This window comes from Triturus cristatus, chromosome 12 (assembly GCF_964204655.1).
Source record: "Triturus cristatus chromosome 12, aTriCri1.1, whole genome shotgun sequence".
Classification (NCBI taxonomy): domain Eukaryota; kingdom Metazoa; phylum Chordata; class Amphibia; order Caudata; family Salamandridae; genus Triturus; species Triturus cristatus.
Genome location: NC_140595.1, coordinates 76,067,760 through 76,128,707, shown reverse-complemented (window position 1 = coordinate 76,128,707; position 60,948 = coordinate 76,067,760). Strand labels below are relative to the sequence as shown.

General features: G+C 48.3%; 1 protein-coding gene across 1 annotated transcript; it reads right to left on the bottom strand.

The window, feature by feature from the left end:
• Nucleotides 1-13,156: 13,156 nt before the first annotated feature.
• On the bottom strand, nucleotides 13,157-22,670 carry CFAP300 (cilia and flagella associated protein 300). Its single transcript, XM_085639926.1, has 2 exons — nucleotides 22,561-22,670; nucleotides 13,157-14,332 (listed from the first exon to the last, which is right to left on the bottom strand). The coding sequence occupies exon 2, from the start codon at nucleotides 14,262-14,264 to the stop codon at nucleotides 13,455-13,457; it is 810 nt and encodes a 269-aa protein (XP_085496052.1). The 5' UTR covers nucleotides 14,265-14,332; nucleotides 22,561-22,670; the 3' UTR covers nucleotides 13,157-13,454.
• Between the last annotated feature and the right edge of the window lie 38,278 nt (nucleotides 22,671-60,948).

Below are 60,948 nucleotides of genomic sequence, written 5' to 3'. Positions count from 1 at the left end.
GATTCCAGTACATAGCAGAACCTACCTGCCGCGTGCTACATTGTAAACAACCTGATTGGCTTACAAGGGCTTTCATCCACTGTTCATGGCACTGTTAAAAGGAAAGTAGGGAAGTTCCTATGAATTTGATAGGTTCTATAGAATTGTGACATCACTTCCTGTGACGACACTACATCAATGCAAATTGGCAATGCTAATTTGCTCTTCAACTATTATTTTATGGTATTTTCCCTACATTCCTGTTTCAAGGAAGAGCTTGGGTGTCAATCAGTGACTGGTCAATGCTATACAAAATTAATTAATGAGCGGTTTATAAATACTTCAAGGGAAATGGTCGGTGTCCGTATTTTCCATAGTACTTCCTGTCCACGAGTGAGCGCCAGGAGTCTCCGTGGACGCATATATTCATATGGAAATCATCTAAAGCAGAAGATGTCACTGTTAGGGCTTCTACAAAAGATTTACTATCCGAGCCTGGAAGGCACGCTGATTTTATAAGACAATGTTATCGATTTACGTCTGTAGTGATCTTAAGGACGCGTGTTCCACAGCTAGGCTTGGCAGACAGTAGACACGACCAATGTCTAAGAGAACACTACATTGAATATAAGGAAAGTTGAGTTTATAGTAGCATTTATTAATTATAGTGCTAGGAGACTAAAGAAGTACGGGTTGAAGCGCTATACACAAAAAAATTTTATGTTTCCACTAACATCGTTATCAAGCTGCCCGTGTCCGATGTTAGCAGGTCGTCGTATAAAGGGGTTTGTAGGTTTGTTTACCGATTACGTTGAGTCTGCCTATAAACCGAAGAAGTCACTAAAAAAATTACCATAGACATTTTTTTTAAGAGCACCCTGGCTTAGGTGAATCTTGACTGACAATCTCTCTAAGCGAGACTGCACCTTTTCTTCCTCTGATGCCGCGGAGTGTGAAGGGGTTTGTAACTACATACCGCCATCTTGTGGCTAATCTTTGGGAGTGACCCGGTTCTCATCAGCACGAAGGCAAGTATTGCTATTGCTCAATTATGCATTCATTAATAGATTGTTTCGGTTGCTACAAGCAAATAAACACAATTTACAACAATATTCACACATTATAATAGTACATTTCAGCAAGACGTAAACTCATTAAAAGCTAAAATAAATGTTTTTTTCTGTACAGTTGGTTGCATTTGCAATATTAACCTACAAAACAGAACAGAGGTCCAGATTTACGAAGCCCTTGCATTGCCATTACGTCACGCAAGGCAGCACAAGAGCTTAAGTGATGTTTATGAAGTCACGCAAAGCCACCTCTGTGTCGCATAGTAAATCCAGAGTAACGCAAGTAGCTGTCTTCGGTTTCTCTAAATTGAGAAGGTATTCCCAGGGTGGAGTTTGGGTGTTCCCACGCATCCACCCATGGATTTTGGCACATTAACAGATTTATTAATGGTAGTAAACCTGAGAAGTCGTCAAAATGCTACGCCATCCCAACAGAGGCGTAACAAGGAGAAATATGTTTATTTCCTATCGTTATTTCCTCTTTCTAGATGTGCTGCATTCCACGCTGTCAAGCTTGAGAGCTACCCCTGAATACACTTTTCTGGCAGTCTGGTGGAACGGAATATTCTAGATTTCGGTCTAAAGTTGTTTCTGCTTCGCAGGTCTGTGTTTCTTTGCTGCCAATGTTGCACCTAATACGATGAAAGCCAATTTGAAGCTAATTTGGGATTCAAGTAGGCACACACTGGAGATGTTTCTCCTTGCAATCAATATTCTTGCCTCTGAACAAACCATGGGGCCTCATTTACAAAGATGGACAGAGGGCAGCAGCGCAAGCCATTTTGCTGTGCAGCCCTACCCCAACAGGACAGGGCAGGAAAGCACCGTATTTACAAGATACTGTGCATTCCTGTCTTTTCAGCAAGCGCCGGCGCACAATTTGCAGCTGAGTGCCAATGCGGGCACCCTCGCACCATGGTGCAAGGGTGCCTGTGTTGTTGGCATGATGGTTTTTGTGCAGGAAGGGGCACCTTCCTGCCCAAAAACAATCACAAGAGGGGTTTTCCTTTTTCCATGTGTGCTACAGAATGCAGTACATGTGGAAAGGGAAAAAAAGAAGACATGTAAAAAACAATTCTCTTTACACCTGCTCTACGGAGGCGTACGTTTTTGGTGCTGCCCCAGGTTTACGTGATGTTGTAAATCTGGGGCAGTGTCAAAACCTATGGGTGTTGAGTGGGAACATCCACAGCAATGCCCATGGAACACCTCCTTGACGTAGAGTAAGGCAAGGCAGCGCTTGCCTCACTCCATATCTAAGAGGCAATGCAGAGCCACACAGGGTAGCTTTGCGCTGCCTCATAGATATGATTGAGAGGCGTGCGCCATGGATCATCATAAAGAGTAACGCTCCGGCGGCACAGGCCTCCTGTAAATGAGGGCCCTGGATTTCACTGGCGCTAATAGGGTTTCAGCTAGCAGAATCAGTGCCGAACTGCTCAAGTCAATTGGAGATATTAGTAATTATCAAATAAATGAATGAAAGGATGTGCAAGTGGTTTTAGCGTTCTGCAAAGCGTAGTACACCACTGTCGTTTTGTAGTGAATGATAGATACAACTGTTCTTGCAGAGTCGATGATCAGTCCCAAAACCCACTGATGTTACCTCAGGAAAGAGATCAGGCGTAGTCATTAATACTGGTTTCTGTGGTCGATAAAACATTGTAAAACGGATAGTTTCCTCCTCGAAAGGTCACTTCCACGTTTTCAGTACAAATGTTTTCAATTAGTGTAGTGATTTCTTGGACCTAGGTGAAAGATTAGTCATTTATTTAGCAAGGTGACCCCTAACCATCTTTTACCAGCTAATGAGAAAAGTTGGAAGGTTTGTTAGACTGGGGGTAGCTATGATTGGGAATCTGTAAAGTGACAAAGTCAAACTCGTTGCTGATGTTAATGTGAGCTGGACCCAGGACCTGTCTCTTTCATGAAAGAAAGGTATTTTGAAGCTCCTGGTACTGTGCAATGGCATCTCATAGGGAGGGCTATAGCCTCATACTAGGCTCACACTTGTACGACATAGTCCTTGAGGGGGGGGGGGGGGAATATTTCATCTCTAGCCACGTTTGCCTTATTCCAAATATAAAACTACCATCCAGAATACTCCAATTAAAATCGTTTTTTTATATAGAATAAGAGGCATATTTACACGGGGATTGAACCACCAGAACGTCACTTTTACAGACGTTCCGGTGGGGCAATGCCCTGCTCCATGTTTACAAAGTGGCGTTAAGCCACTTTTTGTGGCTTAAAGACGCATTGTAAATATGGTACCTTCTCACGCAAGTATCTGCATGAAAGGGGCGTGCAATGGGTGTTGCTGTGGGTGCTCCACCGCAACAACCATTGATTTTTGATGCTGTCCCAGATTTACAAGGATGTGTAAATCTGAGGCAGCACCAAAAACTAATGCCATGCAAAAGTAAGCGTTAGATTGGCACAACGAGGAGAACCCCTTTTATTTCTCCTCATTTTTGCTTTTTCTATGTGTGCTGCATTGTGCAGCACATATGGAAAGAGCAAAAAGCCATCAATTATTCTTTTTGTGCAGGAAGGTGTCCCTTCCTGCACAAAAACAATCAATAAATAATGGCGATTTGCAGAAAGTAGCAGATCACAATTATTGATTGTTTACGTGCAGAAAGGGACATCTCTCTGCACATAAACAATCATCCCTGCAATGCAGGCACCCGTGCAATATGGTGCAAGGGTGCCTGCGTTGGCGCTAGGCAGCTATTTTTAGCACCAGTGCAAGGGAAAACACAGGGGTGTGCTGTATTCTTGTAAATATGGTGCATACCTGCATTTTTTAAAATGATGCAGCGCTGCATAATTTCCTGCAATACTGCCCTGAGCCATTTCCTTGTAAATATGCCCCTACATTTGGTCATGACTCTTTATTTCTGGAATATTACACTACACATGTCAGAAACCACTCCGTGGTCACGGAGCACCCTGAGGTTACTGGGTCTTAACCGTGGCGGTTGAGTCCTTTTAGCACTCCTGCCACGGTATTCCACCTTAATATCGACTCCAGAATATCACGCTACCAGAATATCGTGGACAATGTATCGTGGACCACATAATCAACAAGTATAAGTAGGTAAGTACAGCTCAAATTCACTTAAGAATGGTAAATCTATAGTTACCTATATGCACCTACCATCTCAATATTTTGGTCAACAAAATTCAAGACCACGATTTGGTATCATGAAGTTCATGTGGTCAATATATCGACAGACAACTACGGCCACGGATACATGAGAGCCAGGTGCAGCCCTATAGCTCTTGACTCTTGGGGTAGCAAGTTAAGCAGTTTAAGGTGGTGTGGAGTTAGAGACAATAACACAACAATAAAGCGAATAACCTTTAACAACAAACTTCCAGTGCATTGCTTTCGCTTAAGAAAAGAGAAAGGCCTCTACATGGTCAACTATGCAATATGATAATAAGCATATTTGCAAGGAGCATATGATATAACTGCTGAGCTGCAGGAAAGGCAATTAGTTTAAACAAGATGCAGAAGAAAATCCACTCGAGTGGACCCACAGAAGACGATGCCAACAGATTACTCGGTCAATGATATGTAGGTCATTGTCTTGTTCGTGTACTCAGTTTGTTATAGGTTTAGATTCAGAAAAAGGAATCCGGAGTACCCTAGCGCTCTCAAACAATGTAAGTTCCTGGGGATTTCTCTGCTCATTGCAGGCCCCTGCGGCTATCATTCAGCAGGTCCGGCCCACATCTTCCTAGATGCAGGCAGAAAAGTTACAGATGCCTTCACTCATGCTGGGGAAGTGGCTGCATTCGCTCATGTTGGGGAAGTGGCTGCCTTCGCTCATGCCGGGGAAGTGGCTGCCTTCGCTCATGCCGGGGAAGTGGCTGCATTCGCTCATGTCGGGGAAGTGGCTGCATTCGCTCATGCCGGGGAAGTGGCTGCATTCGCTCATGTCGGGGAAGTGGCTGCATTAGCTCATGCTGGGGAAGTGGCTGCCTTCGCTCATGCTGGGGAAGTGGCTGCATTCGCTCATGTCGGGGAAGTGGCTGCATTTGCTCATGCCGGGGAGGTGGCTGCATTCGCTCATGCCGGGGAAGTGGCTGCATTCGCTCATGCTGGGGAAGTTGCTGCCTTCGCTCATGCCGGGGAAGTGGCTGCCTTCGCTCATGCCGGGGAAGTGGCTGCATTCGCTCATGCCGGGGAAGTGGCTGCATTCGCTCATGTTGGGGAAGTGGCTGCCTTCGCTCATGCTGGGGAAGTGGCTGCATTCGATCATGCTGGGGAAGTGGCTGCCTTCGCTCATGCTGGGGAAGTGGCTGCCTTCGCTCATGCCGGGGAAGTGGCTGCATTCGCTCATGTCGGGGAAGTGGCTGCATTCGCTCATGCTGGGGAAGTGACTGCATGCGCTCATGCCGGGGAAGTGGCTGCATTCGCTCATGCTGGGGAAGTGGCTGCATTCGCTCATGCCGGGGAAGTGGCTGCATTCGCTCATGCCGGGGAAGTGGCTGCATTCGCTCATGCCGGGGAAGTGGCTGCATTCGCTCATGCTGGGGAAGTGGCTGCATTCGCTCATGCTGGGGAAGTGGCTGCATTTGCTCATGCTGGGGAAGTGGCTGCCTTCGCTCATGCTGGGGAACTGGCTGCATTCGATCATGCTGGGGAAGTGGCTGCATTCGCTCATGTTGGGGAAGTGGCTGCCTTCACTCATGCTGGGGAACTGGCTGCATTCGATCATGCTGGGGAAGTGGCTGCCTTCGCTCATGCTGGGAAGAGGCTGCATTCGCTCATGCCGGGGAAGTGGCTGCATTTGCTCATGTCGGGGAAGTGGCTGCATTCGCTCATGCTGGGGAAGTGACTGCATTCGCTCATGCCGGGGAAGTGGCTGCATTCGCTCATGCTGGGGAAGTGGCTGCATTCGCTCATGCCGGGGAAGTGGCTCCATTCACTCATGCCGGGGAAGTGGCTGCATTCGCTCATGCCGGGGAAGTGGCTGCCTTCGCTCATGCTGGGGAAGTGGCTGCATTCGCTCATGCTGGGGAAGTGGCTGCATTCACTCATGCTGGGGAAGTGGCTGCCTTCGCTCATGCTGGGGAAGTGGCTGCTTTCGCTCATGCTGGGGAAGTGGCTGCCTACGCTCATGCTGGGGATGTGGCTGTATTCGCTCATGTTGGGGAAGTGGCTGCCTTCGCTCATGCTGGGGAACTGGCTGCATTCAATCATGCTGGGGAAGTGGCTGCCTTCGTTCATGCTGGGGAAGTGGCTGCTTTCGCTCATGCCGGGGAAGTGGCTGCATTCGCTCATGCCGGGGAAGTGGCTGCATTCGCTCATGCTGGGGAAGTGGCTGCATTCGCTCATGCCGGGGAAGTGGCTCCATTCGCTCATGCCGGGGAAGTGGCTGCATTCGCTCATGCCGGGGAAGTGGCTGCCTTCGCTCATGCTGGGGAAGTGGCTGCATTCGCTCATGCTGGGGAGGTGGCTGCTTTCGCTCATGCCGGGGAAGTGGCTGCATTCGCTCATGCCGGGGAAGTGGCTGCATTCGCTCATGCTGGGGAAGTGGCTGCATTCGCTCATGCCGGGGAAGTGGCTCCATTCGCTCATGCCGGGGAAGTGGCTGCATTCGCTCATGCCGGGGAAGTGGCTGCCTTCGCTCATGCTGGGGAAGTGGCTGCATTCGCTCATGCTGGGGAAGTGGCTCCATTCGCTCATGCCGGGGAAGTGGCTGCATTCGCTCATGCCGAGGAAGTGGCTGCCTTCGCTCATGCTGGGGAAGTGGCTGCATTCGCTCATGCCGGGGAGGTGGCTGCTTTCGCTCATGCCGGGGAAGTGGCTGCATTCGCTCATGCCGGGGAAGTGGCTGCATTCGCTCATGCTGGGGAAGTGGCTGCATTCGCTCATGCCGGGGAAGTGGCTCCATTCGCTCATGCCGGGGAAGTGGCTGCATTCGCTCATGTCGGGGAAGTGGCTGCCTTCGCTCATGCTGGGGAAGTGGCTGCATTTGCTCATGCTGGGGAAGTGGCTGCATTAGCTCATGCTGGGGAAGTGGCTGCCTTCGCTCATGCTGGGGAAGTGGCTGCATTCGCTCATGTCGGGGAAGTGGCTGCATTCGCTCATGCCGGGGAGGTGGCTGCATTCGCTCATGCCGGGGAAGTGGCTGCATTCGCTCATGCTGGGGAAGTTGCTGCCTTCGCTCATGCTGGGGAAGTGGCTGCATTCGCTCATGCTGGGGAAGTGGCTGCATTCGCTCATGCCGGGGAAGTGGCTGCATTCGCTCATGTTGGGGAAGTGGCTGCCTTCGCTCATGCTGGGGAAGTGGCTGCAATAGATCATGCTGGGGAAGTGGCTGCCTTCGCTCATGCTGGGGAAGTGGCTGCCTTCGCTCATGCTGGGGAAGTGGCTGCATTCGCTCATGCTGGGGAAGTGACTGCATGCGCTCATGCCGGGGAAGTGGCTGCATTCGCTCATGCTGGGGAAGTGGCTGCATTCACTCATGCCGGGGAAGTGGCTGCATTCGCTCATGCGGGGAAGTGGCTGCATTCGCTCATGCCGGGGAAGTGGCTGCATTCGCTCATGCTGGGGAAGTGGCTGCATTCGCTCATGCTGGGGAAGTGGCTGCCTTCGTTCATGCTGGGGAAGTGGCTGCATTTGCTCATGCTGGGGAAGTGGCTGCCTTCGCTCATGCTGGGGAACTGGCTGCATTCGATCATGCTGGGGAAGTGGCTGCATTCGCTCATGTTGGGGAAGTGGCTGCCTTCACTCATGCTGGGGAACTGGCTGCATTCGATCATGCTGGGGAAGTGGCTGCCTTCGCTCATGCTGGGAAGAGGCTGCATTCGCTCATGCCGGGGAAGTGGCTGCATTCGCTCATGTCGGGGAAGTGGCTGCATTCGCTCATGCTGGGGAAGTGACTGCATTCGCTCATGCCGGGGAAGTGGCTGCATTCGCTCATGCTGGGGAAGTGGCTGCATTCGCTCATGCCGGGGAAGTGGCTCCATTCACTCATGCCGGGGAAGTGGCTGCATTCGCTCATGCCGGGGAAGTGGCTGCCTTCGCTCATGCTGGGGAAGTGGCTGCATTCGCTCATGCTGGGGAAGTGACTGCATTCGCTCATGCCGGGGAAGTGGCTGCATTCGCTCATGCTGGGGAAGTGGCTGCATTCGCTCATGCCGGGGAAGTGGCTCCATTCACTCATGCCGGGGAAGTGGCTGCATTCGCTCATGCCGGGGAAGTGGCTGCCTTCGCTCATGCTGGGGAAGTGGCTGCATTCGCTCATGCTGGGGAAGTGGCTGCATTCACTCATGCTGGGGAAGTGGCTGCCTTCGCTCATGCTGGGGAAGTGGCTGCCTACGCTCATGCTGGGGATGTGGCTGTATTCGCTCATGTTGGGGAAGTGGCTGCCTTCGCTCATGCTGGGGAACTGACTGCATTCAATCATGCTGGGGAAGTGGCTGCCTTCGTTCATGCTGGGGAAGTGGCTGCCTTCGTTCATGCTGGGGAAGTGGCTGCTTTCGCTCATGCCGGGGAAGTGGCTGCATTCGCTCATGCCGGGGAAGTGGCTGCATTCGCTCATGCTGGGGAAGTGGCTGCATTCGCTCATGCCGGGGAAGTGGCTCCATTCGCTCATGCCGGGGAATTGGTTGCATTCGCTCATGCCGGGGAAGTGGCTGCCTTCGCTCATGCTGGGGAAGTGGCAGCATTCGCTCATGCTGGGGAAGTGGCTGCATTCACTCATGCTGGGGAAGTGGCTGCCTTCGCTCATGCTGGGGAAGTGGCTGCCTTCGCTCATGCTGGGCAAGTGGCTGCCTACGCTCATGCTGGGGATGTGGCTGTATTCGCTCATGTTGGGGAAGTGGCTGCCTTCGCTCATGCTGGGGAACTGGCTGCATTCAATCATACTGGGGAAGTGGCTGCCTTCGTTCATGCTGGGGAAGTGGCTGCTTTCGCTCATGCCGGGGAAGTGGCTGCATTCGCTCATGCCGGAGAAGTGGCTGCATTCGCTCATGCCAAGAAAGTGGCTGCATTCGCTCATGCTGGGGAAGTGGCTGCCTTCGCTCATGCTGGGGAAGTGGCTTCCTTCGTTCATGCTGGGGAAGTGGCTGCATTTGCTCATGCTGGGGAAGTGGCTGCCTTCGCTCATGCTGGGGAAGTGGCTGCCTTCGCTCATGCTGGGGAAGTGGCTTCATTTGCTCATGCTGGGAAGTGGCTGCATTCACTGGTGCCACTCAGGACGAAACAAAAACTCAACACGCAAACAAGTTTGAGGTGTCAACCACAAGTCCACTACAAATTTCCAGGGAGTCTACAGGGGACAAGAGCTGGACCTGGGAGGTTGTGCTGTTGGGTACCCTTCACATGGCACTGGGGTCAAAGCTTGCATGGGGGACTTCCAGTTTCAGCACTGCCTGCAAGGTTCATCGTAGATGGTGGTGACGGGTTCTTCTCAGGGCCACGTGTTGACATCTTGGGTGACCGCGGAATAAGGCCATGTGTTCTTCTCAGAGCATTGATCTAATGGGATGCAGGCAAATCAGTTTCGGTTTCAGGGTGAAGCCTCGGACATCCCACTGGCAATTCCACACCAGCCCCCACTTCGATCTCTCCACGCTACAGAAGCGGGGTAGAATGGTCGAGACTTGTGAGGGTAACTGGGAGCATGCGCTATAGTGGCTGCCACATCCTAGGCTCAGCACAGATAACATAGGTGCAGGGTAGGTAGTCCGCCTCTTCTGGATAAAGCCTCTGCCAGCAGCCTGTAGTCGGGCTTCTCCTTTGGCTGACTTCCTCCTGCAGAGACTTCCACAACTTTCACTCTCCGCACAGGCTACACGGACTTCTCTCCAAGGCTGACCCACAGCTTTCTTCTTTAGGTGATGTCACCTTACCTTCAAAACACTGGCTGTAAGTGACACCAACCCCGGATCTCAGAGGTTTCCCTGACACTCTTTGGAATGTCCACTACACTGGTCAATAAGACATCCTGGAAGCTTTGTGCCTGGCACAGTCTTCCTGTTACACTACTGCCCAAGACATGGATCGTTGATTCACTATGGTCTGTTCTGGAGCCGGTTTATAGCAGTTCCCTTACTTGGTGTAGTCCTCCTCTCCCAAGCAGATACGGTGTTTGTCTTTAACTACTGGTTCAGCAGCAGGGGTCCGAAGAAGGTAGTGTCTAAGGACAGCAACCATAACACAAGCACAAAGAGGATGGAAGCCCTGTCTTCTGAGATCTAACAACCTTTTTGGGAGTATCATCATGTCCTACAAAAGCGCTCAATGTCTCCACCTCCAGCACCCACCTTCCATACTAATGGGAGTGCTCCAGGACGCGACAAAAGGAAGGGAAAAAAAGGCTGGACTCTACCATTTCTGCCTTTCTATAGGTAGGCCCGTCTCAATCCTCCTCACACTTCAGTGTCTGTGGATTCACAAAAGCTTCAGGGATTATAACAAATTCCCAAAGCCACTACCGCAAACAACTTCCAACCTCCATCAGGTGCAGCATTCAGTCAGTGGCAATCCAGAAGTGGCCCAAAGCTTGGCTCCATTCAATTATACCTCTCCGATCATCTACGAGGACTCCCGGGTACACAACAGTCACGGATCATTTCCTACGACAGCACAGTGTGTGCTCATGTGGTTTCCTGTCAGTGTTGTCATGCAGAGCAGGGTTCTCCAAAGTAGATCCTGGAGGGATGGATCCATGGTAGATTTTAAGGTAACTACATTTATCGAAATAGGGATATGCAAAAAATCTGGCATGGCTCCGGCCCTCCAGGGTAAGGAGGACAATGACCACCAATCAAAAAATGCTTGGTCCGTGCCACAATCGAGCCAGGACCCAACTTTTCTCTAGCACTCTGCTTACACCTGATGACTCTTTCTGCCATCTGGTGCTTCACTGCTTGTCATCAATCCTTTCCAATAACGTGCAAGGCAATTATGGATTCACTCAGACAGATTCACGTGTCTTCTGCGGCAGATTCTGATATTTTTGCTCTCTCTACAAAAACGTCACTTATATATGGTTGAAAAGGCAAGAATGTTAATTAAGAAGTAAGAACATTGGCCACATATACAGTGTACATAACAAATGGATGTATTGGTTCACTTAGGAACACGTAGCAAGGCACATGTGCATTCTTCAATGTTTTTAAGTTCGCTTTTGTAAACTATTACTTTCCAGAAATGTCACTCAATGCCGTCCTATAGACTAATGTGTATGAATAAACGCGTGTTAAGGAAATTACCTTTTCTTAATATCAAAGAGTCTGGATATATATTTGTACATGACGTTTGTTGCACACTTAACATGGGAAATCTTTTGCTGGCTCAGCGTGTGCTTTGGCTCTTACAGCCAAGCCAGGGCCCACCTGTACCAGAAGATGCACTTTCATTATAGTGATCTGCATCGGGAAATTAAAGATCTCTAAATTTAAAAATCGTAAATTATACAAACCTTTATACGCTGAGTGGCTACCAAAGCATTGTCTCAGCCCATAAATCATAGAATATTTATTATGCAGCCAGGAATGAAATGCAAAAGATATATAAAACTGATGCATATTTATATAGTTTTAAAACATTTACAAAGTTTCAACTTTTATTAAGGTAAAAGATTTACAGAATTACCATGGTCTGGGAATCAAAGTTCTATACTGTCGGAAATGTAAAATGAGGCCGAGAATGGAAGGTGCCAAGGTTGGTGGTGGTTCGAGTCAAGGATCATAATGAGATAGCCTCAGATCAATGGTTGGAATGGCAAAGGAGGTCAATTTCTTTGAGAGAGGGTCAGGTACCGCCCACCTTACTGCAATTCTGATTGGTGGGAAACCTTGACTGTTGATGGCCACAAGGTTAGATCTCCACTGGCAGTGTCAGCGGCTGCTTTGCCTGCGTAAACCTGGACTTCTTTCAACTCTGAAGAGAATGGGGGAACATGGACTTTGGAGGTGTGGGAACTACTTCAATGTACAGCGGAGCTCATGAGCCGCCAAACATTGAATGAAGCCTTCACTCTTTTTCATATAGGCTGTTGGCCCACTTGGTACATACTGTGGGATAATCTATGATCAGGACTTCTGGTTTTCCGTTTCTACTGATTTTTACAGATAAATACAGACAGGTTTCCTGTCTGTATTTATGTTTAAAAGCGAAAAAATACTGAAAATGGTTCTTCTTTTCATAAATTCTCCATGCTGTCTTTCATGAATTCTAGGCAGCAGCTGAGAAGGCAGACAGCATGGAGGGTTAAAATACAGGACGAGATCCTTAAATACAGGCATATGTTAACATATATTTGTAGTATGATGCTAATATGTACCTGTGAATGTAGTCTTTTGTTATACTAGCTGCTCAGCTTGCTGAAACGTGACAGGCATCCATGCATGAGTGCACATTGAAGAGTTATATAAACGCTGAAATATACCATTTTACAGACACATTTATTCTTGAAACACAAAATAAATATGAATACCAATAAGATGGCCATAAAATAAATATGGACAAATACAGACGGAAATGTTAAAAAAACAAATACTATAAAATCAGGGCCCCTAGCTATGATTTGTGGTACTCTGGAAAAATAGGTTATTCACAGCTTATCTCTCCTCTTCCTGCATTTTGTAATCAGGGCACAAACAGAGTTGTTAAGGGTACTTGGCTTTCTGCTGGCAATATGTCAACATTTTCTAGCTGGACAGTTGAAGGTCAAGAAGATTATCTGAATAACTGAATATTCTGCAAGCCATTACGAGTTGTAAACTTAGCATCGGACGGCAACTCTGGATTGTATTGTCAGTTTCTACAGTGTATGATTTAGAATCTTTGGGAGGTTTTTTTCAGTTTTTCCTGCACACTGCAAATGTCCTCACAGTGACAATTCTGGTGTGAGTATTTATGCTGAGCTCAGCATCCCATCTACAAAATGGATCATCTAACAGAAAAAAACTCCCTTCACTAACTGCATAGACATCACCTCTGGCACCTTAATCCTATTAAAGAAGTTCATAGCCAAGACAGAGAAGACACAATTGAATCACTATGAGGTGTTTAGCTAGCATCATAACAAGCTTGGGGGGTGCGAAAGAATAGAGAAAGGCCATTGTCTTATTTTGTGCATCAGTGTAAATACATTTTTATTACAACTTTGTTATATACAAAAACCTATGAAAGAGGAGGACGTGGTTGCTTACACGATAAAGGATAATACTAGTAATGCTATTCAAAAATATTTAGAACCCAAATTTTGTATTGATATCTGGATTCGGATTTCCAGGGTTTTCTTTTCTATGACCATAGACCGGAATTCCATGTTTAGAGCACATAAAGCTAGCTCTTTATTCAAACAACCTTAATGAGAAGATATTTTACCAAAATAACTGTACTTTTATTCTAGAAACACTTCTAAAGTTTCAACCACAAAATAACCCCCCACCGAAACAATGGTACAAAACATAAACATGGCGTTTTAATGGATCGACAATCAGGTAGGCAAATGTCTGTTCATGCTTTTTAGCTGCAGGGTAACACATTCCATGTTCACTGTAGGCCACAACTTTGAAAACTGAGGATATTATATTTATCGCTTTGGTTTCGGGATCTTTCTGAACACTGATCAGCTCTTTATACATGGCCTTTGCTGTGTCTAAGTAGGGTCCAACCATATCTTCAAACTGACAAAGTGCGCCTCCCAGGCAAAGATGTTTAAAGAGATGGAAAATAAATTCTTCCCTGTCTGCCTGGCTGAAAATGTCATATTTATCAGAATCCTCCATTACCAGAACCTTTCTGAGCTCATCAGAAATGGTAAAATCACCATAAAAATCATCAAAACACTTGTTAATGTGACTGGTCTCTTTAACAATTTCTTCAGTGAATAAACGGTCAAAGAAAGACATTGAAACTTGTGTGCAAGGCACATCTTTCGCTTCAACTTTCTTCACAATTGCACCTAGTGTCATCCACTGTCCCGCAGTAGCTGAGAGTAACTTTAAGTTTGAAGTAACATTGGGATCTTTAAAAAAGGCCTCAGCAAATTCATCCTTTTCGTACGCCTGAAAATACTGGTCATATCCAAACGCTTGTGCTGTCAATCGTCCATGCATGGACCATTTCATCAGCAGCTCCCTCGTGTCCCTGTTCTCAAGAAAGCTAAATTTCTTGATGGGCAAGTGGCGGAAGGTGAACCTTGGCTTGTTCGTTAAGATATCGCCTTCTGACATCTTCGGAGACACAATGAGCCTCTGGGTAATATCCAGTGTAGCAGAAAAGTTGGATCTAGAAGTGAGCGCTGAGAATAAAAAAAAATAATAGCGATTTATTGTATACAGAGAGAATTGTGGGTGTTCACAAAATACTACAGTCACATTTTGCACATGAAAAAATAATGAGAAGTGCTTGGCATTGGAACCATTTGGACATTTCATACATAAATCAACCATGCGCGGTTCCTTTCCATTAAAACGCCATTGTGATTTTGAAGGTCTACAGTGCTCTAGAGGTGGTGCACTCTAACTACACAACATTACAGAAACACCACCAACCAACACCTGCTTCTACAAAGATACCAACTCAGCGCCTCAAATACCGTAACAGCTGGTGCAACCGCTCACGCAATACAGTGCTGTGATATAGTGACTAAACTCAGACAATTACAATCAAATTCTAAATAAACTTTATTCGGTTTTTATCTTAGAAATCCATAAAAATGGATAGATTATATTTACAAAAAAGCATAAATAGTTCCTAAAAAGTAATAAGCTAAAATACATAACATAAATATTAAAATCAGGATTTTAAAAAAACGGCAATTTACAACACCAGAAATATTTTATTGTCTCAAGGTTTTTCTACATCTAATCACAGCCCTTAAATATATTGACACAATGCAACATATATCGAGAGAAGGCAGGGTCTGAAAAAAATAAGAAAGCTGGTCGACATTGTCTAAAACCATGAGACCTCAGGATTGGTACAATCCAACGCCTTCGCTGTTCACAATAAAATTTACAGAACAACAGTTACAGTCAATTTAGTTACAAGTTGAGTCCCTGGTCTGTGTCAAGTGTGAATGTGATTTATTTAAAGTCAAAGTAATATTCAACCCTGTAAGGCCATTAACTTTTTAAGTTGCCAACTATGCCTTCCTCACGAACTGCTGAACTCAACAGCTCACTCCAACTCACAAGCTATACCCATAAGGACACTTGCACATCATCATTCTCATACCAATGTTTTGTTAGAGGCCTTGCTGCTGCTTAGTCGTGTCACTTTGATCCATTGATGGTAACAAGTTTTACTGAATCCGGCTTACATTCCACTGTACGTAGAAATGCTACTTTCTCAGACAATTAAAAACTAAACTACACTTTTATTAAATGTATTCAAAATTCTTTCTATTGTGCAGTTCAATTTGTGTTTTTCAGTGTTTACTGTGTTAGTGAGCAATCCAACTGGTTCATCCTCACATGCGGATTACACCCAGAGGAGCATTTCACAAACTATGGGTTGCGAACCACTGTTGGGGGGGTCGGGAAAGTCAGAACAGTAAATAAAGATGGTATTAAATTCTGTGTTTATCTTGTCACATTTGCTGGTTCTTCAGTTACAGAGAATACATGACAGCTATGTCTTTTGACAACTTGCTGCTTAGGGCCTAATTGAGACTTCGGCGGACAGGTTAATCCATCACAAACATGACGGATACCCCGTCCGCTGTATTACAAGTGCCATTGGATATAATCCACTTGTAATATGGCCAACAGGATAGCCTTTATGTTTGTGATGGAGTAAGCCATCCGCCGAACTGGTAATCAGGCCCTTTTCTTCTAATATGGGCACTGGTGTTTACTTTTTGTTCTCTGACTGCAAATTGAGAGGAGTTTTTAAAGTGAATTATTCAGCAATCTTGCTGGATTTCAGGGAGCCTGAAAGGAAAGGCTGTAGAATGTGGTTTTTTTTGCAACACACAACAAAATGTAAATACCTGTATCTGAGCTGTATGCATTTAGCAGTTCGTGCCCGCCTCATTTCCATTAAAGAAACGTGGGTTGTGAAAGTTAGTTGGGTCGTGGTTCTAAAAAGAATGGGAAGCAATAACCAAGTGCATTTTCTATACCTTCCTAACTGAAGGCTTTTTTTGCCATGAGTGGGCCAGATATAACCCTACAGGAAAAGCATCGGAAACATCATAAGAGAGAACTTAAACACCACCTATTTGGAAAGTCGTGACTGGATTCGAGATGAAAAATTTGAAGAAATTCAGTCAAAATCAGTAGTGGATAATTCCAATGAAGTATGAGAATTAGGAACCATAGAGCGATTGAGCTTTAAAAAGTTCTTCTATAATAGTTTTTTTTACTGAGTTTTATATTGCGCAAACTTGACCTGGTATCGGGTATCAGAGCACTTTACATAGCACCAGTTGCCTTACATGAGGACACACATTCATTTTTGTTAGGCACGGGGAGATTAAGTGATTTGCCCAGAATCACGGGATGTTCAGCATCATTGCCGAGACTCAAACCCGGTTTTCCAGATGCGAGGTTGACTGCCCTAGCCGTTAGGCCAACTCCTCCCCCCATATTCATGATTACATTGAATAGAATATGTGAGAGGATGGCTATAGAATTGACATATGGCTTTATGTACAAATCGCAAATTCCATAACCAATAAAATCATTAACATTACCAGTTTATCAAGAAACCATTGCCACATTTAAATAAAAATAATATTTTTCAAGAGGAAGACCCAAGCCACCATTCGCCCATTTCTACACATTCAGCTTCAAATTCCACCTTGACCTTTTCGTCCTAAAAGTTTGAGATTGCGATTTTCTTGCGTTGTTCTGGCTTTCTTGGTGAAAAAAAATAATTATTTTCACGCATATGAATTAAAAGTAAGGATTAGGAATTAAAAACCTGTGTTTCAGGAGCATTAGCTTGAAGCAGTATGAGAAGATATTGAATCAGGATGACAAAGAAGGTAGGTTTAAGTACATTGTATTTTCAGAAGTGAAGCTGGACAGTTTTTTGGCCCTAGTTATGAGTGTCCTTGAATTACCATTTAGGATGGTAACCAGAGTTTGCAGCTGGATGGAGAATAACAAGTGATGTGGGATTACTGTACCCTTATTCCAGGGTGAGGCAATCCCACTTTTTTAAATTTGCGACAAATCCACCTCGTCAAAGGTGGAGGCCTTTGTATTTGGTAAAAAAAAACTCAGATTTATTGTTAACATGCAGGGAATTGGGGTGGGACAACTGAAGCCTCCTTGTTATGACCAATTCAAGGTGGGCAATTGAGGACCAACCTTTGATCCTACCATGATACTGGGTCCTGGTGCTACTTTAGAAAGTTCCAGTGTAGGCTTCCTGTGTAAGAAACGGACACCCTACAAACCCACAAGCCAGCCCAGTTAGTTGCAAAAACTCTCTCTACTTGGTCGCTCGTGCATTACTTCCAGCACCAGCCCTGTTTTCTTCGCAAGTCCAAAAATATATATTTTTTTTTTTAAAAAGCTAGCTTTTTTTATCTTTGCTGCCCCACGTTCTTTTAACCTACACCTCATCTAAGGATGGCACACAATAAAGATTCAAATCTAATCTAAAAAATCTCCTTTCCTCAGTCAACTGCATCCCCACTAACCACAGCACATCCTCTGAAGATCTGATGTTGAATTCTCACAATCAATAGCTAACCATACAAAATGTAAAACGATTTTTATGTAATTTAAGAACAAAGCCTAATCCTGGTGAGTATTAATATTCTGGCTGTAAATTAATGAATACCTCCACTGATTGTTTTGAAAAAATTTGTATTGGTTTTATAGTTCACATAATAAGATACATCACACATACAGGATATTTTTCAATATAAGTGTGTGGGCAGCGGGTCAGTTTCAGGGGGACCTCGCAACAAGTCATTCCGAAAAATGTCACAGATTTATTAGAGGGGGCAGCGTTGAGTTTGACTCTTCTACCAAAATTCGGTATGGGGACAGTCTCTTTGAGGGGATGGCGAAACAGTGGCAAACTTGGCGGGACTAGTTTGGGACTAGTAAGATCGCATACCAGTGACATTTTGGTAGGGTGCGAACCATACCTGAGAATATGCAAAGGGTGATTACAGGGGACGGGGGAGGGGAGGTGCTCCCCTGTCGTGGAGTTATGAGGAGGAGTCATCTGGCCCTGAATCTAAGAAACAAGATAGGAACCGGTTCCACACTGGAACTATTGGACATCAGCAAATGCATCTGGATTCCTTTCTACGACAACAGTAGCCTCGCTGACAGATCATCTTGCCACCGCTGCTCTCAATCTGCGCTGCTAGAGAAGTTACACTCTTTCAATACATTGTCACTCCATGCTTGGTTAACACTAGGGCTAAATCTGTAAAACGGGCAGCTGTTTTGTGTTTCTTTGACCGGTTATAGCTCCTCAGCACTCCAACTTCACGTGTCCGGAAGCAGTCGGCAGGTGATCGCAGAAAGATGTGTAACCTCCCCTCAGTAGTGGCTGAGATGGGGACAATCCCATAGGACATGTCTGAGGTCCACCGCCAGGGACCTGTAATGGGCACATGTGTCAGGGGCAGCCAGTAATATATGGTTGATTCGCTAGGGGTGAGAAGTAGGCTCTGTCAAGTACATAAAATTGTATCAACCTAAGACGTGCATTGTGGTAAATCTTGAGGGGGATATTCCAGGGCCTGCACCCATTCTCTCTCATGCAAGGCCATGCCAAATTCCACCTTCGAGGTCTTGTTAAGGTGTTGCACAGGGGCCAGGGTGTGTGTGATCATCACCCACTTGAGCCAGGATGTTAGTCTCCTCTCTTTACCCAGGGTGTGAAGGCCGCCTATGAAGACATTCGAAACTGGTTCAGAGTCTTCTATCTGCCATAGTTCCCTTGACAGAGAAGGCTGTACATCAGGAACTGTCCCAGATGGAGGCCACATTGTTCTACCAACTCTTCAATGGACTGCACCTGCCCATTGTTGAATAAGTGGCCCACAGTGGAGAGGCCGAGTCGGCACCAGGATTACAAACCTTGTTTGGAGGGATGGTAAGGCCCCTTAAGAAGGCCAAAGAGGGGGGTGGAAGGAGCGTAATGAGGAGAATCACAAGTGATCCAGCATTCCCTGAGGAGGCACTGCAGGGCCACCCAACCCAGACGTGGAAGCTCCTGCACTGGACAAACACCCACCACTGATAGCACCAGGCCGACCGCCGTGAGAAAATTCTAATCCACTTTAGAAATATTTTTCTACACAAGCACACTTAAAGGAACTCTCTGTGGCTTACACGGAATAACTGCCTGCTCCATCCCAGGCTTTCCCTTCATCTCTAAGATAATTGAGAGATCTGTTGTATCACAATGAAAAAAACACATTACCAATGACCTCTTAGCTACATTCCATCCCGGGCTTGCACTGGCTATATCACTTGATCAGAGACATTTACAGTATATGATGTTCTAAGCCATAGATTTGATAAAGTCCACTCTTGTCCCCTCATCCTATTGGACCTCACGCAACATTTGACACTGTTGACCCTCAAAGCCTCATAGACACTCTCAAAAGAAAATGAAATGGTTCAAATCTTATCTTACAGATCACACTGAGCAGATCAAAATTGGCCAATTTGACTCCAAATTGCTATGTTCCGTGTCTACCTCCTTCAATCTTTATCTTAAGCTACTTGGAGACCCTCTGACTGATCTGAGCATGCTGTATCCCTAGTACAGTGACAACACTCAAATTGACCTCATGTTGGGCTTACCACAAATAGAATATATAAGATTACATCAGCAGAAATGTCTTGCTTAAAACCATTAGAATGCAAGAAATCCTACACAACTCGCACTGTATCTGAAACGCTGAAAACAGCCTGCCCTGGCATACTGGTAAAGCCGGCAGGTCTGGATTGTACCTGAAAGTACCTGAATGCTTTCATATTAGTAATCGTTTTTATGTCCAAAGGGGGTGCGCAGCTCGCAAAGTCCAGTAGTCAGATGTTGGTGAGAAAATATTTTATTTATTTCAAATTGTGTCAAAATCATCAAACATAGACACTCCAGCCAATACGTTTCATTCCCATACTGGGAACTTCATGAGGGCAAATGAAAAAAGTATAAAACTGCTTGTAGCTACCGCCTCACACTGGCAAGTTTCCGCGTTCCGTTATATTAAGTGAGGTAGACTTTCTCAAGGTAAATGTGCATCTTAAAATGTGCCTAATTGGCCATCGATTGATTGTGATAGTCTAGGTAGACGTGGCGCGTTGTAAGATGAAACCGAACCGACAGAGAGCAAATACGCAAACTGTATCTCACAACGCGTCGATTTCTTTAGGCAGTATTCTTATTATTCAATTTTACTCAGTCCCGTGTATTGCACTGGGACCCAGCACAGCGATCACAGGTATGATTACTCCTTGATGCAGAACGGGTGTTTCTCCCTCTTCGTTTTGCACACGAAGATGAAGTTCACAGTATGGGAATGAAACGCGTTGGCTGGAGTGTCTATGTTTGATGATTTTGACACAATTTGAAATAAATAAAATATTTTCTCACCAACATCTGACTACTGGACTTTGTGAGCTGCGCACCCCTTTTGGACATAAAAACGATTTCTTGATGTGGAGCACAGTGACGTCATGCAACGGTTGGGGTTGTTTGTGCGGCCAACTCACTTATTGGAACTGGCGTGAGGTGCGAAACGAGTGGTCCGCCGTTGCTCCACTGGACTAGCTTTCATATTAGTAGTCACATATCCATCCATCCATACGCACACTCAGTAATAAGCCATGGACTCAAACACTTATCCATGCACTCAAAGATCTACTTATCCACCATTTTAACTTATATTGTGCTCAATTGCTTGCAAATCCACAAAATCACTCACACCCAAACTTATCAATCAAATAAGTGGGGTGTGAGAGTGGGTCAGGGACTATTAGTCAGGAAATAATGAGAGGGTGAAGTTGATAAGAGTGTGTGAGGGTTGTGTGTGCTGTCCAATGTGTGTGACTGCTGGTGTAAGGGATGTGAGTACAGTCAGTAGTGAAATACTATTAATTGGTGAGGGCTGTTAGTGTTGTCAGCAGTGTGAGATTACCACTCTGAGAAGAGTGAGAGAACGTTTTTGTCATGAACCTAAGGAGTTGCTGTTAACTTCTTTAAATAAAGAGAGCTCATTTTTTCAGAAAAAAACTTGGGGAGAATCGCCCATCTTTTAACGTATGTAACAAATGCATTCTTAGTGAAATAACTTAGCAGAGAAAGGAGAGCTGTAACAGTTCTGCAGTTCTACCAGGACATAATTAATGAGCTGATTCGTGTCAGGTCAAAGGTGTCAGCCGCAGAATTTAATAGTGTATCTCAGCGCTTTCTGGGGGTTTAAGTTGGATAAAGCACAATACTTTGAAGAGAAGACACTTTCTATAGTACAAGGGCCTCATTTATGGGGATTTGACGTCAGGCAGCGCAGCAAGTCACCTTGCTGCCCGTCAAAGTGAAAGGGCAGGAATGTACTATATTTATCTAATATTGCGCATTCTTGCTCTTTTCCCCTGCGCTGGTGCCGTTTTGGCAGCCTAGCGCCACGGTAGGCACCCCTGCACCTTGGTGCAAGGGTGCCTCAGGTGCATGCAGGATTGTTTTTGTACAGGAAGGGACACCCTCCTGCACAAAAACAATCCTAAGGGCCGTTTTCTTCTTTCTATGTGTGCTGCATGTAGCACAGATAAGAGAAAAAACACGTGGAGAAATAAACATATTTTCATTACGCCACAAATCGGGAGGCATACAGATTTGGAGGTTCCCAAGGTTTACATGATTTTGTAAATATGGGGTAGCATCAAAATCCATGGGTGTTCCATGGGAAAACCTGCTGCAATGCCCATGGAATGCCTCCCGGGCTCAGATTTGGGCTGCATTGCCTTACTCAACTTGTATGAGGCCACCAAAAGCCACGCAGGATGGCTTTGCGTGGCTTCATAAAGTGGATTGAGAGGCGAGCCCTGCGTTACGCATGTACCACTTTACGTGGTGCAAAAGTGCACACTGCTCTCATAAATAAGCCCTCAAGTGCGCAAGTCCATGCATAGTGTAGTCACTCTTCCTGTGATAGTCCACTTCCAAGAGCCGACCTATGGACTAATGATTGTTTTTCTCGAACAGTAGTTTCCCTTGATATACAATAATTTGATCTCCCTGGTGGTACCAATACTTTTTCTAATGCTCACTTGTCACCGTTATCGGGAATGCACTTTCTTGTGATCACGTTCTCAAAACAGAGTGAAGTGTCAGAGTAAAAGAGTGATGATTCCTCAAGGATAGGTACAACACAGAGCAACTCATTAAAAAAAGCGATTAATATGAGGCAAGGAAGAGAACTCAAACGTAAACGAGAAAACAAAAGCGTCATCATATAAGCGATGTATAATAAATATTTATCCGAACAACAAAAACGTTTTTGTAAGAGTTGAAGTGAAAGGCATGAGAGGGGAAGGTTACCGATTTTGACTCGAGCTGACAGTTTTGGGGGCTCAGTTACATGCGAGGGTTTCTGGAATCCTCCGTGCAGGCGGTTGTTGTGTTCATCGAGAGCCCGCCCCTCCGTACACTTCCGGGGAAAAGCATCTTCGTTGCCAGGCAACCGCCAACTTCCGGCTCTTGGTTTTAGGGCAAACAGAAAGAAGTGTGCGTTCGACAAGCACAAGGAAATCATAAACCCCGATCGTTTTTGTTGCCGCGACAGCGAATAAGAAGGGATCACATAGCCAGTGATCTGCCCGGCTCTAAGATCAAAAACAAGAGCAGAGTTATCAGACTGGTCCAACTTTCCAAAAAGCATTGGCAAAGCCAATAGGTCTTGCGGTGAATGTCAGGCTTTCCGTTTAGGCAATGCTTGTTTTATTCATTCATGGTTTTTGTAAAACTGTATTGTGGGGTAAGCTGCCTGGCCCTCATTCATCTAGAAAGGAAGTTTGCAAAGAGCAAAATGTGTTTTAGATCCCAAAAAGCATAGTTTATCATAGTAATCCCTGTCACCGAAGGCAGCTCCTTTTTGTGTAGATATGGTCCTTGTGAAAGGGCAGCTTGCAATAACTCATGTTGAAGTCACCCAATGATTGAAGTGTGCTAATTATTTGCCCCATGATGCATGCTCAAATGGTTGGAAGAAAAATATGTATGACTCAATAACAAACAAAAGGATAAAAGGCCTGATTAAAACTTCAGGGAGCGTATTACTCCATTACAAAGGTGACAAAATCCCATCTGCTGTATTACAAGTGTAGTATATTCTATAACAATTGTAATACTGCTGACTTGATATCGGTCACGTTCAGTAGCGGCCCACGGTGGGAGTGCTGCCGGGCGGTGACGTGGGGCGGGGGGTAGTAAACTACGGATTACGGCCGATTAGAGGTAAGTAAACATATAAATAAATAAAGTGAATTTTGTTGCGCGCGCTGCATCGCCAAATGCAAAATTTTACCTATCAAGAGTCATACGTTGATATGCCAGACACCAAGGACACTATCCTCCAGAAATAAGCCCACAATAACTTTGGTTTTATAGTTTAAAAGAAACAACTTATTTTTATTATATTGTTGCATGGTTATACATTGTACATTTACTCGTGCTCTGCCCGTGGACTATTAACAAAAATTACATTGCAATGTACGTATCGTGTCACATTTCTCACCCACTCCTCATTTATGCCGTCCTTGTGCAGCAGTCACGATATTAAGGATCGTACAGTATGATTAAGAGAAAAAACAGCAAAACAAAAGAACTATAAAGGGGTGTGAGAAGGTGGTTCTGACCATCTGAGCCGCCCGGATTTTTTACTTTTTGAACACCTAATTGTGGAGCTTTTACTGTGGGGGAGCCTCATAAGTTGGGACTCACCCACAGTGAACTCATGAAGAAAGAGACTGCATGTGGATTTTACTGGTGTCCCCCTGGTGAGGCTAGGCCGCTGCGCTGCAGCCGGAGTAAGAGGCACCGGGCTGGTTACATGCAGACACGTGTGTACATGCGTGTGCACAAGTGTAAGGGCTGCACAGGGGAGATTCCTGGCGTGCGCAGCCCAGGAGCAGCTTCAAAGTGAATGGTGTGGCAGGACTTATGCAGAGCTGGGTGGTGACATGGAATAGGCTTTATACAATCAAAAACAAACATGTAAGGGAAAGTCAGTGTGCTTTACTGTTTTCACTGAAAGACCACGTCATTATTCCCCTATGAGGAGGGGGACGATTTTGGATAGTTTCACTTCCCTAGTGCCTACAAATTCTAGACACGCACTAAAGTCCACTGTAACTTAGGTGAGAAGAAGAATTCTGCAGAGTCCAAAGTCATGTCTGTACTGCTTTTGGGCCATCCAGAAATGTCATATCCCTCTGACTCAGCTCATTACCAGAGCCTGGTTGGGTCTGACCCTGCCAGGCTGGATTAATGACCTTCCTCCCCAAGCTGTAGCATCAGAGGCCTAGTCCTTCACGACAAGCATTCCAAGAAGAGAAAATGGGTGAAGCTACAGGTTAATCTATTAGCAGCTGTCATCTGGTGCCAGGCACCAAGCTGCTCTGGAGAGAAGGCAGCAAGGGGGGAAGGGGCTTTTCAGAGACCATGTGGCATGAGACCCCTGGACAACGCCATTTTAAACAAACCCAGAGACCTGGGCAGGAAGAAGGGAGCAGGGTCAGAGAAGTGATGTGTCGCTGTTTGATAGGGCAAACAGAGACTTCCTGCCAGTCCCCTCCAAATTCTTTAAAAGCGTTTGCACAGGAAGAGGAGCTCTCTCTGGGGTGTGGTCTGCTGAGAACGACTAGTGCTGGAGCCTGGCACCATGGGCAGCTGGAAGGAAGAACCTCCAGACTGGCCCAGGAAGAGAGCCAGGCGAAAGGCTGGCGCAGGGAGCCAGTGAAGACCGCTCCCTGCTGAAGTCACCCTCCTGGAGATCGAAAGGGTGAAAGAAAGTGCTCCCAGTGGCTGGGGAGCGCCACCAGGAGCAAGAAGAGGCCAGAATGGAGCCGATCGGTCGCCTGGGGGCCGAGATAGGCCCCACAGAAGGCAGGCGACCTTTGACCTCTAAATAACAACAGAGAAACCTAGGGTCAAAAACCACGAGTACTATCCCAATTAGTAAAAGTATTGAAGCAAGTGTAATGAAGGAAAGCAAGTGAACATCATCGTTTGTAATTGAAATCCCATCAGCCACCCGGAGTAGCAATCATCATCATTTGGGATTCATTCAGTTTTCTCAAACCCTTTTAAGAAAGAACCGCATCTGAAATAATCAGTCCTTCTCTCAAGAGCGTCGATGGAGTTTTTACTCAAGCATTCAAATCTTATCGTGAAACCCCATGATGGAGCTCTCCTATGTTTAAGTGGTGGTCTTGATGAAAGCAGTGCAAATAAACCGTGTGGTGAGTGCAAATTTTAAGATCATCTAACTAACCAGGTTCAAAGTTTTATTAATAGCTGGGTAGGTGATGAGATTAAAAAGCAGGTGTAGAAGCAGTTTGACAGAACAACTGCTAAAGTCCAAGTAACAGGTCTACATGTTTCAGCCCTTCGATTGAGTGACAATCAGGCTTTCGTCAGGGCCAAAAAAAATGAACTTATGCTACTGCTGTATCCAATGTGTGAACAAGAATTTAAACACACCAGTGAAAATGATAAACCAAAAACCTACTTGAATTGTGGTTTTCATAGACTGACTACAATTCCCATGCTGCCTTGCTGACGCACTGCTATGCCGTCACGCACTGCAATGTCGTCGCGTTATTCTCCGCGTATTTGAACGGGGAATCACTCCGCGCCGGTACCTTCCCATCCAGCTCATTCCAGCCGGAGGTACCGACGGATAGGTCAGTATACATTATCCTGTCATGAAGAGCTTGTAGTTTGCAGAGTATGAGAGCAAAGTCCGTGTTCTTGTAGTTTTGTGGTCTGTTTTGGAGGATGTCGCCCTGATTTCATCATAGCTCACTGGTATACAGGAGTATGTGCGAAGGTTTCCTAATGATTCCGCTTGATTAACCATCAGAGTTTTTAAATATGACTTAAATTTGGTTTATCATTTTCACTGGTGTGTTTAAATTCTTGTTCACACATTGGATACAGCAGTAGCATAAGTTCATTTTTTTGGTCCTGACGAAAGCCTGATTGTCACTCAATCGAAGGGCTGAAACATGTAGACCTATTACTTGGACTTTAGCAGTTATTCTGTCAAACTGCTTCTACACCTGCTTTTTAATCTCATCACCTACCCAGCTATTAATAAAACTTTGAACCTGGTTAGTTAGATGATCTTAAAATTTGCACTCACCACACGGTTTATTTGCACTGCTTTCATCAAGACCACCACTTAAACATAGGAGAGCTCCATCATGGGGTTTCACGATAAGATTTGAATGCTTGAGTAACAACTCCATCGACGCTCTTGAGAGAAGGACTGCTTATTTCAGATGCGGTTCTTTCTTAAAAGGGTTTGAGAAAACTGAATGAATCCCAAATGATGATGATTGCTACTCCGGGTGGCTGATGGGATTTCAATTACAAACGATGATGTTCACTTGCTTTCCTTCATTACACTTGCTTGAATACTTTTACTAATTGGGATAGTACTCGTGGTTTTTGACCCTAGGTTTCTCTGTTGTTATTTATTGTAAGGTATAAGGGATTTGAAACCTTAGGGTCGGTAAATATATATTCTTCCCTTGGACCCCCCCCTTTCTGAGACTATCAGATTGTTTTTTTATTAATGACCTTTGACCTCTGCCAGGCCCGATGAGGAAGCACGTGGGGCTCCGCCGCCGGTCCAAGATGTGCCCCCCGGTGGGTCAGGTCCCGGGGGCTGCCCCCACAAGAAGATAAGCCGTGGAGCGCTATCGCGCTCCTCGTAAAACTGCCCAAAAAGGGGGCCAGGAGCCCACCCTGGCCCCCGACTACACTGAGAGAGGGGAGCACCGTCACGCTCCCTCACGGGCGAAACAAAGCAGAGGAGCGCTGTTGCGCTCCCCGTGAAGATGTCCCAGGGGCCCGGGAGCCCAACTCCAGGCCCTCTCGCCCAGAAGATAAGCCGGGGAGCGCCATCACGCTCCCCTCGAAGATGTATCTGGGGCCCGGGATCCCAATCCGGGCCCGAAGCGGAAGTCGGCGAGCGCCGTCTCACTCCCCCTGATGGAGAGCCAGGGGGCCCGGGACCCCATCTCCGGGCCCTGGGTGGAAGGCGGAAGAGGGGGGAGTGCCGACCCACTCCCCCGTGGCAGCAGTAAGGTGGGGGAGTGCCGTCGCACTTCCCAGAAGACCCGCCCACAGAGAGGCTGCCTCCGTGTCTGCCCGCCAGAGCGGACAGACCGAAATGAACTCTCCGACTCCAGCGGCCGCACTTGAGGGTGCGGGTTGAGCGGGGAACTGGCGGAAGCCACCGGGGGTGAGCTCCCCAGGTGGCTCGCCAACCCTTGGAAAAAGGAGGAGTTGCGAGGGGTCCGGGTGGGACCGGGCCCCCAAAAACAGCCGGAGCAGCCAGAGGTGGGCTCCCCGAGCTGCAATGACTCACCTGGGGGCAAGACGTGGCCGGAGGCCTACAGCGCGGCTCTCCCAGACCAGCTTGGGAGCCGCTGCTATGATATTCACAGGGCAGGAGAGCCTCGCCCAATAATGCCTTGCAGGCCCGGACCGGCCTGCAAGTGAAAACAGCCTTTTCTCGACTTGTGGTGGCCCCAGGAGAATGGGCTCACAGTGGCATGTGTGCCAAGGTGCAGGGTGAGCTGCAGGAGCAACACAGTCTTCCCAGCACGAAGATCGAAAGTCCCCCCCCTAAGTCTCTGGTGACTCAGTGGGAATAACCCCTCAAGGGCTCAGCCAGCAGGAGACAGTATCCTGGAGCTGAAACTATTGTTCTACAGCTGTGGGTGCGTTTGGAACTGCATCAAGGTATGGAGGGTTGAACTGGGGATGTCTGGAGGAGGGCATCCCCTGGAGGTCAAGAGGTGCAATTGCACGAGAAGTGCATTTACCAATGTTATTTTAACTGAGGGACTGTAAGTCACGTGTATTGTGGAGTCATAAGCAAAGTGGGGTTATGTTGCCAGACATTACTGCTAGACATTCCTGTGATTTTAACTGTGATGCATTTAGGGGCTGTGAAACAACTGTTATTAGCGATGATAAGTACCTCATTTAAAGTGATGGCCAAACATGCATTCTTGCTATTGCTTTAGGGGAAGAACAACCCAGACTGTGAGCCACTAAGATGTAGAGGTGGATACTGTATGGTCAGTATAAGATGCCCAGTCAGGGTTATGTGTCCCCAGGATAGGTGTACCTATTTTTAATGCTTGTTGAGATGATGGGGTGGGTCGCCACTGGGATGGTGCCAGTTGGTAAGGCCCTCGCTCCAGGTTGTGTCAACCCACTGCATTAAGGGGCAAGATGATGTGCATACATGGGAGTGGTGGTACTAGACCCCACCCCCCGTGGGAGGGGTGGAGATGTTATGCAATGTCACAAAGTAATTCCAACAGCTTATGTATATTTGTAATTTGTTGCATAGTTTGAGCAGTGTGTCTGTTTAATAAATGTACTCTTACTTTTATAAAGCAAAGTACAGACTGGACATTCAATTATTGAGTGTTATTTCTGCGTACCTGTAAATGGCGATTACTAGCCTACACCATCTCCCTTGAGTAAGCCTTAGACTGCTCTGCAACGCTACCCTCTGAGAGTCAAGTGCTACAAAAGGGTTTTTGGTTCCCAGTGAAGGACAAATGTAAAACGTTATTTGTGCAGGCCTCACAGATACCGCCTCGTTTTCCAACAGGGGGGAACATTATAACATTGTACAGCAGTGACTGGTGACGAAATTTTCTCTGAGGAGCGGTAGTACCAAACCATTAAGTATCTGTTTCATTTCCCGGGACCGCGCCCCTGCCTGTCATTCAGTGCTTATGGGGTTATGTGCCCCGTGCGAGGAAGGGGCTGGGGGGTAGAAGAGGGGTAGTGGGGGGGGTCTCACCACTCATCAACATCTGACTCTCCCGCGCTTGGTTATCCAGTCCATCTCCTTTCTGTGCATGTGGCAAAGAGGTGTTTGATTGTGTTCTCTAGGAGGCATCTGATTCTGAGTCCAATTCGAGTCCAGCAACCGCACCCCTTCTAACATTTGCCCCCAGTACTCCAAATCCCGATCAGCATGTTCGTCCGTATGTATACTTTGTAGATACCTTTCTTCTGCCACCCCACATTCCTGTAGATCCGACAACCATAAAGCAACTTTTGGGGAGAGTGGTTGGGTCCAATGTATTGCAATACGCCTCTTCGCCAATACCAGGCCCAGGAGTGCAAATTTATGTCTGGTATGCGTTCCCTTTTTTGGTGTCTGGAGTATCCCCAGTAGGCAATGTTTAACTGTCTGTTCTATTTGGACTGCTGTGATGGATTGGAGAGCCTGAGTAACTTGGTGCCAGTACCTTTGTAATCTGATGCAGGTCCATGTCATGTGTAGGAAAGCGGCAGGGTCTGAACCACAGCTGTGGCAGTGAGAAGGGCGTGCAGGATTAAATCGAGCCAGGCTCTGAGGAGTAAAATACGTACGATGTAAGTAGTGGAATTGAGTTAGTTTAAACCTAGCGTTTCTAGCCACCTCCCGCACCTGTGCAAACACCCTTTTTTATTCCCCATCAGTGAGGGGGACCAGCAGGTCAGTAGCCCAACTTTCTTTTATCTGTGACGTCTTGATGACGCGGTCTTCTTTAAGGGCCTTATATATGCAAGAGATTAGGCCTCTGGTGGAACCCGGGTTTAACAATGGAGTTAGCGTTTGTGACTCTGTCGGTTCATCAGGGAATGAGGGCCATATTCCCCTGACTGTGTTCGCTATTTTGGAGTATTGTAAAAAATGCCCCTTGGGTAATTGGTACCATTCCATTGCTTCCTCATAGGTGAGGAAGGTCCCATTAGCGTAGAGATCCCTGGCTGTCGAGCACCCTCCTTCATGCCACCTGGTGATGTTCATTACCGCCTGAATTTGACAGAACCCCTGCAACCATTGCAAGGAGAGGGAGGACATGTAGGGTGCCCTACGGACTACCCGGGTGACTGTCTGTTCCCAGACAACCTCCACCTGCCGAATTATAAATGGGCATGAACTGGGGACCTGAGCGCCCATCATCAAATATTTAGGCAAATTTGAGCCGTTATTGAGGCTCGCTAGCAGCCCTTTCTCCATATTTTGCCCCTCCATGCACCACTGTGCTGCATAATGAAGCAGTCCAGCATAATAGTGTAATCTAAGGTCTGGGAGGCCCAACCCACCCAGGTGAGCATCCAGTTTGAGGGTGTCTAATTTCAACCTACTGCGACTACCCGCCCACACCAGTGAGACCAACAATTTATTCAGGGTAACAAATGTAGCGTCTGGGATATGACAAAGTGTATTTTGTAGTGCATATAGGCATCTAGGCAGCATAACCATTCTACCCAGTGCAACCCGTCCCATGGTGGAGAGGGTTAGCTTATTCCAGAACAGGATAGACTCCGTCGTTCAGGGCATATTGGTCCTCAGACCTAAGTGTCACCTGTATGCCCACGTACCTAAAATGATCAGTTTTCCAGCTGAACTCTACCAGCAGGAGATCTTGTATAGCCACTTGCGCTAGAGTGGCCAAAGGGAAGATGATGTTTTGCGTTGATTTATACGAAGGTCCGATGATTGCCTAAAGGAGTGTAATGCACCCAACTGCCTCCCGTGGCTGTTGAATATTTAGTAACGCATCATCTGCATATAGGGACACCAAGTGGGTGCAGCCATCGACTGTAATTCCCCATTGGTCCATGTCTCTTTGCAGCCTGATTGCCAATGGCTCTATAGCCAGTGCGAAGAGCAACGGGGAGAGAGGACACCTCTGCCGGGGACCTCTATAAATAGTGCTGTAATGAACTCGTCTCCTAGCCCCATAAGTCTGAGGACCTCCCACAGGTAATTCCACCTCATGGTGTCGAACGCCTTTTCTATATCGAGTGCGACCACTGCTGCCCTATCTTCTCTGCCTGAAAATGAATGCAGCACGTGCGAGAGGCTCTTCTCACAAGATGCAATCCTACACCGTCTTCCCCCTGTAACTTCCTGCTCCTTTACAGACCTCCTCCTAGCAAGGCCACATTCCCAGACGCACTTTTAGACACGGTTTCAAGCCTGATAACAATACACTCCAACCTATGCATTCTGGGTGACCTCAACATTTGATTTGACAAACCCAATATGACCCATCCAAAAACAATACTCAATGGCCTAGATGCACTGAACCTGCATCAGATTGTCCACAAACCCACACACATTGCTGAACATATCCTAAATGTCATTTTTGCTAATACCAAACTAGTTACCTTTCAAACTATAACTCCGGTCACTTGGTCAGACCACCATTTGCTCGCTTTCCAACATAAAATAACACTAAGCGACTCACCTAAAACAACCTTACGTGCCTGCACCGATCGACCGTGGAACAAACTCAATGTGGAACACTTAGAAACAAAACTAACATCCAGTACGGATCTGCAAACAATAAATTCTGTTCAAAAACTTTATGATTGGAAACAGGAACCTTTTGATATCCTGATACCACTCAAAACCACACAACAGAACAAAAGAAAACAAGCACCTTGAAGAAATACAGAGATAAAAGACATAAAACCACAATTTAGAAAGCTGCAATGTGCCTGGCTCAAAACAAAAAACAAACAAGACAAACTTCACCTACAGAAACTTAACAGATTATGCAAGTCAGCTATCAAAAAAGCAAGGAAAATGTACGATTCAGACAGAATTCAAAATGCTCAATGTGCAAATAAAGAATTCTATAAAATACTCAATGAATGTCGTAAAACAAATTGCCTAGAAGGAACTCATCCCGTTACTCAAGATTTCACAGACAAACTAGCAAATCATTACATGGACAAAGCAAACACGTTGGACTCGTACTTAAAACAGAGACAAAGCACCAGCACTAACCCTTTTACAAAACAACAATCCAAGAATACTCTAACTCAGCCTCTCCGTTCCTTCCAACACATTTCACACGATGAATTTATGGACCTGGTCAAAGCAAACAGGCCTGCTGGCAGCCCTTCTTACCCGTGTCCACCGCAAACTTGCAAGACAATTCTTCTAACAACCTCTGCTGCCAATCCAGTAGGAAGAATCATCAACGATTCCTTAACGACCGGAATATTTCCAGAAGAACTCAAAAAGTCATATATACGTCCTTTACTGAAGAAAACAAACTTGGACCCGCTGAACCCTGACAACTACAGACCCATTACAAATGGATCTTTCCTGGGCAAACTGATAGAAAGAGCAGCGATCGCCCAGATGTCACAATTCATTGAAGACAATAAGACAATGCCATACTTACAGACTTCCAAACAGGATTCCATCCGGGAAGAGGCACAGAATCTGCCCTCCTTGCCATCTGGGATGACCTGAAGAACACAGTTGACCGCAACGGGTTTGCTACGCTACTCCTCATGGACCTCTCGACTGCCTTTGACACGGTTGACCATGACACTCTGGTACAAAGACTCTACGAAGCCGGCATAGAGGGGACTGCTTTAGACTGGATCACGTCCTACCTTCGAAACAGAACTAATGTCATCCATACCCCACCTTCCTCATCCAAACCATACTCCACAAAAGCTGGGGTTCCTCAAGGCTCTATCATCTCGCCCATGCTTTTCAACATCTACATGAAGTCATTACAGATACTGATCAATCATTTTCACCTCACGTGCTATAACTATACAGATGACACGCAAATACTCCTTCAACTGGAATGCCCCAAAGACATTGGAAACTCGCCAATTTTCAGTTGTCTCATAGCTGTAGATCAATGGATGACGTGGAGCCATCTCAAACTGAATGCTTCCAAAACGGAAATACTCACGTGTGACGATTGGAAACATGATGATCCACTTGCCGCCTGGCCTAATGAACTGGGATCACCGACTAAAGTATCGAAGGAAGTAAGAAACCTCAGAATGACCATGGACTCCAAGCTGGCGATGAATGCCCACGTGGACAAACTTGCAAGATCAAGCTTTGTTACTATAAAAACTCTGCAATTAATCTTCCCCCATTTGGGATTTCAGCACAAGGTCCAAGTTGCCATCTCACTTGTTCTATCCAAACTCGATTACACCAATAGCCTCTGTGAGAAGTTGGCCTGATATGTAGTGCTCACTATTCTAGTGATCACTGTGTATCATTCCAAACGACCCTTATTGATGATTGGTTGTAAGTCAACCTTTTAGACCAGCTATCCTAGTAGCGTGGATACGAGCAGTCTTAGGCTAAACTCTAGAGGGCGTGTTAAGCCAGCTGTTTACCATCACATATACCCCTTGAACACCAAGTGAAAGGACACCACACAAGTTGTTATGAAAATAAAAGGGTATTTATTTATAACAAGACTACCCTGGCTCTTTATGAGTCAGGGAGCTAAGCACACTACAAAACTCTTAGGAAAATACTTCAGTTGCACAATTTACACAAATGCCCGAGGGGCACGAGAAACCATCTACACTAACAGTGAAATGCGAATGGTTAGAGTCTGGAGGTACTGATTCCGGAGTGTTCCGATCAGTGGGACTAAACGAAAAAGGAACTGGACACTTGTAGAGCGAACCTGCGATGGAGCACCGAGATGCTCGTGTTACCTAGCCCGGAGGCTGCGGCTGCGTGAAGTTCGTCAAGATGTCGGGAGTCCTCGTGTAGTCTCAGGAGCCTGAAAGAAGAAGTTGCTGGCAGGCGACCAGTGACGATGTTCAGAGCGATCCAAGCCTGGATCGGTGATGAAGGAAAACCTGAAAGCAGAGGGGACTCAGTTCTCAACCGCTAGCCAGCGATCGTGTGGGTACCAGGAGGGTACCGGCTGAAGTCACCTCGACCAGGTGAGTGGGTGACGTCGGACTCGGCTGTTCCTCGGACCAGGAGGCGCGGCGGCGACCAGGATGGAGGGCGAGCTGTCCCACGAAGGTGTCTGCTGTCGATGATGCTGGGCCCAGGAAGGGGCAGCGGATCTTGGCAGTGGCCACCCAAGCGGGGGAGTCAAGATGGCGTCGGGAGTGGACCAGGAGGGTCCGGGGTACTCCTCTGTTGAAGGGGAGCAAGTGCCAGTCTGGAGCAACCAGACTAGTGATGAAAAATAATCTTGGAGCGTCGTGAAGAGGGCCACAAGCCGGTCGGCAAGTGGCCGGACAACGCGGTGAACAGCAAGGAGCGGAAGGGCCCCCACGCAGATCTCGTGGATGCTGGGGAGGCAGACTTCGGTGCTGGAGCTGCTCAGGGTTAGGGCTTCTCAAACCCTAGGTGCACTCACTCGAGGGTCCCTCGGTGGGCGTGCTAGATAAGCGTCGTGCAGGTTCTGAAGATAGCCGGTCCCGCAGGTCTCGTCACACCTACGACTCTCAGCTGAGCTGATGAGGGAGGTAAAAGGTCAGAGATGGCAGGGAACTCGGGTCTCGTCCAGCTGGGCAGTCTTGATCCGTAGGAGAGACTTACAGCAAACCGCAAGCGCTTAGTTGGTGCCTGCTGGTGCAGGGTGGCTACTCCTTAGCCACAAGGGAGAGTCTTCAGAAATAGTCAAGAGTTCCTTTCGTGGAAAGTGGTTCGTGATTCGGAGGTATCCGATTATCTGATTTATCCAATTTGGGAAGGGGACTCGCTCCCACCTTTATTCTAAGAAAAAGGGGTTGGCCCGTGACTAGGTTCTACCTATGGGTGGAGCCAGGAGGGGGTGGTTACACCCCTATCCTTTGTCCGGCTTCGCGCCAGCTCAGGGGCTGGTGTGCCCCCGAAACTGGTTTGAGCCGGGCTATGCACAGTGAGCACCGGGGTGCCACTGGCAATCACCTTCCTTTCAGCCCTGCCTACCTGGGATACACAAACCCTGTCTGGGACGGTGCTAACACCGCCCTCGACAGGAAACCCTTTGTCCAAACTCCCTTCGCTGGAAGGTCCCCCAGCAGCAGGAGGTCAGACTTGTGTCTGGTGGCAGCATCCATTTTGTGATGCTGAGGCTTGAGTCAACTTTAACCGGGGTTCAGGGTTACTTCCATGTCGTGCCCCTCTAGAAGGGGGGAATGCTAACCCCGTCGCCAGAACTAGCGAGGGGTTCGTATTCCAATTCGTATGACACCTTACTCGACATGTGTAGGTGATGCGATGCCAAAGTTAGCAAATAGTTGGCCCGCGTCACCATGGAACGGCTATTAGGACTTGGTTCCGCAAGCCGTCGACGGGCTCGGCTCGCGCCAGAGCACCATCCCACATGACTCCCCGCACTCTGCCTTCAGGATTGATAAGGCCTGCCATAGGAGTGACTGATAGGAATCCATGTGTCCATTTTAGGGTTAGGTGTAGGAATACTACACCTACAGCAACGGGTGATTACACCACGTGGCCCCAGCTGTCGTGCAGCCAGTTGTGTCAGATTTGGGCGGCCATTCCAGGGGTGGCATAATACATGCTGCAGCCCCTGGTAGGCCCTGGGTACACCGATGCCCTGGATACCTGTGGTATGCTGAGACAGGGACTGACAAGGCGGCCCAGTTCCAATTAGTGGATGCACCTAACGTACATGTGTGTTAATTTCGAGAGAGAACAGCTAGGCTGTGGGTCTGATTGGCAGGCCCACAGCCGGAGAAAGTCGTAAACCAATGAAGCAAAAGCAAAAAAATCGGGGTGATCATAGGATTGCAGACCCTACTCTCCTACATGACCCCCCCCCAAACTTTGGGACAATAAGCTAACCTTGACCAGGTGAGTCTTCTTGCTCTAAGTGGAAATACCTGGAGAGCCCATCTGCATTGCCATGATCAGTGCCAGGTCTATGCTCCACTGTGAAGTCCATCCCCTGTAGGGAAATGGACCACCTAAGTAGTTTGGGGTTTTCACCCTTCATTTGATTTAGCCACAAGAGGGGCTTATGGTCGGTCTGAATCTTGAAGTGAGTGCCAAACAAGTATGGCCTCAACTTCTTCAGGGCCCAAACCACAGCAAAGGCCTCCCTCTCAATAGCTGACCAATTCTTCTCTCTGGGGGTCAGCCTCCTGCTAATAAAAGCTATGGGCTGGTCATGACCATCAAAATTCAGTTGCGATAGAACAGCTCCCACACCCAGCTCCGAAGCGTCTGTTTGGACAATGAATGGTTTGGAGTAGTCTGGACTCTTTAGGATAGGTGCTGTGCACATGGCCTGCTTTAGGTCATCGAATGCCTTCTGACAGCTTGCTGTCCACTGAACTTTTTTTGGCATCTTTTTACTTGTCAGGTCGTTTAGCGGGGTCACAATGGATCCATAATTTCTGACAAATTTCCGGTAATAACCAGTCAGGCCCAAGAAAGCTCGAACCTGAGTCTGGGTGGTTGGAGGAGCCCAGTCCTGTATGGCCTGTATTTTGCTCTCCAACGGTTGAACCTGACCCCCTCCTACAAGGTGGCCCAGGTATACAACCTGTGTCTGCCCTATCTGGCACTTGGTGGCCTTGATAGTGAGGCCTGCCTTCTGCAGGGCCTCTAACACTTTCCTCAGGTGGACCAGGTGATCCTCCCAGGTGGAGCTAAAGACAGCGATATCGTCCAGATACGCCGCACAGAAGTCGTCCAACCCAGTGAGAACTTGATTCACCAGCCTTTGGAAGGTGGCAGGTGCATTTTTCAAACCAAAGGGCATTACCACGAACTGATAATGCCCACCCGGGGTAGAAAATGCTGTTTTGGGCTTGGCCTCCTCAGCTAACCTGATTTGCCAATACCCCGCTGTCAGGTCAAACGTACTTAAGTAGTTGGCCGAGGCCAACCGGTCGATAAGTTCGTCTGCTCTTGGTATCGGGTGGGCGTCAGTCTTAGTGACTGCATTGAGACCTCTGTAGTCCACGCAGAACCTCATCTCTTTCTTACCGCCCTGGGTGTGAGGTTTCGGCACGAGCACTACGGGACTAGCCCAGGGGCTGTCCGAGGGTTCAATGACTCCCAGCTCCAACATTTTCTGCACCTCTGTCTTGATGCAGTCTCTGACGTGATCAGGTTGCCGATAGATTTTACTCTTTACGGGTAGACTGTCCCCAGTGTCGACCTCGTGGGTACACCAATTGGTCTGACTGGGTGTCAGAGAGAACATATGTCGAAAGGATTGAAGAACCTGTTTACAATCCTTTTGTTGATGCCCAGAGAGGCTGCCACAAAAGACAACACCATCTACTGATCCATCGTCAGGGTTCTGAGAGAGCAGGTCCGGGAGAGGGTCACTCTCCTCCTCCTGTCCCTCATCTGTGGCCATGAGCAAGCCCATGCCCTCCCTGTCGACATATGCCTTGAGCCTGTTTACATGGAGCACCCTGTGGGGGCTCCGGGGAGTTCCCAGGTCTACCAGGTAGGTGACCTCTCCCTTTTGCTCAATGATCGTGTGGGGCCCAGACCATTTGTCTTTGAGTGCTGCTGGGGCCACTGGCTCCAGCACCCACACCTTCTGTCCAGGCTGGTACACAGTCAGGACAGCCTTTTGGTCGTGCCAAGCTTTCTGTAATTCTTGGCTCGCCTCAAGGTTTTTAGACGCCTTTTCCATGTACTCCGCCATCCGCGAGCGGAGACCGAGCACATAGTCCACAATGTTTGATGCCGGCTTTCTGAGAGGTCTCTCCCATCCTTCCTTTACCAAACAAAGGGGTCCCCTTACAGGATGTCCGAACAGAAGCTCGAAAGGGCTGTAGCCAACCCCCTTCTGCGGGACCTCTCTGTAGGCGAACAAGAGGCAGGGTATCAGGACATCCCATCTCCGCCGAAGCTTTTCAGGTAGTCCGTGAATCATCCCTTTTAGGGTCCGGTTGAATCTCTCAACCAGCCCATTGCATTGTGGGTGATAGGGTGTGGTGAACTTGTAGTTGACACCACATTCCTTCCACATAGCAGTCAGATATCCCGACATGAAGTTTGCACCTCTGTCTGAGACGACCTCCTTAGGGAAGCCCACTCTGGAGAACACTCCAAGTAGGGCCCGTGCCACCACAGGTGCTGTAGTGGTCCTAAGGGGAATAGCTTCAGGATACCTGGTGGCGTGGTCCACCACCACCAGTATAAACTTGTGCCCTGATGCTGTCTGGGGTTCCATTGGTCCGACAATGTCGATCCCCACTCGCTCAAAGGGTACCCCCACCACTGGTAGTGGTATGAGGGGGGCCTTTGTCGTGCCACCTGACTTACCACTGGCTTGGCAAGTGACACAGGAGCGGCAAAACTCCTTCGTATCCTCGGACATGTGGGGCCAGTGAAAGTGTGGAACAATTCTGTCCCAAGTCTTATTCTGGCCTAAGTGACCTGCAAGGGGAATCTCGTGGGTCAAGGTGAGAAGGAAACCTCTCAGAGACAAGGGGATGACCAGCCTCCTGGTCGCACCAGGTTTGGGGTCTCTTGCCTCAGAGTACAGGAGTCCATCGTCCCAGTACACTTTGTGGGTACCTGTGGCGTTCCCTGCAGCCTCAGCAGCAGCCTGCTGTCTGAGGGGTTCAAGTGAGGGGCAGTCTAACTGTGCCTTCCCCAGGTCTTCCCTGGAGGGTCCCCCTGAGCCCAGAAACTCAACCTGACCAGGTTCAAGCTCTTGCGGCTCAGTTTCCCTCAGTTCCTTAAGGTCAGCCTCCTCGGAGACTTGATCCACAACCTGGGGCAAGGGGGAAGGCGAAGCCTTACCCTTACTGCTCCTTTTCTTGGAAGGTGTCTGGTCCGTTCTTCCAGGATCCAGCACCTGTTCAGTGGGGCATCTTTTGGCCTGTGACCTGGTCACAGCAAGGACATGTGCTGGCAAGCCTAACATCTCCATGTGAGTCCTCTGCTCCACTTCTGACCATTGTGACGTTTCCAAATCATTGCCCAACAGACATTCTACGGGGAGGTCTGAACTAACCACAACCTTTTTCGGGCCACTTACCCCTCCCCAGGAGAAATCAACAACTGCCATACTGTGATTGGTAGTGACGTTGCTGGCATTGGTCACTAGGTAACTGGTACCTAGCATGATCTGTCCAGGGTCCACGAAGTTAGGCGTCACCATGGTGACACTGGCACACGTGTCCCTGTAGGCCTGAGCCACTTTTCCATTGATCAAAGGTGTCTGTCTGTATTTGCCCAAAGTATTGGGACTGGCATCAGGGGACATATCCATATCCCCTGTACAGACAAGGACGGCCTGAGTGAGCGTGCCGACTAAGTCGTCACTCCCCTCGGTTCCCAAGGTTAACCCAACTAATGCCTTGGGAGGCGCACTACCACTGCTGACTGTGCTAGGGGGCGCAGGTGCCTTAGGGGCTGCAGTGGTAGGAGTTTGCCCTCCTTTCTTGGTGCACTCACTAAACCAGTGAGTCTTACTTTTACAGTACTGGCACCACCTTTTTGACTGGCCTTCTTGAGTCTTCTTCTTCTGTGAAGCCTGACCCCCACCCTCTTTGGTTTGTTGGGGACCTGTCGAAGACTTCTGGTCATTTTGTTCGTTCTTGTTACCCTTTTGGTCTGCTTTCTTCTGACCACCCTGGTTCTGATTCTGGTTCTGCTTGACCCTTGTTCTGACCCATCTGTCTGCCTTCTTTCCCAATTCTTGGGGAGAGGTCAGATCCGAGTCGACAAGGTGCTGATGCAACAATTGGTTCTGACAGTTGTTTAAAATCTGTTCTCGCATGATAAGATTGTACAATCCTGTGTAATCAGTAACCTTGCTACCCAGCAACCAGCCTTCCAAAGCCTTAGTGGCACAATCGACAAAGTCAGTCCAATCCTGAGACTGAATTTTCTGGGTGTCCCGGAACAGCACCCGGTACTGTTCCGTGGTTAAGCCGAACCCATCAATCAGTGTGTTCTTCAGGACTTGGTAGTTGTTAGCATCCTCAGCTCTAGTAGTGAGGAGCTTGTCCCTTCCTTTACCTTCAAAGGAAAGCCACAGTATAGCTGCCCACTGACTTGGGGGGACGCACTGGACAGTGCAGGCCCTCTCCAAAGCAGTTATCCACTTGTGGATGTCGTCCCCTTGTTTAAAGGGGGGCACTATTTTACTCAGGTGTCTAGTGTCTATACCCCTGTCTTTCTCTCTATTGAGACTGCTGCCACCAGTGGGATCTAACCCACTTAATTTCTGCTCTCGGGCCAGGGCAAGTCTTTCTTTGGCGAGGGCAAGTTCTTCCCGCTCGATCCTCAGATTGACTTCCCGCATCTTCGCTTCATGCTCCCTCCTCTGAGGGGAAGTCATTCCTCTCTGAGAGGATGCCTGAGAGACATGTGTATGAACCGATCTGCCGGAGCCTCTGGAGAGAGACCTAGCTCGTCCGTTCCCAAGGTTAAGCCTGCTTGAGCGTGGGCCCGGGGCTCCCCCAGTTCCATTATCATGCCTGCTTAAGTTGGTCCTTGTAAGCCTGCCGACTACCGCTGGACCTTTGTCTGCCTCGTCTCCCGATAACTCGTCCTCGTCCTCCTCCTCTGTGTGGAGGTCGAGGTCGGGGTCACCGAGGGTTCCCTCTAAGGGAGGCATGTTCCCATCTGCACTGGGGGGACCTGTGTTAGAGGACCTCCTAGCATCGTACGCCTCTAAGAGACCTATCAGAATTGCGATGGTAGGGTTAGAACCCTGGTTTAGCTTCCTGGAGGCACATAGTTGTCGCATCTCCTTGAAGCTAAGGGTTGCATATCGTGACACGACCTGTGGAGGGTCACTGACCACTAAGGGAGTCTGCGAGGACTCTCCATGGACCGACATGCTTGTCTAGTGCGGTGTAAGTGTTGCACCTACCTACACTATGTGTTTACCTACTGATCCCTTGCTAGGAGTTGTAGTCAGGGTGTGCTAAGCCCTGTTACACTACAACAGCCGGTTCAGTAGAACTCGGAGTATTTTAAGTTAAGTTATATGTACCTGGGTACTTATGTGATCTTTCACTGCGATATTCTTAGGATACGTGTGTGGTAAAACAACAGCAAGCTCAAATCCCAACCGCTGCTCACCAATGTGAGAAGTTGGCCTGATATGTAGTGCTCACTATTCTAGTGATCACTGTGTATCATTCCAAACGACCCTTATTGATGATTGGTTGTAAGTCAACCTTTTAGACCAGCTATCCTAGTAGCGTGGATACGAGCAGTCTTAGGCTAAACTCTAGAGGGCGTGTTAAGCCAGCTGTTTACCATCACATATACCCCTTGAACACCAAGTGAAAGGACACCACACAAGTTGTTATGAAAATAAAAGGGTATTTATTTATAACAAGACTACCCTGGCTCTTTATGAGTCAGGGAGCTAAGCACACTACAAAACTCTTAGGAAAATACTTCAGTTGCACAATTTACACAAATGCCCGAGGGGCACGAGAAACCATCTACACTAACAGTGAAATGCGAATGGTTAGAGTCTGGAGGTACTGATTCCGGAGTGTTCCGATCAGTGGGACTAAACGAAAAAGGAACTGGACACTTGTAGAGCGAACCTGCGATGGAGCACCGAGATGCTCGTGTTACCTAGCCCGGAGGCTGCGGCTGCGTGAAGTTCGTCAAGATGTCGGGAGTCCTCGTGTAGTCTCAGGAGCCTGAAAGAAGAAGTTGCTGGCAGGCGACCAGTGACGATGTTCAGAGCGATCCAAGCCTGGATCGGTGATGAAGGAAAACCTGAAAGCAGAGGGGACTCAGTTCTCAACCGCTAGCCAGCGATCGTGTGGGTACCAGGAGGGTACCGGCTGAAGTCACCTCGACCAGGTGAGTGGGTGACGTCGGACTCGGCTGTTCCTCGGACCAGGAGGCGCGGCGGCGACCAGGATGGAGGGCGAGCTGTCCCACGAAGGTGTCTGCTGTCGATGATGCTGGGCCCAGGAAGGGGCAGCGGATCTTGGCAGTGGCCACCCAAGCGGGGGAGTCAAGATGGCGTCGGGAGTGGACCAGGAGGGTCCGGGGTACTCCTCTGTTGAAGGGGAGCAAGTGCCAGTCTGGAGCAACCAGACTAGTGATGAAAAATAATCTTGGAGCGTCGTGAAGAGGGCCACAAGCCGGTCGGCAAGTGGTCGGACAACGCGGTGAACAGCAAGGAGCGGAAGGGCCCCCACGCAGATCTCGTGGATGCTGGGGAGGCAGACTTCGGTGCTGGAGCTGCTCAGGGTTAGGGCTTCTCAAACCCTAGGTGCACTCACTCGAGGGTCCCTCGGTGGGCGTGCTAGATAAGCGTCGTGCAGGTTCTGAAGATAGCCGGTCCCGCAGGTCTCGTCACACCTACGACTCTCAGCTGAGCTGATGAGGGAGGTAAAAGGTCAGAGATGGCAGGGAACTCGGGTCTCGTCCAGCTGGGCAGTCTTGATCCGTAGGAGAGACTTACAGCAAACCGCAAGCGCTTAGTTGGTGCCTGCTGGTGCAGGGTGGCTACTCCTTAGCCACAAGGGAGAGTCTTCAGAAATAGTCAAGAGTTCCTTTCGTGGAAAGTGGTTCGTGATTCGGAGGTATCCGATTATCTGATTTATCCAATTTGGGAAGGGGACTCGCTCCCACCTTTATTCTAAGAAAAAGGGGTTGGCCCGTGACTAGGTTCTACCTATGGGTGGAGCCAGGAGGGGGTGGTTACACCTCTATCCTTTGTCCGGCTTCGCGCCAGCTCAGGGGCTGGTGTGCCCCCGAAACTGGTTTGAGCCGGGCTATGCACAGTGAGCACCGGGGTGCCACTGGCAATCACCTTCCTTTCAGCCCTGCCTACCTGGGATACACAAACCCTGTCTGGGACGGTGCTAACACCGCCCTCGACAGGAAACCCTTTGTCCAAACTCCCTTCGCTGGAAGGTCCCCCAGCAGCAGGAGGTCAGACTTGTGTCTGGTGGCAGCATCCATTTTGTGATGCTGAGGCTTGAGTCAACTTTAACCGGGGTTCAGGGTTACTTCCATGTCGTGCCCCTCTAGAAGGGGGGAATGCTAACCCCGTCGCCAGAACTAGCGAGGGGTTCGTATTCCAATTCGTATGACACCTTACTCGACATGTGTAGGTGATGCGATGCCAAAGTTAGCAAATAGTTGGCCCGCGTCACCATGGAACGGCTATTAGGACTTGGTTCCGCAAGCCGTCGACGGGCTCGGCTCGCGCCAGAGCACCATCCCACATGACTCCCCGCACTCTGCCTTCAGGATTGATAAGGCCTGCCATAGGAGTGACTGATAGGAATCCATGTGTCCATTTTAGGGTTAGGTGTAGGAATACTACACCTACAGCAACGGGTGATTACACCACGTGGCCCCAGCTGTCGTGCAGCCAGTTGTGTCAGATTTGGGCGGCCATTCCAGGGGTGGCATAATACATGCTGCAGCCCCTGGTAGGCCCTGGGTACACCGATGCCCTGGATACCTGTGGTATGCTGAGACAGGGACTGACAAGGCGGCCCAGTTCCAATTAGTGGATGCACCTAACGTACATGTGTGTTAATTTCGAGAGAGAACAGCTAGGCTGTGGGTCTGATTGGCAGGCCCACAGCCGGAGAAAGTCGTAAACCAATGAAGCAAAAGCAAAAAAATCGGGGTGATCATAGGATTGCAGACCCTACTCTCCTACAGCCTCTACCACGGATCACCTTTAACGACTATGAAAAGACTACAACGGATTCAGAACTTGGCTGCCAAACTACTCTTACATATGAAACCGCAAGACCACATCTTCCCTGCCTTGAAAGCCCTACATTGGTTACCGGTTGCCAGAAGATCCACGTTCAAGCTGCTTTGTATCATCCACAAAGCGATACATGGAATGGGACCGCTCTTTATCAGGAATAAAATCACCAAACACATTCATCATAGGAACCTCTGCTCTAGAGTGGCACCTCGCCTCAAAATCCCAAGATACAAGAACAAAACATGGATGGCACATCCTTCTCTGTTCAAGCAGCCAAAATATGGAACTCTTTACCCTCAACATAAGATCTTCCGACAACCACCTTATCTTCAGAAAACTACTCAAGAATTGGCTCTTCCCCACATAAGCACCATACGGAAACAGAAATATACAGCATATCCCTCTGTGTATAAGCATTTATTTGTGCTATATATATGTACCTATACATGTGTATTGCTTTGTATAAACATGTTGAATACTTATGTTTAAAAAAAAAAGGAATAAATGTTTAAGTACAACACTTGAAAACCAGAGTTTATTGAATGCATATTTAATCTACTTATACTTACTTCCTTTATGCATCTATAACGTTCCGTGTACTTGAATCTATGTATTTATTACTTTCCTCCCCCCCAAAAAATGCACTACCCTATTTCTCATCCTATGCCTCTATCAATATCTTTAATCTACATATACTTACTTCCTTTATGCATCTATAAACTTTCCATGTACTTATGGATCTATATATGTATTACTTTCTTCTAATTCAGCATATCTAATGCACTACCCTATTTCTCACCCTATACCTCTCTCAATATATCTTCTACCTCAGCTCTCTGACTCATCTCCAACCTCTTTCTGCTACTCTTTCTAATGCACTACCCTATTCCTCACCGTATGCCCCTATCAATATATCCTCTACATCCACTCTCTTATTCATCTCAAACCCCATACCACTACTATGACCCCCAAAATAGCCCTTTCTAGACTCTGCCCTACTCTACCCCTCCTTGCACAATCTGACACCTTTTTTACTATACTGATCCCCCAAAACAAGCCATTCAAAACTCTTCCCTCTGACTCTTCCCCTCCACATCCCTTTTTACTCATCCCAAGCCGCCCACTACTGCTATGACGCCCCCCCCAAAAATCTCTAAATCCTTCACTCTTCTATCCCTCCACTATCCTTTTCAATCAAAATAATAGACTAACATGTCCACTTATCAAATTTCATATTTCACTATACTAATTCACCACTAATCCTTTATGGGTTCAGAGTAATGTGCTACTTGCCCCAAAAAGCCATTCAACACCTCATTAGGGGTAGCAAGCACTATATAAATGCAACCCTTTTTCCCTCTTCTATCCCTCCGCTATCCTTCCCCATCTAAATAACTGACTAATATCCACCACTCAAATTACTTTCATATTTCACCATACTAATTCACCACTAATCCTTTATGGGTTCCGGCGGAGTGGGCTACTCGCCGAATAAGCGCTTTAACACCCCATCAGGGGTAACAAGCGCTATATATATATATATATATATATATATATATGCAAACCTCTTTCCTTCTTCTATCCCTCTGCTACCCTTCTCAATCCAAATAACCGACTAACATATCATCCACCACTCAAATTACTTTCATATTTTACTATACTAATTCAACACTAAACCTTTAAAGGGTTCCGGAGTACGATGCTACTCGCCAAAAAAGCACTTCACAGCCCAACAGGGGTAACAAGCGCTATATAAATGCAAACCTTTTTCCCTCCTCTATCCCTCCGCTATCCTTCTCAATCCAAATAACTGACTAATATCCACCACTCAAATTACTTTCATATTTCACTATACTAATTCACCACTAATCCTTCTTGGGTTCCAGAGTAGCGTGCTACTCGTAAAAAAAAAAGCTCTTCAACCCCCCCCATCAGGGGTAACAAGCGCTATATAAATGCAAACCTTTTTCCCTCTTCTATCCCTCCGCTATCCTTCTGAATCCAAATAACCGACTAACCTATCCACCACTCAAATTGCTTTCATATTTCACTATACTAATTCAACACTAATCCTTCTTGGGTTCCGGGGTAGCGCGCTACTCACCGAAAAAGTGCTTTGATGCCTCGTCAGGGGTAGTAAGCGCTATATAAATGCAACTACAATTACAATGTGAGCTCTCATTCCTGGTATAAATCCACACTAGTGTTCATGGACTAGCTGGCATACCACACGGCTGAGTCGAGCGGCTAGAACCTTAGCCAGTATTTTCACATCTACTCCTAACATTGACAGTAGCCTATACGATCCCTCACATCCCCACCTGTCTTAAGAAGCATAACGATGCCGGCATCTCTCATAGATTATGGGAGTATTTCTTTTTACTCAGCCTCTTGCAGGATCTCCAGCAATTTGGGAAGCAGTAAATCACTGTAAGTCTGGTAAAGTTCTATTGGTAATCCATCTGGACCTGGTGTTTTACACCGGGCCATCGTCTGCACAGCTTCACTCAGTTTGTCTAATTGAATCTCAACCCTCAATGCCTGAGCCTGTTATCCCGTAATACGGGAAAGCGGTATGTCCCTGAGGAACTCAAGACCAATGAACTCTGTGTTTTCCAGAGGTTCAAGGTATACTGCAGCCAGATGTTCATACAACTGACTGTCAATTCCTGCCTGCGTGTTTATTATCCTCCCGTCCGGGTGCTTTAACGTAAGCATCAGTGTGGACAGGCGCTCCCTCTTCAGAAGCCATGCTAAAAGTCCCCCTGATTTGTCCCCCACTTTGTGCAACAACTTGCAGTAATCCCGCCTAGTGAGACAGTCAAGTCTGTCCCAGACTTCACTCACCCGGTGGTGGGCCTGTAACAGAGAATCACTGTACGACGCCGTTGTGCCCAAAACATGTTGCAACCAGGACAGCTCATCTTCCGCCTCTTTTAGCTCAGTTTCTAACTTGCGTCACGTCTCCCCAATTTCGGAGAGACACTCCCCACGGAGCACTACTTTTACCGCGTCCCATTCTGTACCTCTAGAGCTAGCAGTGGACCAGTTTACACTAAAGAATCCCACAATCAACTCTTTGAGATCCAAATGGAGCACAGGGTCTCGAATAGGCCTGGGCGAAAATTCCGTTCCGCTCGCGGAAATTGCGATAATTTGACATTTTCGCGTTCCGCGGACAGCGCGAAAATGTAAAAACTTCCGCAATCCGCATCTTACCGGAAATTTTTTTCTTGCTTGCGCTGTAAAAAAATACATTCTCGCATGCGCGTGATCGCCTTACCTGAATCCCCGCGTTCGCCGACAAGTTTTCCCAATCCTGTCGCGTTATCCACGAGATGTTGGATTGTTGGTAGCTATTTGCACTGTCTCGCGACAGTTCGCGCACGGAATAACGTCATTTGTCGCGCGATCACATCATTCGCCGCGCGATCACGTCTTTCTTCTCGCGACCATGCACCGCGAGAGTATGAGATTATTGAGATCTCGAACACGTCATTCTCCACCGCGAGCGAGAGCGTGAGGATGCGGGCACATCATATCGAACGTGAGCGGGCGGGACAAGTGACAACAAGATGGCCGCGCCCGTGAGCAACCGCATGGGTAAGTTGGCGAGCCGCAATCACGCAGAAAATACCGCGAACGGGCAGGAAAAAAACTTCTGCGTCTTCGCGATATTTCCGCATATTTAAGGAGATTTTTAACATTTTTGCGATAGTTTGCGAAAGTGAATATCGCAAATTCCGCCCACCCCTAGTCTCGAAGCACATCAGGACCCAGCTGCCAAATGGGCAGCTTCGGCCTGACACGAACTGAGCCCCATTCCAGCAGGACCGGTGCGTCATCTGAGAGAAATCGTGTGAGGATGTATGTCTGTATGGTGAACGGTACTGCCTCATTAAAGAGGAGAAATCTGTCTAGCCTGCTGTGGACCTCTTGCGTCGGCGTGTAGCAGGTGTAACTCTGCCCCTCCAGGTGCATCTCTCGCCAGATATCCACACACTGCAGACGGCATATCACGTCTCGTATCGCAGCTATCATGTTGGGCTGAATATGTGTTTTTGATGGGTGTCTGTCCATGTTGCCATCCGTCATGCAGTTAAAGTCCTCCCCATATAATAGGCATAGCTGCATAAGGAATGAGGAGTTTTTCTATCTCCCAAAAAACCGCGCTTTCATCTAGTTTAGGAGCATATATGTTGACAAGGCATACCTCCTTTCCATCTAGTGAGCCATGTGTTATTATGTACCAGCCTTCTATGTCTGCTGTGTAATTGTGCAACTGAAAGGGGACTTGGGGCACAACCCATACCAATACCCCCCTCGCATTCGAGTAATATGTTGAAGCATGGAGCTGCCCTCTCCACTTCCTATGCAGTTTCTGAATTTTGGAATCTAATAAATGGGTCTCTTGTAAAATTACTATTTGTGCCCCTTGTCTGCTTAGGTAAGTCTGTACCCTGTATCGCTTTGTGTACATGTTTAGCCCCCTCACATTCCATGTTATTATCTTAAATTGTCCCATCTAACTGGCTATCTGTCCCGGCCCCTGCATTACCCCTCTTTGGTCCGCCACCACCACTGGTGTTAAAAACTGGTTATTCCCCCTCATCAACATTTTAACTTTCCCCTCCCCCGGAAAGACACTGTCCCAACAAATCGTGCATTCCCAAGTACTGAAACCCCTGAGCCCTCCTCCCCTCAACCCGAATTCAAAATAATATACCCCAACATTGAATACACATCAACATCTGCAGCCGATATGTTCTAAATGATCCAATAATGCACTAGTTATTATCTACAGCGCTAATCAATCCTCCTATCTGTCATTCATACACCTTGCATTTAGTCATCCGTTTTCAAATTTGCAGCCCGAGTGGGTTAAGTGCGTTAGACCACAGCCGTGAATCCCACAGCAAATCACCTCAACTCTTGGCCTCCATGCATACCGCCAAACACTCCTTACCCAACCCTCAATCACATCCTATTTCACATTTATACAGCGACCACTCAACACACCCATTTCGTAGCAGGGAAAGGGACAGATGTGAAACTAGAGGGATTACAACTCTGTGCAGAAAAGAAAGATGATAGAAGAATAATGACAGAGAAAAATTGAATGGGAGGGCGGTCTCTGCCAGTCATGCAAAATTGACTAGCTCAGCTATCTGTCTCAATCCTTCCAACAACCTAATGCGCTTGCTCAATCATCCACACCTTCTCGGCCATAAACCATTCATTCTGACTCTCAGTGCGTTCAAAGATTCCACTCAGAAATATACTCATATTTATGGGTTATAGCCAGTTCAATGTTCGTCGGGTTGTGGTGTATCTTCCACTATGTCACCCGTGCTAGCGTCGGAGCAGGACGCCGTGACTACCACCACCAGTGCACTCACTGCCTCTCGGTCTGTACGGTGCTCAATTGGATCTATACGTAGAGGCCTCTGCCTGCCACCTCCATCATCCGCTGACTCCAATTCCAGGGATCCATCCTAGCGGACCACCACCCGCTGTGACGACTTTGAAGACTTTCTGGATCTTCACCTTCTGCCAGTGTCTCTCCTCGTCGTCCACAAACCTGGTGCGTGCGATCTGTCCGCCGCTCTGTGGGATGCTCTTATCTCTCCTTGCACTTCAAGCCAGTCCCACGGGTGTGGTGAAAAAATGCGCATGATCATTGTGTATCACCTTTAATTTAGCTGGGTAGAATACTGCATATTGGAGGCCCATTGCTCTAAGCTTTTGCTTTACCCCACCAAAGGATGCCCTTTGTTGTTGTATTGTTCTCGGGTAATCCGGGAAGATGCGAATGACGTGGTTCTCATATGTGGGGCCTCCCTCTTGGTGAGCTGCTCTTAATATACTGTCTCTGTCTCTATAGTTAAGTACTTTGGTGATTAGTGTCCTGGGAGGCTCGCCCGTGGGAGATTTCGGCATGAGTGCCCTATGTGCCCGTTCAACCACAAAGAAAGCTGACAATTGTGCCGAGGGAAAGGTGTCCCTGACCCACTGCTCTAGGAAGAGTTCCGGAATCCTGCTCTCAGCGCCCTCTGGGAATCCCACGAACCTGAGTTAATCACTCCACGACCTCCCTTCCGCGTCTTCAACTCTACCTGCACCTCCGGAGCAGCAGCAGCAAAGCAATCTACTGGATTCTAGCAGTTCCCCAGGTGAGGTCGCTAGTGCACAAGGGATTAGCCTGAGTCTGGTGGACATGGTGGTCATGCGGGGGCCATCAGAGAGTCTCTCCAATCCACCTCCTCCAGCTGCTCCAGCCAAGCCTCCCAGCAATGCCAGAGGGGGTCTAGGGAGGTCGGGGAGTTGTTGACTAGAGAGCGGTAAATCTTGGATACCTCACCGTTCCCGAGATCACCCATCAGTATTTGGACCTCTAAAGGACTGAATTCTGGGAACGCGGTATCTGTGGGTGTGTAAGGAGTGAGGGCATGTTGGAGTTACAGATACTTTAAAACTAGTTGGGATGCACTGCGTGTGAGTTCTGTAAGTCCAGGAAGGAGCAAATGTGATTCCCTCTCCATACGTCTCTCAGCTGCGAAATTCCAACCACATCCCACTTGCAAAAAGCTTCCAATGTGCCTGCTTTGCCCAGCCAGGTGCCATGCCACAGAGGTGTTTGCAGCATCAGTTTGTTGCCCCATTGTGTGTAGCATAGCACTGAGCGCTTGGCAACTAAGAACGCTCTAGTGACTGTGGGAAGTGTGTGGGGATCTGGGCTCCATAAAGCATCGATTGGATCCGCGAGAATCCAAGGCCGCCTAGCTGGACTCGATAGACCGGGTCGGACTAGCCGCCGGTGAACCAGTCATGAATCACCAGGACGCGAGTGGCCAGATAGTATAGAAAGAGATTGGTCATGTCTATTCCACTGTCATATGGGGCTTTTTGACAGGAGGCGAGTGTTATGCGAGGTCTCGAGGTGTTCCAGAGGAAGGCTGTGGTCATGCTGTTGGGTGATCGGAACCATCCACGAGAGAGGTGTAATTGAAGGTTCTGGATTATGTATAGGAATTGGGGGAGTACCATCATTTTAAATTAGGCGACTCTACCCATCGGGTTGAGAGGAAGGCATTGCCATTTACGGAGGTGCACCTCCTACTTGCCTTGCAGTCATGAAAACAGAAGTAGGGGGGTGACATTGAGTGACCAGGTGAGCTTGAGGAGCAATGCCACCCAGATGCCCAGGTATTTGAAGGAGAGGCATTTAATAAGGATATTTGTCTGCCAGTCTATGCACTCCCTGGAAACGTTCAGTGTGATTAGAATTGACTTGGCCGGGTTCAGGCGGAAGCCTAAGGCCGCTTCAAAGAGCGGAGGAGCTGGAGGCATCTGGGGCCCTAGCGGGCTGGGTCTGCAAGGAAAAGGAGGACATTGTCCGCATAAAGAGCGATGCGGTCCTCGTGTGTTCCCCGCAGACGCAGGCCCACCGCCTTCCAGGTCGCGGGTCCTGCTGCTACCAGGCTCACCCTCCATGAGTCGGATCACACTCCAGGCTGGTGTACAGTGGTTTCTCTGATCCCGGGGTTGTCCCAGATGAGGGGAGTCGCAAGCACGTCGCCTTCCTCCTCAGACACTGCTGCCTTGGTGCCACCACGTAGCTGAGTCCGTCCACACCTATGGCCGATCAGAGACTGCGTCCCCTGGGACCTCCACTGCTGGGGTCTTGGGTGGGGGCACTGCCGGGTCTTCAGGCTGCAGTCGGGGCCTCTTCTTCATGGGCACCGCAGCCCTTTCTCTCACCCCCAGGGTCTGTCACTCGGTTGGAGAGGCCTCCCTCATCCTAGCGCAGCAGGCTCACTCACCCTCAGCCCCGCCGGCCATTTCAGTGCCACCGCGCAGTTGAGTCTGCCCACAATTATGGCTGATCTGGGACCACTTCACTTGAGGCCATCACACCTGGGGTCTTGGGTGGGGACACTGCTGGATCTTTAGGCTGAAGTTGGGGCCTCCTCTTCATAGGCTCCGCGGCCCTGTCTCTCGCTCCTGGGGTCTGTCACACTATTGGAGAGGCCTCCCTAATACCCCGCAGCGTCTTCACTCACCCTCTATACTGCCGGAGGGCAGGGCGGCTCCAACCAGGTCTGCTGCGATGTCTGTGCAGTGACAAAGGGCGTGGCAGATTGGAGGTTTCCTCTCCGTACCTCACCGGTCCTGTTGCTCCCGAGGCGCCAGCTTCCCGGTCTCTCTCCTGGCAGTCAATATCTTGGATTGGGGAGAGCCGCAGGGTATTTTCTTCCAGTCAGCCACCGGCATCGCCGGGCTCACTGTCGGGGACCACCACTGCTTCGGCGGGTCAGATCTTCCTCGGTTTCGACTTTGTTGCAACCCAGCATTTGTCACAGACAGGTTGCGGAGCCTGACCACAGCACTGCCATTTTCTTCTGTGGGTTTGCAGCCATCAGGTCGGCTCCATCTTTGGTGATCGTGTGAGACCACTATTTTCCTGGTTCTAGCCCTTTGTTAGTGGTGTCAGTGCACTATGCGGGCCAGCTCTGGTGACTTTGGATGGCCAAAGGGGGTTTCATGATACAGGTGGATGACAGAGGGGTCTGGAGCACTCATAGAGTGCAACCGCCATCTTGACGCTGGCGCCACGCCCCCAGTCATGCTTAACTTAGAACCAATGCGTAATGTATGCAGCCCACAATCAGAAATAAAATGAAAATACAACACATGAAAAATCCCAAACCGATTTTGAAAAACAGAGCAATTTTAATAAATATAATGAAATCAGAATGACAAAACTCCAATCAGTAGAACCAGAGATATTCAATTTTAAGGTTTTTAGCTATAGGGACCAGATTAGTTCAGCAGAAGAGCTGCCTTCTGAGTCCTGCGTGAAGGCTTCTGAGTGTGATGGAGGAGGTTGGAGGAGCAGGTGGAGCATCACAGATGGACGTTGCTGTGTAGCGAAGAGTCAGCCAGGAATCGAGGCGAGTCATTGTTGTGCCTTTGCATTGGCGGTGACTGTGGGCTGTCATTGCTATGCAAAGAGTGCCTCTCATATTGCCAGTCGCTGCTGGCGGTTGCTGTAGCTCAAAGAGCAGGTCTCACTGGAGCTTCACATTGTTTTCATTGCAGTCAGCGGAGTCTTGGTTGAACATGCTCATTTGCGGTCGTGGAGGAGCCCAAACTTCAGAATTTTCACTTTTTCTTGCAGAGGAGTACACTCTGATGCCAGCCAACGGTTCAGGACCCGGGAAGCACCTCTTGGGGATCAGGGACTCACTCCATCAGAGGCCAGCAGGGCTCAGACAGGTCCAGGTGCATGTCCAGGCAGCTGCAGCAGGTCAGCTGGGCAGTTGCCCGAGAGGCCTCTGGAGCTTGTGTCCCTGTTGCTCACATAGGAGGTCAGCCAACTCACCCTTGGAGTCACTCAGGTTAGCCTGGGATGAAGGTAAGCAGGTCTAGTCTTCTATCTCAGACACCAAGGCAGTCCGCAAGCAGCAGGGCAGTCTAATGGCAGCAGGGCAGTCCTTCTTCTTTAATGTCCACAGGTCCAGGAGTGTTCTCAAGAGTGGATCTGGAGGTCCGATATTTATACCTCCTGTCAGCCTTTGTGTGGAGGAGACTTACTGTCCTACACCCACAATTATTCTGGAAAGTTCTTCCCCTGTAAAGGCTCTAAACTGTGACAAAAGACAGGGTAGGCCATGAGTCAGATTTCTCTGTGTGTGCAGGAGGAAAAGCCCTTTGAAATGTAAGTGAGGCTGGGTACAGCTCCTCCCAGTCATCCTGCCAGGATGGCCCATCCTATCTACATCTATGCCCCTTTTGTGTCACTGTCTGAAAGGAATACAGAAACCCCAACAGCAGAGCCATTTACAGTCATGTGACCCAGGAGACTCGCATAAGGCACAAATGGTTAGGACAAAAAAATTGCAGCTTTCTAAAAGTGCCACTTTCAGAATTGTGACTTAAAACCCGACTTTACCATTTAAGTGGGCTTTCAAATAATCACTCATTGGGACGTAAACAGTATAATTCTATCTGCTCCTAATCCAAACTTATTAAATGTGATAATGTAGCACAGAGTTAGTCAGTGGGAGAGATATCTCGTACAACAGTAAAAAAAATCACTTTAGGAGTTATTCTAATGCCAGGACATGTAAAACTGAAGTACACACGCCCTACTTTGTAAATGCAATGCACCCTGCCCTATGTGCCTTTAGGGCCAGCCTTAGAGGTGATTTATAAGTGTTCAAAAGGAAGGGTTAGGCCTGTAAAAAGGTTTATTTAGCCAGGTGGAAATGGCAGTTCAAAACTGCACTACAGGCTCCAGTGGCAGGCCTGAGAAATCTTTTTCATGGCTATATTAGTGGATGGCAAAATAGGTGCTGCTGGTCCACAAGTAGCATTTAATTCACAGGCCCTGGGTACATGTAATACTGTTTATTAGGGACATACAAGTAAATTAAATGTGGCCATTAGGTGTAGGCCAATGTTACCATATTTTAGGGAGGAAGCACAAGTACTTTAGCACTGGTTAGCAGGACAAACATGCACACAGTCCAAAGACAGAAATCTGGAGGACAGCCTGCAAAAAAGCAATTTCCAGCACCGAATAAGTTTGGGACTATTTAGGGAGGACCATCAGGCTCTCCCTTTTCATACCTGTGACTGTTGCTTGGGCGTGGTAGTCCCCGGCCATAAATACATCAATGCATGTGACACATAAGGAGAAAACTCATTGTGATTTTTTATTTTTCTTAAACAAACTTTCCCTTTTGGGAGATTTTATTGGATGTATAACGAATACAGAGGGAGGAAACATAAAAAGTATACTGAGGGGGCCAGGCAAACAATGTCTGCTCGGCATGCTGTTCTAGCTTCAGTAGAACCGCTGAACCAGAAATCCCTGGATGGCAATCAATCAACTTCATGTCTTCTGTTGCTTCACCTTATTGTAGCTGAGGCCTTTATAGCTGTTTATTATTTTTTGTTCAAAAAGGATTATAGGGCCAGATGTACTGAGAACTGGTCTCAAAATACTGGTAGCAACTTACAACCAGTATGTTTGCGACCAGAGTAGTAATTTGTGAACTGAGCTATGTGCTAATAGGTCGCTTCACAAATAGCCGATTTGTAGCATGTCGTAATTGGTCCTACCTCATGAATAGTTATGAGTTAGTTCGCAAATTGCGACCTACTATTAATCACAGCCATCACAGGGATGGTGGGCTGCTGGTTGTCTGTGATTTGTTTTTTGATAAAGCAATGCTTTTTTTTTTAATGCAGCCTCTTCCCCCGTTTAAAAAAGAAAAGTTTCTTTCCTCAGGTGGCTACTCCTGCTAAACAATACTGACGTCTGGTTCCCCATATACGTGGCCACAGTGAATCCCCCCTACTTAAAAATGGACTGCAAGACCCTTATACATGCTCTCATGTTGACTAAAATGCTGTACTATGTACCGTTGTGTACCTCTGTATTGTAATTGTTTTTTTGTTTGTCTGAAAAATCAATAAAATAACTTACAAAAAGGAAAATTTTTGTTTTTTTGTTTGTTTAAGAAAACACAGTGGTCCTGTTAACCACTGCCTCCTCTTAAACAAACTTCATTTTTACATTTGCAAGCGTTGCAAATAGGTTACCACTGTTTATAAACAGTAAAGTATTAAAGTTTTGCGATCGGAATTCGGTCTCAAAATATCAATATGTACCATTGTGATTCAGTGTTTGGAAGGGAAACCCTAAAATTGCCCCTCCCAAAATACCAAATTGGTCACAAACCTAAATTGCGATTTAGTAACGTTACTAAATCCCAGTTTGGGTTTCATTTATACCAAATTGATTTTTGCGGTCACAAAAAGGATGATTCAATAGAATTGACCTGTTAATGTAAAAAGCATCAGTACATCTGGCTTGATAGAGGGCAAATTTGCTCTGGCATTTGTAGGGGTGTATTATAATCATGGGTAGCCCGCATCCACATATGAGCTTTTATCATGTGAACATCTGTGCCATTAGATCGTGTATTGTACTAACGTGCAAGGTAAAGTGATAGGTACATTTTCATATAACGTTTAGAAATCAGCACTTCAATATAACATGGTGAAACTCTTAACGTAAAGAATTGTACGTGACAAATGAACGTTATAATTTGTATGCTTATGTAACGCATTGACTTAAAGATGGTCAGTAACCACGATCATGTATACGCGTGTTTATGAATTTATGTGCTGTATCTTATGATAGACGAATTTCATAGGCCTAACGCGTATTTCTTCTGCTGCTCTCCGGGTAGGTTTATCAGCAGAATTCATGTGCATGCAGAATTTGCTCTCTCACGTTTTCCGTTGCAGGTGAAGAAATGCATCTTTGTTAGTAAGAATAATGCGTCCACTACTATTGATAATGACATTACTCTTAGTCCTACTCCCTTGCCTTCCTTTATCACAAGTGAGGCCCCGCCTCCCTCTAGACCCACCCCCAGCCCATAAAAACTCTGCCCACCCCCATCTCCACCTGTACGTAAACAAGCTGAGCTAGAACTCAGATGTACCGCACCGGGAGGGAGGAAGGGTCCTTGAAGGAAGGCGAGGGAGTGGCACTAGGAGTAATGCCATTATCAATAGTAATGGACGCTTTATCTCCCGTCCCTCCCTTGCCTTCCTTCATCAAAAGTGAGGACATAGCAAGCAGAAGAAAACAGAGATGGACAACTGGGTAATATGATAAAGAACACCAAAAATTAACAATGTGCCCTAAACCCAGCAGATCAACAATTCTGGTCCCTCATAGAGCACAAGACCCTGTGGCCCAGAGCAATATCCAAACGTTCCAGACTAGCAATCCGAAAGTGACGCACAAACGAAGAGGGAGAAGACCAAGTCACAGCCCTACAGACCTCCACCACAGAGGTACCCTGCAATTCATCAACCGTAGCTGCCATGCTGCGAGAAGAACGTCTCTGAACTCCCACAAGAGGCTCCACCCCTCGAAGTTGGGAAGCCAGCAAGACCCAGGACCGAATCCAACGACCCAACGTAGCAGTGGAAGGCTCAACACCCACTGTAGCAGGACCAAAGTCAACAAACAAAGTGTCCCCCTTCCGGAAGGACTCCACAACCTGCAGGTACCACAGTAAAGTGCGCTGCATATCCAGACAGTGCAAACGAGACTCTTCAGCCGAGGAAGGAGCAGGAAAGAATTCAGGCAAAATCACCACCTGACTGAGATGAAACGCCGAATAGACCTCAGGGACAAAGGACCGTATCGGCACCAAAACCACCCGATCCGAAAAGATCTTGCAGAAAGGATATTAACAAGACAAAGACCCCAACACACCCAAGCGGCGCGCCAAGGTGACGGCCACCCAAAAACAAAACCGAAAAGTCAAGAGTCTCAACTCGAGACTCCCAAGGGGCTCAAAGGGAGGACCGGACAGGACATCCAACACCAGCAGCAAATACCACGAAGGAAAGGACCTGACAAGGCGAGGAAACAAGACCCTGAAACAAAAATGAGGCATCACACCCCGTCATCCCTCAAACGATGCCAGGAGCCCTGAAAAGCCTGAAGAGCTGCCCACTGCACCCGCAGAGAAGTCACCGACAACCCCAGAAGAGCCCTATCCAGAAGGAACGGCATCTCTAAAAAGAGGACAGCAACTGATGGATCCATTTCCGTAGCAGCACACCGGACGCAAAGGCCCGCCAATACCCAGCAGAGGACAGAAGAGCGGAGGACCTACGGGAAGCCCGTAAAGCAACAGCCAAATGGACAAGAACCCCCAACACAGTTAAGCCCTGCCACATAATCACCAGGCCGACAGGTGTAACCCCTGCACGGAGCACAGGGGCAGTGCTGGAAACACCAAAGGGGACGGAACCACCAGAAGGACCGACTCCCGGTTGTAACACAATCTGGTCAGGAGAGGCCCAGAGCAGCGGAAAGGGAGGGAAGGCACACAGAAGACCCCGAGGCCAAGGAGAGGCCAGGCCGTCCACTCCCAGGGCCCCAGGACACCGGCCCAGAGAACAAAACAGGCCCACCGTGGCATTGACCAGGTCCGCAAACTGGTCCATCACCACTTGGAGGCCCCAATGACCCACCAATTGGTCGAACAAACCGGGAAGGAGGGAGAAATCCCGGGACGACGGAATGCCCCTGCCCAAATGAGCCACCCGCACATCATCCACCCCCGAACGTAGAGAGCAGACAGACCCAGCACACAGACCTGAGCTCACAGGAAGACGTCGCTGGCAATCAAGGTCAAGGACCTGGACCAGGTCCCTCCCTGATGGTAGACAAAGGACTACGCCACCAGAATGTCAGTATGAACCAACACCCAATGGCTCCGCAGAGAGACCTGAAAGTGAACCAGGGCCAGGCAAACTGCCCTCACCTCCTGCTAGTTCGAAGACCACCGGAAGTACAGCAGGGATCAGCCCCCCGAACCAGCTCCGACCCCAGCCAAGCACCTCACCTGGACCGGCCGGCAGCAGAAGACACAACAAGCAGAGCAGGGGGAGCCAAGGAAATCACGGCCAGAAGAAAACACCAGCAGAGCCACCAGGAGAGCCCCACACGAAACAGGACAGGCACAGGCAGTGGAGACAAAAGACTCCGAGACCCCATTGACTGACACCACAGGATCCAGCTGGCCAGAAGAAAAGGGTGAAAATAAGCCCATGGAACTAGAAACATCACATTAGCCAAAAGCCCCTGCACCCACAGCCACTCCACCATAGGGGGAGCCCCCAGGGACATCAAGGCCAGAACCAGCGACACAAGAGAGACCAGGCGCTGTACGGACAAGTAACCAGGCCGACTGAAGACCGGAAACAAGCCCCGATGAACACGAGGTCTTGAGAGGGGGACAAAGAAGAAATTCGCAATACACCAAAAAGCTGCGCCCCGGCAGAACCACCAAGGCAGCCCCGAAAAAGAGACCTGTCAGCTGCATGTAGCAAGAGTTCGACCAAGAATGATGAAAGAATACCCCGTCTGTAGGAAGTAGATCAAAGAGAGGAGTCATGACCTCTGTGAAGACCATGGGAAAGGACTAGAGGCCGAAGGGAAGAACGCAAAATTGAAAATGGGCGCCTCCCACTGCGAGCCTCAGAAACGCAGAGAGAGGCGTCCCCGAAAACCAAGGAGGCAAAAAAACTCACCGAGCCGAACCCAATGAAGAACCGCTGGAAGGGACAACACACAGAAGGAAACAGCCCAAACCCAGGAGTCGACCCAATGGAGACCCAGAATGGGCCGAAAACCACCGGACACTGTCAGTAACGGGAACAGAAAGGAATAGGCACGGTGCCGACATACGTGACCGGACTCCGACAGAAGGCCCGATCGGCAAGCAAACAGGACACCCCATCCAGCAGAGCCACTCTGCGCGGACCGGAGTGAGGCACCAGAGCCAACCGAACCCCAGCATTCGGAGGAACCTGCCAAAAGACAATCACGGAACCACAAGCAACCTAGCGGAGGAACCAGCAATCCGAAATGTCCCAGCGCCACCCCGGAATTAAAAAACAGAGCCGGCTACCGACTGACAGGGATTATCCAGACAGCAGTAGCAGGGACGCTACAGGGCAGAGCCCATAGGCGTGGAGGCAGCGTGTATGGGAGAAAAACTGGGCCAAAACCGCTCCCACAGGAAAGACGGATGAGACACCCACTTTGGTGGATGACCGAGAGGCCCCAGTCCAAGGCACACAAGATGAAGCCGAAAGCCCATCACAAGGCAAGGCATGCATAGGCTCCAAGGTGGCCAGAAGGACAGAGGATTCCGAGCCACCCCAAACAGCTGCTGCCAATTCCACTAAATCCTGCATCACGGAGGGCGCAGAAGAAGCAGTGAACAGGCCAGTCCCCAGCGCCAAGGCAGCAGCCGCAAACGCCTTCCCAAGGACAGTGACCACCTACCCATCCATCGCATCAGACAGGGTACAAACCTCAGGCAGACCAGCTGACTCACAGTATGGCCAGGATAGAGTCCAACTGTACAATGTTAAGAAAGGGGTCAACCCCCTCCAACAAGCAAAGCGTCCGGAGGAAGTGAGGACCCGCAGTACGTCCATTGCATGCCACTGTCACAGCACCATCTCCCACACTGGGCCCGAAGGGCAGGCCCAACCGGGAGGGCTTGGTGCACCGAGGAAAAAGATTCCCACTGACCTTGCCCAGCTGTAAATGAGGAAAACCCAAATGTCCCACACAGGAGCCAGAATGTCCCACATCACCTCCCCGGAGACATACACACCGCCAGAGGCGGGAGAAGGACCCTCCTCAACAGAAGGGGACCAGTCATCCACAGGATCCAATGGACCAGGACGGGACAGACCAGAATGGCACCGCCGAGCCCGCAGAGCACTGGATAAAGCAGCCTCAATCAAGCCCTGCACAATCCATAGACATGAGAGGCACTTTACCCTCCACTGAGCCCAGGCTTCCAGGCCGCTCCAGGGGGGACTTGAGACCCATCAGCAGAAGATGAAGAAGAGGACACCAGAACGTCCCCACTGAAACAACCTCATGCGACCCAGGACTGCAAGAAACCGGAGAGATCACTCCCCAGCAGCCCCATGACAAGGTGGAAATACGACCACGCCGGTCAATACAAATCACCACCAAAAACAGCAGAAAGGGTCCAAAAGAAACAAAGAATGGGTTAAAAACCTGGCCTACCAGGTTTCCATCGATGTGCACCGTAAAGGCCACCTTGCTGCCTTAACCCGGAAACACAGCCCCAGCCGTAGGAGGACTGTCGGACTCCGTTGCGGCTTCCTGTGCAAGTGTTCCACCCCTCGCTCACAAGGAGACCGTGGAGACACAGCATGCTGGGAGAACGCTGCCGAGGGCACCGCCGACGGAGAGACCCAAACCGAAGACTCCCCGGCACCGCCACAGGGAGAAAGCCAAAGGTAAGTCTCACCTAGGGAGACAAAAAAGAACAGGTGGAGGTGGAGGCGGGCAGAGTTTTGATGTGCTGGGGGTGGGTCTAGAGGGAGGCGGGGCCTCACTTGTGATGAAGGAAGGCGAGGGAGGAACGGGAGGTAATGTCTTTGTTTTAGGAGTTAGGCTTAGGGAGGAGAAGATACATCGAACGGCGGTGCTGATAATGTGGGACGGTGTTATTTCTCACCAGAGCCACCTGGGAATCAAGGTAATCGAGCCAAAGCCTGGGAGCATCGCAGGCGCATGGAAAGTTACCTACAAGGAGTTGTCTTTCATGTATGGGGTGATGCGCACAGC

Excerpts from the sequence above, each read along its gene's own strand:
- CFAP300 (XM_085639926.1), bottom strand. The coding sequence starts at position 14,264 with ATGTCAGAAGGCGATATCTTAACGAACAAGCCAAGGTTCACCTTCCGC.